The sequence below is a fragment of the Benincasa hispida genome, chromosome 10, assembly GCF_027475165.1.
Source record: "Benincasa hispida cultivar pf3 chromosome 10, pf3_genome.v1.1, whole genome shotgun sequence".
Classification (NCBI taxonomy): Eukaryota; Viridiplantae; Streptophyta; class Magnoliopsida; order Cucurbitales; family Cucurbitaceae; genus Benincasa; species Benincasa hispida.
Genome location: NC_143487.1, coordinates 53,250,216 through 53,322,304, shown reverse-complemented (window position 1 = coordinate 53,322,304; position 72,089 = coordinate 53,250,216). Strand labels below are relative to the sequence as shown.

The following is a 72,089-nucleotide window of genomic DNA, read 5'->3' as shown; positions in this document are numbered from 1 at the left end:
GAGGATGAATCTACGTGTATAAAAACAAAAAAGAATATTAAAAAAATACATAAAATCACTCTATGTGATTTTACAAAATTGAAAAGTAAAAGAAATTGAAAAAGAGGACATACACTAGAGATAGAAGTGATATTTTTGTTGGGTTCTTCAACAACTCTTGTTAAAGATTCAGTAAATTCCTTGGAAAGTTCATTCAACACAACCTTACTGTGGGGCTTGTATTCCCTTATGTGGTTTTCTTCCAGAAAAGTAGCGTTGGTCGATACAAACACTTTATTTTTCTTAGGAAAAAAAGTAACCGCCTCTCGTTCCTTTGGGGTAGCCTATAAATAGACACAATTTTGAACGAGGTTCTAATTTCTTAGGATTTGCCTCAAGTACATGTGCTGGGCAACCCCAGATTCTGAAATGACATAAACTAATTTTAGGACTAGTCCATAATTCCAAAGGTGTTATGTTAACACTTTTGGATGGAACACAATTCAAAATCTATTCTACAGTCTGTATTGCAAAACCCAAAAAAGAATCAGGTAAGGAAGCGTAACTCATCATAGACTGAACCATGTCTAATAGAGTTCGATTTCTCCTTTCTGATACACCATTCTGTTGAGGTGTAGCAGGTGTTAAGAGTTGGGATACAATTCCATGCTCTATCAAATAGTTCTGGAATGTTAGATAAAAAAATTCTCTACCTCAATGAGATCGAAATGTCTTAATTGTTCTATTTAACGCACTTTCAACTTCAACCTTTAATTCTTTAAACTTTTCAAAAGATTCAGACTTATATTGCATTAAATAAACATACCCATATCTTGAATAATCATCAATAAAGGTGATGAAATATTCAAAACTTCCCATTGCTTTGACATTCATTAGACCACAGTGGTTTGAATATACCAGCTCTATAGGTACTTTGGCCCTGTGACCTTTTCCAGTAAAAGGTATTTTAGTCATTTTGTCTTCAAGGCATGACTCACACACATGTAAATAATTTTTTTCTAACTTGCTTAGAAGTTCATTCTTCACCAACCTCTCAATCCTTTTGAGATGCATCAGAAGTCCTAATCTCAGGTGCCAAAGTTGGGCATTTCCTTTAGGAGAAATTCTAAGTCTTTTATTTTGAGTAACCGCAGTTTTAAACATTTCAGTGTTATGGATGGGTTTAGTTGCTAACAATCTTAACATATAGAGATTGTTTTCCAGTTCAGCTAAACAAATATTGACACCATTCTTTGAAATAAACACTTTATTTATAGAGAAATTTATACAATATGTTTTTTCAAGTAAACACTTTACAGAAATTAAGTTCCTCTCCAAACTAGGAACTACATATATTTTCTAACAAAATATATCTATTATGTAAAGTTAACTGGAGACCTCCCACTACCACAACTGAGACGACGTGCCCAGTTCCAACCCGCATCGTCATCTCCCCAACTTCCAGTTGCCGCCAGGAACTAATTCCTTGAAATGAAGAACGAATATGGTTAGTGGCGCTCGAATCAATTATCCAGGTCGAATTATCATTCTCCACTAAACAGTTTCTAGAACAAGCAAATCATATTTACCTTGCTTGGCCTTCTTGTCTGCCAAGTATTTGAGACAATTCCTTTTTCCAGTGTCCCTCCTAGTTGCAATGGAAACAGATTCCTTTTGCAATCTTGACTTTCTTGCCCTTTTGGATAGTAGCTGGTGAGTTAGCTTTCCCCTTTCCACCTTTCTTCTTCTTCCACTTTCTGGTACCGTAAGAAGAAGGTACAAGCTTTGTCCCAAAGGTCGAACCTTTGTGGAACTTTTGAGGATAAAGCAACATTTGCTTCACCCTTCTGTTCCTTGATTTTCATCAAGGATTGGAAGGTTTGTAGCTCGTTGAGCAAGGTGGTCAGGTTGTAATCAATCCTATTCATAACAACATTGCTACAAAATTGTAGGAAACTTTTAGGTAAAGATTATAGAATGAAGCTAACCTGACTGACTTCATCGATGATGGACCCATTAATCTTCACCGCGTTGAAGTGGACTATCATGTTAAGAACATATTCTTGAACAGATGCTCTTCTTACATACAGGCATTGAAGATGTGTTTGAGAGCGTCATACCTGAGCTGTGTGGACGATTATCCGAACATTCCCCTCAGGGTCTTCATAATCTCACGAGCCTAATTGCATTGAACCATCAAGACAACTAATCAATTTTTAGCAAAATAATCTGATGTACCATAACTGACATCTATTTTGCAATGTTGTTTCAGTGAGTTAGGATAAAAGTCACCATAGGGTGATTAGGCGCCCCTTCACTGAAATGAGATAATCTCAACTAATAGACAGAACAATTCCTTGTTATTGTCACTATTAGTCACCACTGTTTGGTCTAGAACTCATTAAACTCGCTTAATAATTCTTGTAAGTGTAACCCCTCTTTTTAGGTCTTAAAGTTCCACCCCAATGAGCCAATCGTAAGAAAAAATCGATTGGGACATTAAACTAAAGTAACCCTATCCATTGCTAGAGTTTGAATAAAATGTCATGCAAAATCCCATCCTATAAGAGGACACTCAAGGTGCCATGAGACCATGCACGAAACTTTACTTCAAACTAATGAGAGAGACTGAGGGATGTGTTGTCACACGTCCCGCTCCCACTTACTATAAACACTCTCTTCATTCACTTTGATGTTGATCTATACAAATGACATCTGTAGGGGGATACTTAAGGTTTCTCGAGGCCGAGAATAGATCTCACGATGTAAATTTTAAGGGAGAAATATGAAGAAAAAAATGAAGTATCATATACCCCATTTTTCTCCCACCGAGTGTTTTACCTAGGGTTAATTGACTTAGAAAAATCCGGCTATTGATTTTAACTAAGTGATTGTTTAATTTGCCAAAAAAAGAAAAACACTTGCTTTGGATAGTTAAACAATTTTGATAAGGCCTGTTATAGTCTTTAACAAACTTTAATTAAACTTGCATGCTTGTAACAAATCTATATAATTCACCTTTTCAGGTAAGTTCCCAGATAGTGGTGTTACATTTCCGTCATCTTAAATACCCCAACCTAGACATAACTAGCCTTAGACAAAAGATTCTAAGGTCCCTTATAGATATATTTGTTACAAAGTTAATCTTTTAATGAACCAATTTAATCCTATTAAACCGTTTAAAAGATTAAACTTAAAAATTCTAATCTCATTAGAAATGTGAACTTAGATCTATCTGAATCATGTTTTAAAACAATTTTAAAAGATGATTTTAACCTAAGGTTTGCATGCAATTTTGAATTATCAATTTTAATTTCTAATTTTATTTAGTTATAACCATTATAAACAAATGAAACAAATTAAAACATACATTGCATGCTATGACACACTTTAGTAAATTATATTATTTATCTAAGGTAGTGTCATGCTTTATGCAAATTCATTTCATTACAAACATATTTAACATTAATATAATAAGGTAATGAAACATACTATAGTATACATCCATACATTCATTGAACCATATATTATAACAATTATAATATAAATAATTCATGGATATGCTATTAATGCATGCATGCATACATATATTATAACATTTATATTATATGATGCATGAGCATGCTATATTAATTAAATCATGCATATACCTATATTATAACACTTATAATATAAATGATGCATGAAAATAAATGCATAACCTATGGTGGGATTTTATACTATATGACATACTATATGGCCTATAATAATAAAACAAATCATACGTCACATGTATAATATAAAGGCAATTAATGGACTAGGATTGGACACCTAAAAGGAAATTTAAATCTAACTATTACAAAATAATATCCAATCGGTTCAAAATGGGTGAACCAGACCTTGAACCGCTCGAACCAGACCAGGAACCACTCTAGATGAACCCAAAACCACGGAACTAGAGAACCCATAAACCGAATTGGACCAACAGACCTTGAACCACGCGTGAACCGGAGATGAACTAGTGAAAACTCTGTCTCAGAGTGTCACGATGTTGTGCCCTAGCGTCGTGATGCTATTGGAGTTTTCCTTCGTTTGCCGCATCACATCGTCGTGACACTAGGGTTCAACATCATGACGCTACTGTACAGTCGCCCATTGTATAGTTTCGAACTGCTTTGAAGCTTCATCGTTTTTTGCCTTGTTTTCTCCAGAATACGAGCAGGAACCACCACGAACGACTCAAGGACTATCAATACAGACTCGATGGCGAATTATGCCCAAAAAACATGGGCCTTTACAAAACAAAATTTGTAAGATAAACAATGAATCTAAGACATCCAATCCCAAAAACATCCATTAAATGCAAATCATTCAACACAGAATTCATCATATGGATAAAAAGAATGATTTACCCACCAACGTTATAAAAACCACTACGCCAATTAGGAAAAATTTGGATAAAAACTAATGGCTCTGACACCAATTGAAGGAACCTTTTGAAAAGTCCTTGAGCCGAACATAGGATCGTCCCAATTTCCCAATTTTCATAGAACAATAATTTTACAGAGAAGAACATAAAAAATATGCATTTAATTCAAACATCACAACATGCTTGAAAAATAGAATATAGAAAAATAAAATAGGTTAGAAAATCCTTACCTTTGAAGAACAGTTCTTCAATTGAATATATCCCTTGAAGTTCAAATGAACACCACCGTGAAGGAAAACTTGGTATTCTCTGGGTGAGAATCCAGGAAGATGTGGGGTTCTGCCTATTTTGGTGAGGGAATAACAGAGAAGCAAGTCTCTTTTCACACACAGAGATGAAGAGAAAAACCACCGACCCCACTAACGTGATGGAGAGAAAGAAGGGGAAGGGAGTTACAACTCCCTCCCATAATTAATTTTCAAAAAAAAAAAATATTTAATAAATAATTTAATATATATTCGTATGATAACTACCTTATCATATAATATATATTAAATTATATGTTATATAAAATATAACATATAACCTATAGTTTTAATATTATATCATATACAATATAACCTACAGTTTCCTTTCTCTCACCAAACACTTTCAATATAAATCACATTTATATTAAATTTAACTATATGAATCCAATTCATATAATTAATATCTGAATCATATTCAAATATTTATTTCCTCTCATAAATACTTAATATTATAATGTATCAAATACATTATAGTAACTATATCACATATAACTATATTAACTTAATTATATCATATATAATTAATCAAATCCCTCAATTAATTTATACAATTCAAAATAATCCTAAAATTAATTCTCATTAAATCTCGTTGAGCTACTGAGGGGACCTCATGGACCTGTAGCTTGACGCTCCAACGGTACGTGAATAATTAATTAAACTATTTAATTAAATTATTCACCATCCGTTAACTTTCGGGTACTCCATTAAAGACCAACAGCTGCACTCTTCGCACTATAGATATATTTCTATGTCCATTGGATATAACCAATCAACAGTACAATGACCCTTCACAAATTGCTCGTAGGTACACCTGGGCTAAAATTATCGTTTTTCCTATGTAGTTACATCTAACTCTTTAAGTATCACTAATCCTTCTAATGAACAATAAATTATAGTCCAACTATGACCAAACCCCTCTCGGACCAAGAGAGGGTGTGACGCCACATTGTTCAAGCCCTAGAATCAGCCCTTAAAGGAGCAATTTATCTACTTGCCCCAATATTCGGGAAGGAGTGAATTCCCTCTTATGTAGCTGTGTTCCCAGCTCCCTAATCAGACGAATCCCCAAAATGGTAAACTTATTGAGTCGGCGATCTGGCTACTCTCACCCATACAAATCAAAGGACTGCCCTCATAGGCATGAGTTCACAACTCACTTAGGATTTAGGTCAGGATTCAGGTCATGTTACCTATGGTCATCCTGGTGAAATGTAGGTCTCTATTATGAACGACGTTATGTAATAAGACTAAAAATTTCATGGTCCGGTCTTATAGAAACTCCTTTGTGTAGAATATTCTTGCTCATATGTCTCCACATGAATGATCCAAATTAGATCATTTGTAGCACTTTACAACAATTGTAACATCTACAAAGGGGGCACACTCGAAGTGTCACCAGGATAAGGTATCTAGCCTTATCCATCTACTACAGACCATTTAGGTTATCATTTAAACATGATCCACCAGTATATGTCTACATGCGTGTTTAAGCTACAAGATAACCTTGGATGTTAGCTTATTGGTTTGTGGTTAATGCAACTAATTTTGAAATGAAGCATCGCATATTCATTCCATAAATAAAATGTTTGTACAATATAATTACAAACTATAGAACCCTACGAGGTTTAGGACATCAACCCCAACAATTTCTTCTAGACTTAGAAGAGATATCTGAAGCAGAACAATTACAATCTTGTTAAAGAAAAAGGAAAATAAACATTGGAAAAAATGTTACTATTAATGCTATTATTGGTATAGTTTATGCCCTAATTTATTGTATCATGTACTTTACTTGTTTTATACTTTGTATTGAACATCCCACTAGCTTTAGAACAAGTGGGAGATTGTTGAGGTTGGTGCCATAGATCTTGTTAGTCTCGTAGTTTGTAAATTTTTGTACATGAATTATTTATTTGATAAAATAAGAATTTATTTTATTTGACATTATGTTTGCATTAACCCAATACAACAAACAAAGATCCAAGGTTATTTTATGTAACTTGAACATGTATGTGGTTGACATACAAGTGGATCATATTTAAGTAATAACCTAAATGGTCTATAGTATATAGAAAAGATTGGGTACCTAATCCTAGTGAAACTACGGATACGACCCACCTAGAGTTTAGGGCATCAACCCCAACGAGAGTTTTGAAAAACACAGTTTTGAAAAAATGCTTATGATGTATAATATATGATATTTTCTTCACTTTTTCTATGGAACATTGGATGTTTTATTTGCTTTACCACAAACCAATAAACTAAGATCCCAGGTTTTCATTGTAACTTAAGCATGCATGTGGAGACATATAAGTGGATCATATCTTAAGTGATAACCAAAATGATATGTAGTATATGGATATAGGAGGGAAACCTTATCCTGGTAACGCTACGGATGTGGCCCGCTTTGTAGAATAGTTACAAGTGTTATGACTTGCTACAAAAGGTTTGATCTTGATCATTCATGTGGAGACATGCAAGCAGGGGCGTCCCATACAAAGGAGTTTGTATAAGACCGGACCACGAAGTGTTATAGTCTCGTTATATAACGTTGTTTATGATAAAGACTTCACTTCACTAAGATGACCATAGGTAACATGACCTCAATCCTGAGTGAGTTGGGAACTCCTGCCTTTGAGGGCGGTCCTTTGATTTGCATGGGTATGAGTGGCCAGATCGCAGACTTAAACCTACCACTTTGAGGATTCATCTGATTTGGGAGCTGGGAACTCAGCTACACAAGATGGAATTGACTTTTTCCCTGAAGCAGAGGTAAGTAGATAGATTGCTTCCTTAACGACTGATTCCGGGGCTTGAACGATGTGGCACCACACACCTTCTCATGGCCCAAGAGGCGTCCATACATAGTAGAACTATGTTGTATTGTTCATAAGAGGGATCAGTGGTACTTAAGGAGATAGATGTAACTACAGAGGAAAAACGGTAAATTGGCTCAACTGTACTTATGAGCCTCTTGTTGGGATTGATGTCCTAATTCTCCCGGAGTCTCGTTGTTTTGTAAAGATACACTTTGTTTAATGAATAAAATAAGTGTTATTTAATTCTGGCATTTACTCATATCCAATAAACAAAGCTCCTTGGTTATCTTATGTCAACTTAAGCATGTATATGTGATATACAAGTGGATCATGCCTTCAGTGATAACCTAAATAGGTCTGTAGTATAAGGATTAAAGTGAGATACCTGATCCTGGTGACACTACGGATATGACCCGCTTTGTAGAGGTTTGCAAGTGTTGTAGACTACTACAGATGGTAGATCCTAACCATTCATGTGCAGACGTGCGAGCGGGGGTGTCCTATACAAAGAGTTTGTATAAGACCTAGACCATGAGATGACTAGACTCTGTATACAATGCCATTGATACTAGAGACTTGCATATCACCTAAACAACCATAGGTGACACGACCTTAATCCTGAATGTTTTGGGAACTCTTGCCTTTGAGGGTGGTTCTTTGATTAGTATGGGTGAAAGTGGCCAGATTGTCAACTCAACATGCCTACCTTTTTGGGGACTTGTTTGATCTGGGAGCTGGGAACTCGCACAAGATGGAATTCACTCCTTTCTCGAAGTAGGGATAAGTAGAGAGATTGCTCCCTTAAGGGCTGATTTTGGGGCTTGAACATAGTGGCCACAACTTCTCTTTGAAAGAGAAGACTCAGTCATAGTAGAACTATGATTTATGTTTATTAGAGGGATTAGTGGTACTTAAGGAGACAGATGTAACTACAGGGGCATAACGGTTATTGGCCCAGATGTACTTACGAGCAATCTGTGAAGGGTTGTCACATTACTGATTGTTCATTGATTTCGTGATTCGAGCTCAGAAGTGTATTGTATAAAGTAATTAGAAACATAAGTGTAAATATGAATGATGTGTTGATGCGTTTATGATGCATTAGTGAAGCGTTGATGTGTCAGTGATGTGCAACAGGACACATATGCGTTTATGATGCATTAGTGACGCATTATGCGTTAGTGATGTGCAATAGGACACATGACACTCCTCTATAGACGTTCAAGTTTTCCTGACTCAGATCCAAGTATAAATCCAACTCAGGTTCCTGATAAGTCCAGGGTCGAACTTAGGGATTCAGATTAAAGCTAACGCAGGTCTTGCGTTGTAACTGTTGTAGAAATATCCTAAGTGTATGTAGAAATGTGTTATTTACACTAAATTGCTGTGTGTGTGCAAGAAGATACAAAATGGTCGAGTAGAGAATAATGGGTCGTGTGAAAATAGAGTTTAATGCAAGTGATATGCATCGATCTAAGTTAGATGTACACAAATAAGAATATGATGCGAATGAGATGACTTGTTTATCTCCGTTATGCGTTAGATACTATTCGACACTTTTCAATGCGAATATTATACAATACCTATCTCTAGGATGTATGCGTCAGTCACAAGATGCAATGAAATACCAGTGCACCTATCTCTAGATGTACCAAGCATTTCTAACATGATGCTGGCTTACTTATTCTCTCGAATAATTTAAGCTAAAGTTGCTTTTACCATTTGATTTAGTTGGTTCAAGTGTTTCGAAATGGAATTTTGTATGAAGTCATAGATGCATCCGACATAAACAAGAAATAAACAGTGGCAAAGTATGATAGATCAAATATGTGAATTTATAAAGAAACTGATTGTCTTTACAAAACCAACACCTAACCAAATGAAGAGATGAAAACGATAAGTAAGATGAAATGAAAGGAGACAAGTCGCAGAGTACAATCTTTTGTCCTCTTTGGCTCAATTCTGGTTCGTGTCAACCACTTATGGAAGAATTGGAAGAAATGTCTCTTTCGAGCTCAGCTTTCTCTGCTCCTTGATCGCCGATGGTGGTGGTTCTCTTCTCTCTTGTTCTTCTCGTCACCACAGCACAGCTCTACGGTCTCAAAATTTCAAAATTATGCAGTAAGCTAAAAGATCTCAGATTCTCGACTCCAAAACTTAATCTGGTGGGATTTTTTCTATTTATAGGCATCGGTCTTCTCCAACTTGATGATGGGCAGCATTAAATTCCATACCCTGGTCGGCCGCCTGACACTCAGATGCTTTTCAAACGCCGCCCGCTGCAGATGCCCATGCTTGCTAGTGGTGATTTGACACAAACAGCCTAAATCAATGTATCTTCCTTGTGTTGAATCCCTCCCGACGCATGCCCTATGTGTTAGACTTTACCTGCGACACTTTTCTTAATCATGCATTAGCCTTTTGTTGAGATCCTGCAATATCATACGTTAGTGCCGCAGTATTTTAGTAATAAACATTCTTTTGCATGAGTTTGATAATGTTCAAGTAATTCCATGCGTTTCTTCTAAAACTGATGAGATTTTATCATTAAAGACCCTAATTGTTCCAACTTTTGAGCCACAATAACTTATATTTCTACAAGTTATCACACCCCCAAATTTGAACAATGTTTGTCCTGAAGCATTCCATAAATAATTCTTTGTTATTTCCATTGTCTTTAGTGTGCAGGGTTCACCTCTCATCATATTCACTTATAAGTTTGAGACTAGAGTTTGAAAAATGTAACGCAGGTTGATTCTTTTCAAAAGGAAGAATGTTTTATTTCAGTTGCAGCAAGCTTTTCGTCAACAACTCCTTTTGTTTCTCAAAACATTTTCATTTTTTCTAAACCAGCAATTCGTTAGATGCTTTTAAAATAGATGTCGGTTAAAAGAAAAAAGTATAAATTTTCGGTTACCCATGCGTTGTTCCAAGTGTCCCACTTTCGTTTTAGCTTGCCCCCACGGGTGTCATGGGAGCATCCAACTACGGGTGAGAGCCCTTCACAACTAAACTCATATCTAGCATTCATGCGTTTCAAGATACAGCTTTTTTAAACTAGATAGAGAAGTTTTGGGACGCATTGGTCTAGGAGACTTAACTTCGTTTTGGCTTGCCCCACGGATGTTATGCGAGCATCCAACTACGGCTAAGTGCCGATTCCAACTTTTTAACTCATGCCAATTTGGGGTTTTCTTTTAGTGTAATGACAGAGGAGTTTGTGTTTAACATCTTTCTATTTTGTTTCCTTTCTTTTTGATGTACTCGATTAATGCATCTTAACTCAAATTTCCCTCATCCCCAAATTTGGAGATCAGCTAAATCCTCATTGCTAAAAGAGAATAAAAAATTTCGAAAAGGCTTTGAGAGTTTCGAAAAGAGTTTTAATTTAAAGCTTGCATGCATTAGAAAGAAAACATGACTTTTTAGAAAAGTTCAGGCTTTGTTGATTTTCCTAATGCCTACTCTGTAATAAATTTCATATTACTAATATCATTGAGGTAAAACAACGCACAAGACTAGAAATATAGCTAAAGAACAAAAAAGGTATGCTAAGGAGAAATGTAAGGATGAAAAGAATGATAGAAATTTCATTCATTTTATTGGATAACTCAATAATGGAATAAACAAACATCACAAACAAATACAAAAGATCAAAAGAAACAAAGAACAAAGTAACCTACACCCCAAAACTTATTGTGCTGGTGTGTCATCCCTACGTTCTTCTGCAGGGTCTTCATCCATGAAGTGCAGAGGGTTCCTTAGGTGAGCAGGTAGCGGTGGCAAAGCAAACATTCCAACCAGGACTTGATTAATATACTGCATTGTATAGACGAATGGTCCTGCATTCTTCTTGATTACTGCTGCATGTAATCCCTTAGAACCCTATTTTGTTGTTGAAGAGTTTCAATGGACGTAGCCAGTGGTTTGTGTTGATCGCTAATGAAAGTTTTCAACTTGTCAAGATCAATGTGTGGTTGTTGTGGTGCTGGCTCTTCGGCTCTTTCAACTAGGTCTTCAAGATTTCCTGCATTGCTTAACCCTAACCCAGTTGATTAAAAAATAATTGGAGGCGATACAAAAGTTGGAATTGGACCTAGTAAGGGCAAAGGAAGAGGACTAGGGATTTCTTGATCTAAATTGGTAGTCTCATGCTACGTTGGATCAAGAATCCCTTCTTGCGGGGCCAAAGGTGAGTTTGAGAGAGGGATGTTTAGGTCTGGCCATGCTTCTTCATCAATAAACGCATGCTCCACTTCATAATCTTCATTTTCTGAAGCTTTATGGTTGTGTTCAATCAGCCGGACGCGTCTTCTTTTGGGGTCGCGTTTGGAGGGTCGAGGTTTGGTTGCCGTGTCCTTACGAGGTAGGGCAGGCTGGTGTAGTGAATCACGAAGCAGATGCCTGATCAACTTGATATCCATCAGACCATCGATTTTCTCATAATCATCCCCCAGAGGGATGCCCCCCCATTCACACAACGCACAGATAAACCAAGGGAAATAAAGTTGTCCTCGTGGTTTGGCTTTAATGGCTTTGATCTGGTCCCTTATTATCCTCCCTACATCTAGATGAATGCGTTGCATAATACAGTAAGTGGTCAGGATGCGTTCTCTTGATAATGTTTCATCATGCGTTTTGGGCATGATGCCTTTCTTAATCAAATAATACCATAAGTTTGCATCTGGTTTTAGATTCCTAGAAGCTAAGATCTTTACTCCACTTATTGATGTTTGCCATTTGCTTCTAGTTTTAGCCACTACTCTTAACGCATTTTCTACTTGGCTTGGAGTCAGATGTTTCAAGATGCGGTTTCCCTCTGCGTCCAGGTTACTTGCAATATTGAACACTTCATTCATTTTTTTGGCTGAGAAGCACACAAAAACACCATCAACGAACACCGTATTTCACTCCATATCAAACTCACTACTATAAAATTGGCGGACAAGGTTGGGCCAAATCCTCGTATGCCGAACGCATAGTTGACCCCAGCCCATTGCGTCCACAGTTTCAGTTATGTATGGCGACAATAGGTTGCGTTTAGGGAAGAAGCCCTTCTCGGCAAGGATGTCATTAAACTGTCGCTTCCTCCTTTTGGTCTTTTTAGGTAACGCGTCAGTTACCTTGCATTTTCCCGCCTTGTGTGCTTTGGCTTCCCATGCCAGCTCCCTTAATTCATTCTCAAACTCTTTTTGGAGGGCTGACTTCCTTCACCCTGCCTTGTAGGCTGGTATTGCTCCAATTCCTTTTCTAACACTATAGACCTTAATCAGCTCTCATACATTGCACCCTCAGGACCAGATGCGAATTGCTCTTCTTCATCCTCCAAAATTAATTTCCTTTTTGTCTTCACTCCCTTTCTTTCGGTGGCCCTTCATCCGCGTCAGATTGGCGAGGTTGCGACGCGTCCGGGCCAACTTCCCTATCTCTCTCTTCTTTTCTTCCAACTATGCTTCAAGCATCATCGCATAACACTCTGCTTCATCAATTTCAAGTGATGCGTCAGTTGGGTCAAGACGCATCACTTGTTCCTCTTCAACATGGCCCTAATTCAAACTTGCCAAAATCGCTCCAAAAACTTCTTGCTCATCTTTTCGGGCCAATTTCGCAAGTTCTGCGATATTTCACTCTGATGTAGGACTATCAAAGCTGGGCCTGGGGGGAGTGATTGGTGGGGTGCCGAATGGGGTATGCGGCAACCTAGGAGATGAAATGACAATGGGTGAAGACGGTTGAAGGTGGCTAGCTTCTTCTGCTTCAATGGGGTAAATGATGGCTAAGGGTTGGATGGATAATGGGGGAAGTGGATGCACTGCGGGCGATGGTGTGGTGTGGAGATGAGCGGGAATAGGGTCGTGTCACACCCACCAGCGTAATATTTGGAATAAACGGTGGTGGGACAGGCTATGTGTAGGGTTTCTCGGTAGCTGCGGAGGAAGAAGGGCGTTGCCGCCTTGGTTTGGTGGGAATTTTGGGTTTAGGTTTGGTGGAAGTTTTAGGTTTTTGGTGGGTTTTAGAGATTTTCGGATTTGTGGTGGTTTCAATGGGTTTCAACCGAGATGGTCGTTGGGATATGGAGGAAGGCCCGCCGTGCGTAGGTTTCGTCGTATCGTGTAGCCTCAGGTAAACAATCGTTGGGATTTCATTAAACGATCGTTTAGTTTTTTCTAGATGACCATGTAATATTTTCTAACCGTTCGTTTAGCTAATTCTAAGCGATGGGGTAAATCATTCGTAGCGTTGTTTCCCAATCGCGTAGGCACTGGAGGTAGACGATCGTAGTGGGAGCATGCAATACTCATCGCTTAGTAAAAGGCGTGTGTTAGACGATCGTGTAATTAGCAAGCTTCATCGCTTAATTACTACCTATGTGATCAGGCGTATGTGATATGGAGGCACTAGCTAAGTGATCGCTTAGATGATGGTGCTTCGCGACATCGTAGTCGTTTAGACGATCGCGAAAGGCGAGCGTTTTGCAGAGCGATATTGCAAAGGTACACGATCGTGTAGTAGTAGTTAAACGATCGTTTATATTTTTCTAGATGATTGTGTAGTAAATTCTAAACGATCGTTTAGCTCGGGAGCGCTGGGCGATATTGCAAAGCATTTATTTTATCGTGTGGATGATCACAGGGAGTTTGTACACGATGGTTGGAGACGCGTGCTTTGCCCGAGCGGTTCAAGACCCGTTTCGCCTGTTTGAACCAGAGACTCCTTGTCTTTATAATAGTTAGCTTTTATTTTGTGATTTTAACGCAATTTTACCTGGTTCATCAACATTGGTTTAATTATACATATGATGTATGATGTATATGCCAAAGTGTTTGTCATATAGTTAAAACCCACCTTAGGTTGTGCAATTATTCATGCATCATGTATTATAATTGTTATAATTGAGCATGAAGAAATTACTCGAAAGCATGCGCATGCATCATGAAATATAAGAGTAATATTTTGCATGGAGTGAGCATTATCATGCATCATCCTTTTATTATAAGTGTTATAGTCTAAGGGTGGATGGAAGCATGGTTTGCTTATTTCATTGCTGTTTTTGGATAAGTGTTATATAAAACAAATAGCAATGAATGAACAATGCATTGAGCATGACACTTAGACTGTTTATAATCGTTACGAATGCCTTGCATGTGTTAGCTTCGCATTGTGGTGGTCATTTTCATTTATAATTGTTATAAAGGAAATTAGACCTAAAATCAATAATTCAGAGTTGCATGCGGACTTAGGGTGAACTCAAATTTTTTAAAATGGTTTTAAAATTGGATTGAGATAGACCTAAGCTCCAGTGGTTCTAAAGAGTTTAGCAACCTAGATTAATCTTTTAAAGTCGATTTAATAGGATTAAATTGGTTGAATAAAAGATTAAATTTGTTGTAAACCTATCTATAAGAGACCTTTTGTCTAAGGCGGATTCTGGCTAGGCTGGGGTTCTTAAGTTGATGGAAACGTAACACCCCTACCTGGGAACCTACCTGGAAAAGTGAATTAGATAGATTTTCGACAAGCATGCGACATTTTGGTCAAAGACTCTGTTAAAGAGTTTAATGGATGATGATCAAAAGTTGTTTCACTATCCAAGGTAAAAATTACACTTGGGAAAACCTAAAAGTCACTTAGTTAAAATCCTTAGCCGTGTTTTTTCTAAGTACGCTAAACCCTAGGTTATAAAATACTCAGTGGGAAGAAGAGGCGTATCAGATATGTATATGATTCCACTTACATTTCTCCTTATATTTTCACACCGTGAGATTCATGTTTGGTCTCGTGGTGCCCTGGGAGTATCCCCCTTCGGATGGTGTTTGCATGAGTCAATATCAAAGTGGACGGAGAGAGTATTTATAGTAAGTGCGTGAAGGGTGTGTGTCAACACGTCCTATGGTCTCTATCATTGGTTCACATCGTGAGATCATTCTGTACTCCCTTGTGGTGCTCTGGGAGCGTCCCTATGTCACACGGGGTTAATGTTAGTTTTGCTAAAATCTTATTGGATGTTGTTTTTTTTTTACAACGGGTATTTGCTTAAAACCACATGTAGGTCAATGTGTTTTTCTTTTCAGCAACTCGTTAGTATTTCCGTCTAAAGCTTTTAAAATGACCGATTATATACAGTGGAAAGAATCGTGTGAAACGAATTTCCTGGCAAACGACCTCGATCCGACTACTCTCCAAAAGAGGAGACAAGACAGTAACTATGATTTATTGGTCTTGAAGACGTGTCTGGTAGAGAATGATGATTCTGCTTAGATCCTAGATTCAGGTGCTACCAATCATGTTAGTTTCTCTTACCAAGGATTCAGTTCCTAGCAAACATTGCCATAGGGAAAGATGACTCTTCGAGTCGATACTGGTGAGGTTGTTTCAACTGTTGCTGTAGGCAGGTTGAAGTTATTTGTTGACAAGAAACGTTATCTATTATTGGATAATGCTTTTGTAGTTCCTCATATTAAGAGGAACTTAATCTCAGTTTCTTGTCTCATTGAACAAGGCTACACCGTCTCCTTTTCTGAGAATAATGCGTTTATTTTCAAGAATGGAATGGAGATTGGTTATGGTTCAATGGAAAATAACTTATATGTACTAAGGTCATTAGTCATAAAAGCCTTGTTTAACACTGAAATGTTTAGTATGGCAACAACAGCTAAAAGACCAAAGGTTTCTCCAAAGGAAAACGCCCATCTTTGGCATCTTAGGTTAGGTCACATCAACCTCAATAGGATTGAAAAGTTAGTGAAAAGTGGACTTCTAAAGAGTTTAGAAGAAAACTCCTTGCCGGTATGTGAATCATGCCTTGAAGGCAAGATGACCAAACGACCTTTAACTGGAAAAGTTATAGAACCAAGGAAGCCTTGGAGCTTGTACGTATAGACCTTTATGGCTCGATGAATGCTAGAGCTCGATATGGGTATGAAAATTTCATCTCTTTCATAGATGATTATTCAAGGTTTGAGTATCTCTTCCTAATGCAACGTAAGTCTGAAGCCCTTGAAAAGTTCAAGGAGTATAAGGTTGAAGTTGAAAACTTGTTAGGTAAGACGATGAAAACACTATGATCTAATCGTGGTGGAGAGTTTATGGACCTCAAATTCCAGAACTATATGATAGAACATGGGATTGCATCCCAACTCTCGGCCCCTGGTACACCTCAGCAAAATGGTGTATCAGAAATGAAAAACAAGACCTTGTTGGACATGGTTTAGTCTATGATGAGTTATGCTCATCTTCTAGACTCGTTTTGGGGTTATGTAGTGGAGACTGTATATTATATCTGAACAACGTTCCCTCAAAAAGTGTTTTTGAAACACCTTTTGAGTTATGGAGAGGCCGTAAAGGTAGTTTACGCCACTTCAGGATTTGGGACTGGCTGACACATGTGCTAGCGATTAACCCAAAGAAGTTGGAATCGCGTTCAAAGGTTTGCCTTTTTGTAGGCTACCCCAAGAAAACGAGAGGTGGATACTTCTATGATCGAGTGAGAACAAAATGTTTGTTTCCACTAATACTATCTTCTTGGAAGAAGACCATATGAGGGATCATAAGCCACAAAGTAAGCTCGTTTTACGTGAGATCTTAAGTGAGATTGAGACTATTGAGGGTTCAACAAGAGTTGTTGAACAGGCCGATAGATCAATAAGAGTTGTTGAGGTCGGTACGTCTAGTCAACCAACTCAAAAGTTGAGACTGCCTCGATGTAATGGGAGGGTTAACCCACTGGATCGCTACATGGGTTTGCCTGAAGCCCATAATGTCATTACGAATGATGGGGTCGAGGATCCGTTGTCTTTTAAGAAAGCAATGGAGGATGTTGACAAAGATTAATGGGTTAAGGTCGTGAACCAGGAAATGGAGTCTATGTACTTCAACAACGTCTGAGAACTTGTTGATCCACCTGATGGGGTAAGACTTATTGGGTGTAAGTGGATCTATAAGTGAAAGAGAGGTGTAGATGGAAAGGTACAAATCTTTAAGGCTAGACTGTGGCAAAGGGTTATACCCAGGTTGAGGGAGTTGACTATGAGGAAACTTTCTCACATATTGTCACATTGAAGTCTATCAAGATTCTCCTGTCCATAGCCACATTTTATGATTTTGAAATATGGCAAATGGACATCAAGACTGCCTTTCTTAATGGTAATCTTGAGGAGACCATCTATATGACTGAACTAGAGGGGTTCATAGTTTCAGATCAAGAGCAAAGAGTTTGCAAGCTCAATAGGTCAATTTATGGGATGAAACAAGCATCTAGATCTTGGAACATCAGATTTGACATTGCTGTCAAATCATTTGGCTTTGACCAGAACGTTGATGAGCCTTGTGTTTACAAGAAGATCATCAACAACTTAATATCTTTCCTGGTACTGTATGTGGATGATATCCTACTCATTGGGAATGATGTAGGGTATCTGACTAACAATAAGAGTTGGCTAGCTGCCCAGTTCAAAATGAAAGATTTGGGTGAGGCACAGTATGTTCTCGGGATCCAGATCATTCGGGATCGCTAGAACAAATGGTTAGCCTTGTCTCAGGCATCGTACATTGATCAAATGTTGATTAGGTACAGGATGTCGGATTCCAAGAGGGGTTTGTTACCCTTCAGGCATGGAATCGTTCTGTCTAAGGATCAATTCCTAAGACACCTCAAGTAGTTGAGAAGATGAGATGGATTCCCTATGCTTTTGCTGTAAGAAGCTTTATGTATGCAACATTGTGTACTAGACCCGAAATTTGCTATGCAGTAGGGATTGTCAGTCGGTATCAGTCCAATCAAGGATTTGATCACTGGACGGCGGTCAAGACGATCCTCAAGATTCTTGCAAATCAACATCGGGATAGGAAGCTTGATGTATGCAATGTTGTGTATGAAGATAAGGCTCTGATCCTTACAGAGTACATGGACTCTGACTTTCAGACCGATCGAGATTCTCGCAAATCGATATCGGGGTCAGTGTTTACTCTGAAAAGAGGGGCTGTAATTTGGCGAAGCATCAAGCAAGGATACATCACGAACTCCACTATGGAAGCCGAATACATAGTCCCTTGTGAAGCAACTAAGGAGGCTGTTTGGCTGAGGAAGTACCTTTCAGATTTGGAAATTGTTCCAAATATGGATTTGCCTATCACACTGTATTGTGATAGTAGTGGGGCTGTGGAAAATTCGAAAGAGCCTGGGAGTCATCGTCGGGGTGAGCACATAGAACGAAAATATCACCTGATCAGGGAGATTGTGCATCGGGGTGATGTGATAGTCACGAAGATCACATCGAAGAACAACGTTGCTGATCCCTTTACAAAGGCCCTCACGGCTAAAGTGTTTGAGGGTCACCTGGAGAGTCTGGGTCTATGGGACATGCAGCATCTTGTCTAGGGCAAGTGGGAGATGATACTGGGATATGCCCTAGTTTATTGTATATTGTATATTTTTATATTGTATTGTACATTAGTCTCCCGAGTCATTAGGACAAGTGGGAGATTGTTGGAATTGGTGTCCTAATTCTCTCAGATCTCGTTGTTTTGTAAAGATACACATTGTTTAATGAATAAAATAAGTGTTATTTAATTCTGGCATTTACTCATATCCAAAAACAAAGCTCCTTGATTATTTTATGTCAACTTAAGCATGTATATGTGATATACAAGTGGATCATGCCTTAAATGATAATCTAAACAGGTCTGTAGTATAAGGATTAAGGTGGGATACCTGATCCTGGTGACACTATAGATACGGCTCGCTTTGTAGAGGTTTACAAGTGTTGTAGACTACTACAGATGGTAGATCCTAACCATTCATGTAGAGACGTGCGAGCAGGGTTGTCCTATACAAAGAGTTTGTATAAGACCTGGACCACGAGATGACTAGACTCTGTATATAACGCCGTTGATACTAGAGACTTGCATCTCACCTAAATGACCATAGGTGACACGACCTCAATCCTGAGTAATTTGGGAACTTCTGCCTTTGAGGGCGGTCCTTTGATTAGTATGGGTGAGAGTGGCCAGATTGCCAACTCAACATGCCTACCTTTTTCTGGACTTGTTTGATCTGGGAGCTGGGAACTCAATCCACAAGATGGAATTCACTTCTTTCCTGCAGCAGAGATAAGTAAAGAGATTGCTCCCTTAAGGGCTGATTCCGGGGCTTGAACATAGTGGCCACAGCTTCTCTTTGGAAAAGAAGACTCAGTCATAGTAGGACTATGACTTATGTTCATTAGAAGGATTAGGGGTACTTAAGGAGACAAATGTAACTATAGGGGCATAACTGTTATTGGCCTAACTATACTTACGAGCGATATGTGAAAGATTGTCACATTTTTTATTGGTTAAGATGGACACATAATATATCTGTGGTAAGGAGAATTCAACTGTTGGTCTATAGTCGAGTGCCTGACAGTTAACGGATGGTGAACACATAATATATCTGTTGTAACGGGTTGTCGCATTGCTAATTGATTAAAATGATTTTCCTAATTTTAGTAAGTTTTTGTCAAAAAAATTGTTTTGAGATTTTCTCTCACAAAAGAAACTCACGGAGTTTTCAAGTAAATATAGATTTATTAAACAACAGCTTGGGCGAGCTAAACGATCGTGCAGTGGCGAGCTAAATGATCGTACAGTATTTACTAAACGATCACATAGTTTTTGCTAGACGATCGCTAGCCCAAAGTAAATGATCGTTAGTGTTTGTAGGTGATAGACACTGAGCTAAACGATGAGCTACACGATTGCATAACTTTTGCTAGACGGTCGCTTAGCTTTAGCTAAACGATTGGGCATCGACCTATACGATAGGTCTCCACCATCTCCCACTTATCCGATCATGTACACGATTATTCTTTCCTCCTTCATCTTCCTCATTCCACATCCGAACAGAGCGCACCCTCTAGATTCTCACACCGAGAATACCAAGGTAGCCTTCTTGGTGGTGCATACTCAACTCGACACCTTCGAGGTTCTGTGGAGGCTGTTCGTGTTGTTGAGGAGTTCGTGACCGAGGCGATTGTTGAGGACAAGTGTGAAATGTTTGTACAGTGTTGCGGTCGAGTTGTTCGAGCGTTCGAGGATTTCTGTGTTCGAGCGTTCGTGAGCAAGGAGTGTGAAGACGAGTCTACAAATGTTCATAGAGTTTTCTTCTTGTTCATTTTGTAATTTTTGTATCGATTGCATGTTTTGTATATGATTGTAATTTGTAATGTTCATTCATGATTGTAATATGGAATGATCTTATTTCCGCTGTTCATGGAAATTTCGAGTCCGATTTACTTTATATCTATGTAGAGTTATTGTACTATTGATTGGTTATATCTAATAGATACAAAAATATATCTGTGGTAAGAAGAGTGCAGATGTCGGTCTTTAGTGGAATGCCTAGTAGTTAATGGATGATGGATCTCGTGGCTAAAGAGTTTAGTCAGCCATTCACGTACCGTTGGAGCTTCGAGCCATAGGTCCATAAGGTCCCCTTGGTAGCTCAACAGGTTCAAGTTGAGAATTAGTTTTTGGGTCAGTTTGAAGTGTTCAAATTGATAAGAGGGAGTTTGATTATATATGATATGATTGAACTGGTCAATTATATATGATATATTTGACATGACGTATGAGATACATTAATTAGAGAAAAATGATATAAATATGAATTATATCTAGTGGAGGAGAAAAAGATTATGGTTAATGTATTGCATATGATGTGATATTAAACCATAGGTTATAAATATAATATGGTTATATTTATTTTTTAATTTTAACAATTATAGAATAATTGTGCCGGTTTTTTCTCCGTAACCGATTGAGATAGTGGGAGGTTACATTCAGTTTTCGTAACTGAAGGATAAAATGAAAATTGTTCTCATTTTGTAAAGAATCAGACGTTCGATCACCGAATTGTGTATACTCCCTATCGCATAACAAACTGAGAGCCTACACGACAGTTCAAAGTTTCTAAACGATCGTATACACACGGGTGGTTTACTAAATGATCGCATAGGTTTTACTAAACAATCGTCTAGCTTTTTCCTACACGATCGTACGCCTGAGCATTTACTAAACTATCGTCTATACGATCTTGCCCCTTTAACTAAATGATCGTGTACCTTTACCTAACGATAAGCATCGTTATATGATAGACACCCTATATCTCCCACTTGCTTGGTCGTGGTAAACGATCGCCTTTGCCTCCTTCCCTCTACCAAATCCAACAGAGCCCACAATTCCTAGATTCTCATTCCGAGAATACCGATGGTTTCGAGTGGTAGTGTCTTCCTTGCTGCCGAGTTCGTGGGTAGACGACCATGATTTGGTGGACGATTGCTTGGATGATCTCAGCAAGAGCGAGAGGTGCAGTCCGTTCGACGAGAGTGAAATTTCTGTGAAGAAGGGTTTTTCAACTGGTATGTATCTTCTCTCTTTCTTGTTTGAAGTTCAAAGCATGCCTGTAATTTGTTGTTAAATGCATATCTTGTCTGTTTGATTGTGAATGCAGTAATTCTGTCACAATGAGTTTGGAACGATCTTGCTTCCGCTTAGAGGTACTCTTTGAAAAGAGTTCCTTTAATAATGGTTCTAAACTTTTGTGATTGCTGCATTATTATCGCAATTGATCAATATGGCTGGTACCGGCTTTTCCCATAGGGGAATCTTTGATAGCAGACTTCTAAGCTAACCTGCTTCTTCATTAGCTATTGCTAGTGCTATCATTTATGACTCCATTGTAGATTGGGCTAAAATAGTTTGTTTCTTGGACTTCCAAGAGACAACTCCGTCTGCTATATTAAAGATATAGCCACTTGTAGCCTTACAGATGAAGCGAAGCCAGCAACACCAAACTTAACCTCGAAGATGAGGCGGAGTTAGCTGCACCAGACTTAATCTTGAAGCTGAGGAGGAACCAGTTGCACCATATTTGACATGTGAGGGAGTCAGCTGCATTGGACTTGACCTTGCATATATGATAAATTCAGCCAGACCGAACTTGACCTTGTATATGTGGCAGACTCAGGCAAACCAAACTTAATCTTTTAGATGTGGCACAGCCAGGCAGACCAGACTTGGTTTTTCAGATGAGGTGGAGCCAAGCAGACCAGACTTGATCTCGAAAATGGAGCGCTAGGCAAACCTTGATCTTTCAGATGAGGCAAAGCCAAGCAAACCAGACTTAATCTCGCATATGAGGTCAATCCTCCAAACTTAGATTTAATGAAGCATTGACCAATCTTTTGAACTTGAATTTGATGAAGCATCGAAAAACCTTCGAACTTGAATTTGAAGAAGCATCGATGTAGCCTCTAACCTTAAATTTTAGAAGCATCAGAGAAGCCTTCAAACTTTTGAGAAGCATCAATGAAACCTCTGAATTTGATTTTGAAGAAGCGTTGATCAAAACATCAACAGAGCCTCTAAGTTTGATTTTGTAAAAGTAATAGAGAAGCATTCTAACTTTCAAGGAAGCATCAGTGAAACCTCTGAATTTGATTTTGAAGAAACGTTGATGAAATCATCGACGAAGCCTCTTAACTTAGTTTTGTAGACGCGACATTGAAGTTTTCAAACTTGAGTTTGAAGATTTTTTTTTACTAGACTGAACTTAAAGTTCCCTTCTTTATAATGGGTAAGGATCAAGTCATAACATAGTCCAATGTTTTTTTATAATGCTACTAAACTTAAATCTCTTTAAGTTGCCTACGTACCTTTGTAATGAATAGAGATCAAGTAATAATGTTGTTCAAAAGATTTTTTTTCCTTTTTTTTTACTGGTGTTCTACTTTAAAGCTCATGTGGGCTAGGAGTTTTTTTTCACATTTAAACTTCAGAAGTTCTTATTTCATCATGGCTTATATCATCTTCTTTATTTGTAGGATTCGTCAATATGATGAATTTTGGTTTCACCATCAAGGAACCTTCTATATTTATGTTAACAGACAACTTCCTCTTCATGCTTGAAAGGACACAATTGTGAATCTTCTCATTGTTGTTTTCTTCATGAAATGGTTTTTCCTTCAAGGTTTTCATCTTTATTTCATGTTGATTTATTTTCATTTGGAGATGATCAAAAGGAAATGTTGAAGGTCGATCTTTATTTGATGTAAAGATACTTCACCTTTTGAAGGCTGCATTTTGAGTGGAGGTAGATGCTAAACATTGATCTTCTTCTTTTGTTTTAGTCATACCATATTTTTGGATGACTGAAGATCGAGTAGCTGAAGGCTTGATACAATCGAAGACAGAAGTACTCTGCTCAGTTTCTTTTGAACAATCAACTTCTTCAGCAGTTATGTGATTGTTGTTGGAAAATTTTGAGCATTCTATAAATGGTGACTCCCTTTTTTATGTCTTGACGTTGGAATATAACGCAATACTAGAGGGCTTGGAGCTTTCTGGTCTTTTAAAATTTTAGTTCTTGCAAAGCTAGTGGGTGCCTCACTATTTTGAGAGTTAGAAGTGCTTGCCCCTTCACATGACTTTTTTTTTTTTTTTTTTTGTCTTCCTGCGACTTCAGCTTTGGATTATCCTCACTTTTTATTAGAGGGGTTTTTGTAGGCATAGCTTCTTTGAATTATCACTCTTCAAGTAAAACTTCACGTCTACAGAGTGAGACTCAACTTTAGAGAATGGGTTAGTGTCACACCCCGTTCCAGATTTCCCTTCTAACCTAGAACGAAGCGTGAAGATGTTAAACATCACTTCTCTCTATGACATCTAACGTCCCAACTCTTAACATTTCCAGTACTCAAGATCAAATCCAGACTTCCAAACACATTTCCAAAAAATAATCTATGTTCATTGACAAAGTTTAGGAATTTGATTCAGTTTAAATCACAATACTGTTTAAAGAGATTTACAGACCAAAAGTAAGGATTATTTTGAACAAAACCTCCCATGACATATAACTCACAAGTTCTAGCTGTTCTGGAATACTCTCAAATACATGCACAAACATTACAACAGATGTTTAACAACACTAGTGGTGTTTGACAGCTCAGCAGGCACCAGGAACTTGTCGTTACCTGGGGTGGGGAAAAACATAAAACATGGAAAGCATGAGCTAAAGCCCAGTGAGTGGAAGTTTAATATAAACCTAAGCGCTTTCTAAATCATCAATAAAGTTTATCAAATCATTCAGTAAACCTTTAAACAAAGTATAAAATATTTAACAGCATCTCAAACACGTGCTAGTAAAAAAGTGGCATGGTCAACTCTCGTAAGCACATTATAAAACATTTAGTCGTTATCAAAAAACCACACCAACTCTGTACCCAAATACTCGTTTACAATGTATACTCTGTACCCAAATACTCGTTTACGAAATCACAAGTTCATACGTGCACGTAGAGTTGCCTCAAGGCTAAGCATAGGTACACACCATAGGCCCAGGTTACTCTGGACTCCCTGGTATACTCTGGCCACATTTGACCCCGGTGGTAGCCCCCTGGTAGCCTGGGTAGCGCTACAGGCGCACATTCCTTTGGACTTTCATGTATACTCTGGCCACATCTAACCCCGGTAGCCCCCTGATTTCCTAGGCGATGCTACTGAAACACATTCAAGTAGCACGGGAAAATAACCATCTCTCAGGTATAAGAATTAGTAGTTTGAAACCACTTTCACAAACATTCAACATTTTTAAATTCAACATCAAGAGGTTTTCATATAAAACCATACAAGTCACAATTGTGTAAACTCTGATTCCAAACTACATTGTCATAAATCAAGTTCATATAAACCAATGAGAGTTCAGAAATCTTGATTTAAACATTTTTTAAATATTAGTCAAGTGAAACAGATCATGGCATCACATTTCATAAATCATAGAATACTATCATATATAATTACTTTCTATATCAAAACATTAAAAAGTAAACCACTCACTGTTAATCGGTTTCTCCACTCCCGTTTATCCTGAAATTATATTGATAATCCTCTAGTTATCCTTCACATGACCATAATCCAATTATTTGAAAATTAATCTTCAAGTATAACCTATAGTTTTTAATATTTCATCTCATGAAACTTATAAACCATAGCTATTTTTCTATTTTATGGTACTTAATGTAAATCATATTTACATTAATTCCTCCACTTTATGTATCTCACACATCACACTAATTATATCATATATAATTGAATTTCCTCTTGTTGAATACTTCAAACTAACCCTAAGAACTGATTCTCAACTTAAATCCATTGAGCTACCAAGGGGACCTTATGGACATGTAGCTTGAAGCTCCAACGGTACGTGAATAACTGATTAAACTCTTTAGTCACGGATCCACCATCCGTTAATTCTGGGCATTCCACTAAAAACCGACAGCTGCACTCTTCTCACTATAGATATATTTCTATGTCCATATCAACCAATCAACAGTGCGATAACCCTTCACAGATCGCTCGTAAGTACAACTGGGCCAATTTACCGTTTTGTCCCTGTAATTACATCTAACTCCTTAAGTACCACTGATTCCTCTAATGAATAATAAGTCATAGCATACTATGACTGGGTCCTCTCTTCCAAACAAAGGATGTGGCCACTATGTTCAAGACCCAGAATTAGCCCTAAAGGGAGTAATCTATCTACTTACCCCTACTTCAGGGAATGAGTGAATTCCCTCTTGTGTAACTAAATTCCCAGCTCCTTAATCACACAAATCCCTAAAAAGGTAGGCTTATTGAATTGACAATCTGGCCACACTCACCCATACTAATCAACGGCCCTCGTAGGTAGGAGTTCCCAAAATACTCAGGATTAAGGTCATGTCACCAATGGTCATTATAGTGACATGTAAGTTTCAATTATCAACGGTGTTATATAAAGAGACTAATCATCTCGTGGTTCGATCTTATACAAAATCTTTGTATAGGACACCCCCGCTCGCATGTCTCCACATGAATGGTTAGGATCAGACCACCTATAGTAGTTCACAACACTTGTAAACCTCGACAAAGCGGGTCGTATCCGTAGTGTCACCAGAATAAGGTATCCCTCCTATATCCTTATATACAGACCTTTTAGGTTATTACTTAAGGCATGATCCACTTGTATATGCTTAAGTTTACATACAATAACCACGGATCTTTGTTTATTAGATATGAGTAAATTCAAAATAAAATAACTCTTATTTTATTCATAAAAATGTATACAAAGTTTACAAACTACGAGACTCCAAGAGAATTAGGACACCAATCTTAACAATCTCCCACTTGTTCTAATGCCTCAGAAGACTAATATACAATACATGAAAAAACAAGTACAATATACAATAAACTAAGGCATACTCTAGACCCTAGTATCATCTCCCACTTTCTCTAGACAAGATGTCGCATGTCCCGTAGACCTAGACTCTCCAGATGACCCTCAAACACTTTAGCCGTGAAAGCCTTTGTAAACAGATCAGCAACGTTGTGCTTTGACACAATCTTCGTGACTATCACATCACCGCGATGCACAATCTCCCTCATTAAATGATATTTCCATTCTATATGCATGCCTCTACAATGACTCCGAGGTTCCTTGGAATTTGCCATAGCCCCACTGTTATCACAATAAAGAGTGATCGGTAAAGACATATTTGGAATAACTTTCATATTTGTAAGGAATTTCTTTAACCAAACAACCTCTTTAGCAGCTTCACAAGTGGCTATGTATTCGGCTTCCATAATGGAGTCCACGATGCATCCTTGCTTGATGCTTCGCCAAACGACAACCCCTCCATTTAAAGTGAACACTGACCCTGATGTTGATTTCTGAGAATCTCTATCAGTTTGAAAGTCAGAGTTTGTGTATCCTGTAAGGATCAAATCCTTATCTCTATACACGAGCATGTAGTCCCTTATTCTCTGAAGATACTTGAGGATCGTTTTGATCGCCATCTAGTGATCTAATCCTGGATTGGACTAATAATGACTGATAATCCCTACTGCATAGCAAATGTCAGGTCTAGTACATAACATTGCATAAATTAAGTTTCCAACATCTGAAGCATAGAGAATCCATCTCATCTCCTCAACCTCTTGAGGTGTCTTAGGACACTGATCCTTAGACAAAACAATTCCATGCCTGAAGGGTAATAAACCCCTTTTGGAATCCTACATCCTATACCTGATCAACATTTGATCAAGTACGATGTTTGAGACAAAGGCAACCTTTTGTTCTTATGATCCTGAATTATCTGGATCCTTAGAACAGACTGCACCTCTCCCAAATTTTTCATTTGGAATTGGGCGGCTAGCCACTTTTTAATGTCAGTCAAAAAGCCTACATCATTCCCAATGAGTAGGATATCATCCACATACAGTACCAGGAAAGCTATTGAGTTGATGATTTTCTTATAAACACAAGGCTCATCAACGTTCCGATCAAAGCAAAACAATTCGATAGCACTGTCAAATCTAAGTTCCATGATCTAGACGCTTGTTTGGACCTATTAAGCTTGTAAACTTTTTGCTCTTGATCTGAAACAATGAACCCCTCTGATTGAGCCATATAGATGGTCTCCTCAAGATTACCATTAAGAAAGGCAGTCTTGACGTCTATTTTCCATATCTCATAATCATAAAATGTGCTATAGACAGGAGTATCCTGATAGACTTTAACATGGAAACAAGTGAGAAAGTTTCCTCATAGTCCACTCCCTTGACTTGGGTCTAACCCTTTTCCATGAGTCTAGCCTATGAGTCTAGAAGATGAGAATAACTCATCATAGATCGAACCATGTCCAACAAGGTTTTGTTTCTCCTTTCTGATACACTATTCTGCTGAGGTGTACCTGGGATCAAGAGTTGGGATGTAATTCCATATTCTATCATATAGTTTTGGAGTTTAAGGTCCATATACTCCCCACCACGATTAGGTCGTAGTTTTTTTTCTTCTTACCTAACAAGTTCTCAACTTCAGCCTTATACTCCTTGAACTTGTCAAGGACTTCAGACTTATGTTGCATTAGGTAGAGATACTCGTACCTTGAATAATCATCTATGGAAGAGATGAAATATTCATACCCATCTCGAGCTTTAACACTTATCACACTACAGAGGTCTGAATGTATAAGCTCCAAGGTTTCTTGGCTCTATAACCTTTTCCAGTAAAAGGTCATTTGGTCATCTTGCCTTCAAGGCATGATTCACACACCGACAAGGAGTTTTCTTCTAAATTCTTTAGAAGTCCACATTTCATCAACTGCTCAATCCTCTTGAGGTTGATGTGACCTAATCTTAGATGCCAAAAATGGGTGTTTTCCTTAGGAGAAACCTTTGGTCTTCTTGTTGTTGTTGCTGTATTGAACATTTCAGTATTAAGCAAGGCTTTTATGACTAACGACCTTAGTACATATAAGTTATTTTCCATTGAACCAAAACCAATCTCCATACCATTCTTGAAAATAAACATTTTACTCTCAGAAAAGGAGACAGTACAGCCTTGTTCAATGAGATAAGATACCGAGATTAAGTTCCTCTTGATATGTGGAACTACAAAAACATTATCAAATAACAGATAACGTTCTTTGTCTAAAAATAACTTCACCTGCCTACAGCACCTGAATCAAGTATCTAGGCAGAATCATCATTCTCTACCAAACATGTCTCCAAGACAAGTAAATCACATTTACTATCTTTAAACTTCCTCCTCTTTTGGAGAGTAGTGGGATCAATATTAAAATATAAATAAGCTTCAAGTTCCATTTCAGAGAACACTTCTCGTCTATGAACTTCTTCAGAGTTGGCAACACTTGCTTTTTCTAACCGGAGGTTATCTTGGGAATTGACACTATTGGTTTCTTTGTCATCCATCCCTTTATGCTCGAAAAGTAAGAACTGGCATTCAAACAATTCTTGCAACGAGTCCATGATCTCATGTGAAATGACCATGTTCTCAATCTTTTTGGCCAAAGCATCAGGTATGCTAGCCAATATGTGAAGTCGGGCCAATGAATTAGCCTTCATCCACACCTCATATGCATTACGAACATTTTACGATGCATCAAGGGTCAGAACTTGAGGACACTCCTAAACCATGATAAACTTGAGGTCGTTTACCACGAAATATGTTTTAATGGACTCTTTTCAATGTATCTAATCGGTCAAATTAAAGACAACTAACGAAAAATCATACATGTTGCTGAAAAAGAAACACATTGACCTACATTAGGTTTTAGCAAATACTCGTTAAAAAAACAACATTTAATACGGTTTAGCAAAACTGAAATAAACCCCATGACATCTAGTTTCGCAATGATGCTCCAAAGGTTTAGGACAAAAGCTACCGAAGAGTGGTCAATTTATCCCTCCTCTGAATTGAGGCATTCTCAAAAAGCCATTAATACTAGAACAACTCTTGTTCCTATAACGACTAGCCATCATTGATTTGGCAAGAAATCATTAATTTGCTTAACAATTTCCGATAAGTGTGAACCGTCATTTTAGGCCCTAGAGTTCTGCCCCAAGCATCCAATTCGTAGGGAAAACATTCGATTGTGGCAAAAACTAAAGTGACCTTATCCATTTTTGGAGTTCACCTTGATATTGATAAACCGCACAAAACCCATCTGAAAGAGGGACGCTCCCATGGCACCACGAGGGAGTGCAAGAAGATCTCACGGTGCGAACCAATGAAGGAGACTACAGGACGTGTTGACACACACTCTTCACCCACTTACTGTAAATACTCTCTCCGTCCACCTTGATATTGACTCATGCAAACACCATCCGAAGGGGGATGCTTCTAGGGCACCACGAGGCCAAGCATGAATCTCACGACGTGAACATTTAGGGAGAAATGTGAGTGGAATCATTGACATATCATATATATCTCTTCCTCCCACTGAGTATTTTATAACCTAGGGTTTAGTTTACTTAGAAAAAACACGGCTAAGAATTTTAATTAAGTGACTTTTTAGGTTTGCCCAATAGTAACTCTTACCTTGGAAAGTTGAACAACTTTTGATCATCATTCATTAAACTCTTTAACGAAGTCTTTGATCAACTGTCGGATACTTGTAGCAAATCTATCTAATTCACCTTTCCAGGTAAGTTCCTAGGTAAGGGTGTTTCATTTTCGTCAGCTTAAGTACCCCAACCTAGACAGAACCCACCATAGACAAAAGATCCCATATAGATAGATTTAATACAAATTTAATCTTTTATGCCAATCAATTTAATCCTATTAAACCGATTAAAAAAGATTAAACTGAGGTTGCTAATCTCATTAGAACCTTGAGCTTAGGTCTATCTCAATCCAATCTTAAAACCCTTTTAAAACATGAGTTCACCTAAGTCTGCATGCAACTCTTTCTTATTGATTTTAGCTCTAATTTTCACTATAACGGTTATAACTGGAAACAACCAAAACCAAGCACAATGTGAAGCTACACATACAAGACATTAATAACTTTTACAAACAAGCCTAAGTGTCATGCTACATGCATTGTTCAATCATTGCTACTTATATATACCACTTATATAACAAAGCAACGAACCAAGCATACATGCTTCCATACACCCTTATATTATCACTCTTATAATATAAAGATGATGCATGAATATGCTTACTGCATGTAAAAATATAACTCTTATATTTCATGATGCATGTGCATGCTCTCTTCTAATTTCATCATGCCATATTATAACACTTATAATATATGATGCATGAATAATTGCATAACCTAAGGTGGGTTTTAAAACTATATGTCATACATTATGGCATATAAACAACATACATCCCATGTACATTAAACAAAAGTTGATAAACCAGGATAATTATCCTCAAATCCTCAAAAACAAAGCTAATATTACAAAGCACAATGAGTCTCTGGTTCAAACAGGTGAACCGAGTCTTGAACCATCTGGGCGAAGAAATGTGTCTCCTTGATCGTGTACCAAATCCTTGTGATCACCTACACGATAGAGTAAACACTTTACTCAATTGTTTACCAACGCTTCTTGAGCCTAAACAATCATTTAGCAACGATCGTGTACCTTTGACTATGCGATGAAGCATGAAGGCACATGATCGTGCAATGCACAACGTGCAACGCAAGCCTTAAACGATGGACTAAATGACAACGATGCGGTGAAGCAAAATCGTCTAAACGATCGTTGAGCAAGCGTAAGGTATCGTATACCACGTGATTGTGTAGTCAGTGACTATGCGATGAGGCATGCTAACTATACGATCGTTTAGTGCGCGCGCCTTTTATTAGACGATGAGCATCATATGCTCTATGCGATCGTTTACCTCCAGCATCCACGCAATCGAGCAACTAACGCTACGCAATAGAGTAAACACTTTACCTCATTATTTAGCATTAGCTAAACGATCGTTTAGTAAATGCTACACGATCGAGAAGAACTTTTCTACACGATCGTTTAGCAAAAAATCAATTATCGTTTACCTTAGGCTACACTATACGACCAACCTTTGGTCTTCTTCCTCGATGAGAACCACATCTCCATGTTTCGAAAATTCATCACGAACAACTCAACAACTTCAAACACTTTGAATTACAGACTCGATTGCTTGTTAATTATGTCCAAATATGCAGGGGCCCTTACAAATTAACACTTTGTAATCGAAAAGAAACTTTAAATAGAGGCAATTAACCCGCAAATATTCATCAACACATCCTCAAATACATTTAACACTTAAATGCAATGCAGAAACCTTAAAACCCACCACGACTGTAAAAGAAGTTCAAAACAAAAGTGAAATTTGGAGTATTAGAACAACCTAACTCTGATACCAATTGAAAGAAATCTAGCATGAGGATTTCCATGAGCAGCGGAAGAATCGTTCCAAATTCCATTCGAATAAACACAATCAATTACAGTCTACAACGGAAACTAATAGGTCATGCATAACAAGAAATTACAACATACTTTAAGATGATATCAAGGGATAAAGTATGCATACTTTTGAAGAAACATTCTTCAAGTGTCTCTTGATCAATCTACAAGCGTCCAGAGCAACACAGCACTCGAACGCAATGACCGGAACAACACGAACATAACGAACACAGTGAACAGCCTCCATGGAACCAATCGAGTCACATTTGATTCACAAAGTGAGTGAGGACATCACCACAATGGTTACTTTGGTATACTCGGTGTGAGAATCTAGAAGTTGTGGGCTCTGTATGATCTTGGCTTAAGGAAGAGACTGGAGGACAACGATCGTGTAGACGATCGAGCAAGTTGGAGATAGGAAGCTATCTATCATATAAACGATGTGCTCGATCATTTAGTAAATGATAGCCTATCGCATAGACGAAGCCACACGATCGTTTAGCTATAATCAGTTGATGAACTATCGTATAGTCAAAGCTCCACGATCGTTTAGTCTCTGCCAGCTATCGCATAGTGAAACTCTTTCACCTGATAGCTTATCCGTGAGTTCTTTCCAAATGAGACAACTCTCTAATTTTAGGATAACAATTTTTCTTTTTATTTCACGGTTACCATAAAACCACCAATAACCTTCCACTCAATCGGTTATTAGAGAAAAAGAAATTAATTATCATATAATTAATATGTTAAAATAAATATGATAACCAACTTACCATATTATATTTATAACCTATAGTTTTAATATTTCATCTCATGAAACATAAAAACCATAGTTCTTTTTCTATTTTATGGTACGTAATGTAAATCATATTTACATTAATTCCTCCACTTGATGTATCTCATACATCACACCAATTATATCATATATAATTGAATTTCCTCTTGTTAATTTGAACACTTCAAACTAACCCCAAGAACTAATTCTCAACTTGAATCCATTGAGCTACCAAGGGGACTTTATGGACCTGTAGCTTGAAGCTCCAACAGTACGTGAATAACTGACTAAACTCTTTAATCACGAGATCCACCATCCGTTAACTGCCGGGCACTCCACTAAAGACTGACAGCTGCACTCTTTTCACTACATATATATTTCTGTGTCCATATCAACCAATCAACAGTACGATAACCCTTCACAGATTGCTCGTAAGTACAACTGGGCCAATTTACCGTTTTCCCCCTGTAGTTACATCTAACTCCTTAAGTACCACTGATTCCTTTAGTGAACAATAAGTCATAGTCGTCCTATGACTGGGTCCTTTCTTCCAAAGAAAGGATGTGGCCACTATGTTCAAGACCCAAAATCAGCCATTAAGGGAGCAATCTATCTACTTACCCCTACTTCGGGGAAGGAGTGAATTCCATCCTGTGTAACTGAGTTCCAAGCTCCCCAATCAGACAAATTCCCGAAAAGGTAGGCTTGTTGAGTTGGCAATCTGGCCATTCTCACCCATACTAATCAAAGAACTGCCCTCAGAGGCAGGAGTTCCCAAAACACTCAGGATTAAGGTCATTTCACCCATGGTCGTTATAGTGAGATGTAAGTTTCAATTATCAACAACATTATATAAAGAGACTAATCATCTCGTGGTCCGGTCTTATACAAACTCTTTATATAGGACACCCCCGCTCACATATCTCCACATTAATGGTCAGGATCAGATCATCTGTAGTAGTTCACAACACTTATAAACCTCTACAAAACGGATCGTATCGGTAGTGTCACTAGGATAAGGTATCCCTCCTATATCCTTATACTACAGACCTTTTAGGTTATTACTTAAGGCATGATCCACTTGTATATCTCATATACATGCTAAAGTTTACATATAATAACCACGGATCTATGTTTATTAGATATGAGTAAATGTAGAATAAAATAACTCTTATTTTATTCATACAATGTGTACAAAGTTTACGAACTACGAGACTCTAGGAGAATTAGGACACTAATCCCAACACCAAGTATATCATGTCGATTGCACGTTGGTTATCTTGGTTGAGTCCTTGAATTACTAGCTTGCTATTTGACAATTCTTCCACTAAGATCCTTAATTTTTTTTATTGTTGACTTGGGTATTATATTGACAGCTAATCCATTATCAATGAGAATCCAACTAACTCTTTGTTCTTGAACAAATTCGGAGATGAATAAAGGCTTATTATGAACCTTTTATCCCAACAATAAATCTTCATCTGAAAAGAATATGGTCGTTCAGCAAGAGGCACATGTGCGCGTCATAGAGGTCAGAGCACTAGATTCCTTTGAGTCTAACGACGCATCGATGAGAGCTGTCTTAGTTGTCTAAGAAAGTGCCAAAAAATCATCTATGTTGAACATTGGTATGTCTTTTGATTATTCCACCGTCTCCGATGAACTTAAAAAAGTATCCTTGCTTTCTATTATGTTGATATCATGACATGCAACGACTTCTAGTACTTCATTCAAACAATTGTCATAGAAGTTTCTTGAAAGAAAGTCCATTAAAGTTATTAGACGTCGAGATCAAAGAATATCCTTGTCTTCCTCCTGCCTGAGCTTAAGCTTTCAAGCCTTCTTTTTTTCCTTCTTTTTCTGGGTCTTCTCCCCTCTTCTGTACTTCTAATAGAAGCACAACTTCTTTTGGGTAAACTTGACTTTCTTCTTTTTCGACGAGGCATAAGGATCCACTATTCACTGTCATCTTCAATAGAATCATCTTCATTTCAGAGTCTGTCGTTAGATTTCTTGTTGGAATTGAACAACTATAGGCTTGAAGGTCTCAAATTGGATCAAGCTTTCACTTTGATCATAAGACGTAGATAGTGTTAGAACACTTGAAGTTACCACGACTGTGGCGTGATTAGCCTGAGCCACTTCATCTAGATTTAGCTCTATCTTCTTTTCATGAGCTAACTTGAGAATCAGCTCCTTCAGCACAAAACACTTTTCAACTGGGTGGCTAATGACTTGGTGATACTTGCAATTGCTGGGGTCGTTGACTTTCCTTAACTGCTTTGGTAGCTTGCACTCTAGCAGCTGAATGTGTTATTTTTCTAACAAATGCTCCAACATGTCTGCAACATCATGGTCGGGAAAAGGATAAACTCTTTCCTGACTTTCTTTTAGAGTTAGTCGACATCTTTCGTATCCATCGTCATTAATCTCAATTTTGTTCTCTTTTTCTTTGGAAGAAAATTTCAACGGGTCGTATCAACGACCATTTCTTTTTTGGCAACACTATTCATGATCTTTTCAGTCTTATTGATTTCATTCTTGTCTTTCCTCACTTTAGGAACCAAGAAATCCTTAGTTCCCCTGTTGGTGATGCTTAACTTCATGTCATGGGCGCGCGTTACTAGTTCTTCAAATGTACGAGGTTTTATGCCCTACAAGATATAGAAAAGCCCCCAATACATGCCTTGGGTGCACATTTCCACTGCAGATAATTCAGTGAGTCTATCTTTACACTCCAGACTTAGAGTTCTCCATCAATTGATATTGCCAATGACTGGTTCTCCTTTTCCTTTCTTGGCGTTTGTCAGCTCCATTATACTAACTGTGCATTTGGTGTTGTCAAAGCGGTTCGAAAAGTCTTCTTTCAGTTGTTTCCAACTGTTAACCACCTCGGGCTCTAGATCAGTGTACCAATCAAAAGCGTTTCCTTTCAAGGTTCGAAAAAACTGCTTGACTAGCAAGTCTCCTCTAGTTCCTACATTTTCACAGGTTTCAATGAAGTAAGTAACATGTTTTAGATTACCCTTTCCATCGAACTGCTAGAACTTTAGAGGTTAGTACCTAGCTAGTATTCTCAGGTTGCTGGTTCTATTGGTGTACAGCTTAGAGTACATAAAAGAAGTTTGAGACGATTCTCCATATTGAGCCCTTATAGAGTTTGTGATCATATCCTGTAATTGTTGAACGGATAGGGGGGTGATAGAGATGGATTGTCTCAACTGATTTTCCTGCAACACAGTTTTTCCTTTATCATTGACTTTGACAATAGAAGTTCGACTCGACATAGTAGTTTCTCAAACCTGCATTTGATCTCTTAAGGCGGTAGTTTCATGATCTCGCTTCTCAACAACTTTCATAAGGAGATCTATTTTCCTCTCTATCTCTACCATGGCTACCTCAATCGTTGCATTAGCCATCATGACAAACATCTAAAATGCACACAAAATGTACGTTATTTGCCTTAGATTTAGGATTGTTTTTAGTGTGTTTTTATTATATTTAATATGTTTGCTAGTGATTTTCAGGATTTATGATCGAAAGTGAATTACACTCAAAATAATCCAGAAAAAGACTAAATTAGGTTTAAAGGAGTCAAAACTAAACAATGAACCAAAGGGAGTGAAGAAAAGAGAGGAAAATGCAATGTACCAAAGAACAAGGGAGCGTTGCAATGCTGATTGTACCGTTGCAACGCTACGACGTGAAGTGATGTTTGATGCCAGAAGACAATAGCTGCAATTTGAGATGTAGCATTGCAATGTTATGTTTTACTACTGCAATGCTACGACAGATCTGGACCAGCGTTGCAATGTTGTTGTCCAAGCGTCACAACATTGCTTTCCTTATTTGAAAAATCTAATAATTTTGGAAAATATTTTGTGCCAAATTTCTCATCCTCTATATAATTGGATGCCATTCTGAACTAATGGAGGAGAATTCCGACCAAATTGAGGGATGGAGATTGAAATTTGAGGTCTAAAAGAGAGTATATGCTTACAAGTTAGAGAATTTGAGGAATATTTTGAAGGTCGTTCGGGTTCCTGAGGTGACGATTGAGGCAAGCTTGGAGGATTCCTTGCTTCCCTTTTCTTTCTCTGAATTTTATGCTTGAATTGATGTATGAAAATATGTTTTGCAAGCTATGAGTTGCTAGACTTATTGTTTTAGGGTTGATGAAGTTGTTATGAATTTAGAATGAATTTAGTTCTTTTCATGGATGTTTATTGAATACTTTACTTTTTAATGATATCATGTTTCATTCTTATTGATTGGTCATTGATAATTATTACATTGAATGTTTAATTGAGAGACTGAATGTTATATCAGATCTATACGATTAAATCATTATTAATCTATCATGATTATAGTTAGGTTAATAGTGAAAGTAGTTAATGACAAATCCAAATGCTTTGTTTCTTAATTTGATTTCATGAGATTAGTTATCAATTAAGTTTCATGAGAATACGTTAATTTTTAGAGAAATTAATCTTGAATTAAATTTCTAAACTTAGGTATGTTTATACATGATTCCATGAATTGGCTAGAATAGATCTAATGATGTAATTAACAGATTCAATATCCTAGAATACTTTTATTCTCAGATTTTTACACATTCTTCTTGTTGTCTTTTATTTTACAAACCACAAATTCAATTAGATTTCGATTTCTTGGCTAAAATTGACACAACTCTTGAGATAGCTAAATAATAACTTGTTAATTTGATCCTATAGGATGATACTCGACCTTACAGGTCGTTTTAATATTATAACTTGACCACGTATGCTTGCATACAACACAAAATATTCACATCAACATAACATCAAGGTGTGGTTCTTTCCTTGATCGATCAGAAGTAGAGTTATCAAATAAGTGATTTTCTTTGATAACAAACTCACCTTTAGGAGATTTCATCAGCTGTTCAAATATTTTCTTTGCGAGAGCAGAACCTTGATCTTGTTCTTGCATGATCACTTTTGAACGACTATGGGACATGTTTTGTATAGGCATTGCTTGCAATAGTTACTTTGGATGCAACTTTGGTGTCATTACTTGATTTGAATGTTGAGGGAGAGATAAGAGGTAGAGAGTTCTCACTAGGCATGCATATTTGTTCACACGAGGTTTCTAGAGAAACTTGTTTCGTGGAGTTGCACTTGTGTTGATATAGATTTAATGCCGACGTGGTTCAATCTCTAGTACTTCATCCTCTAATTTTTTTTCTTTGTTGAATGTGTACACTTGACTTGAGGAAGAAAAGCACGTGATATTCTTGAAATTGAAGTCTGGGAAGAATGTTTGTATCTTCAGGACTTGGGCTTCAAGGAGTGGTTCAGTTTTCAGAAGTTAGGGAATTTTCTGATTGTGAAGAATTCTCTCTAGGTTTGTTGGAGTCTAAAATTTTTGACCCCCACAAATGAATAGAATTCCTCTATTTATAGAGTTCAAGGTGAGCTTTTGGGCTTTGGCTTGGCTGGTCCATGGACCTAGTCTTTGAGCCCAACTAATTAGATTTGGGCTTTATTTGACATTTGGGTCAGATTAAGCCTATTTTTAACTCTATTGGAATTTAGCTCAAATAATAATATCAAATTGGATCACATTATTTTATGAAAACACATGACATCATTTGAATTTGCCAATTTATGTCTTCAATTTCAATTAGGACACATGTCAACTTTTAATTAGTCCTAAATTAGATTATACATTAATTTAATAAATGACATAGTAATTTGTGATTGGTCCAAAATTTCTCATTCAACAGCTAAAGACAATAGTCAACACAATATCATGTTCTGCAAACTTAGTTGAAGGTTTTTGAAGAATAAATATTATTTTTCCTAGAAGAACAAAATTTACAATTGACAATTGATTATTCTCTAGCAATCAAAAAGAAATCTACTAAGTTTTAAAGATATATGTTGCAACGGTTATCATATTGAGAATGATAGTAAGAATAATATGGGGTACTTTTATATAATATCTACCACTTCACATGAAAAACATATACTGGAAAAATTGTCTCCTTTATTTTTTGGATGATCTTATACTCATATAAGAGTAATTGAAACATATGCAACAATGAACCTGAAGTTCATGAATCTATATATATTTACGAATTGGCAAAACCAATTGGGTCATATTTGGTCTATAATGATGAGAAGAATTATTGAGAATTCATATGGACATCCATTAAAGAGCCCAAATATTTTTCAATCTAATGAATTATCATGTGATACTTGCTTTCAAGGAAAATTAATAATTAGATCATCACCAACTAAAGTGGGGACTGAATCACATCCATTTTTTTAAAAATGTATGGTGATATACGTGGGCCTACTAATCCACCAAGTGAAACATTTAAATATTTTATAGTATTAATAAACGCATCCAATAAATGGTCATACATGTGCTTATTATCAAGTAAAAACCTTGTATTTGCAAGATTACTTGCTCAAATAATTAAGTTAAGAACACAATTTACTACTTATACAATTAAGATCATTCGTCTTAATAATGTTGATGAATTTATATCCCAAGTGTTGGACTTTTTTATTGATTCTGCAAGCCCAAAAGGAGAAGAAATTTTATCCAATTTAATTTGAAATAGAGTACCTAGAAAACTTGGTGGAGAAGAGGCCATGATTTCAACTTGAAAATAGAACACGTGGTTGCTGATGGTTTTAATTTCAATTAAATCTCTTTTGTATTCCGACCATAATGCAATTTCCTTCCTCTCTAAGCTGCGATTTTACTTTCACTTCTCTCTAAACATTTTGTCTTTTTTATGGCGATTCACAAAGGAAACTTGAAGATTTTACACATGCACAGAAGGAAGAAGAATGAGAAGAAGAAGAGGAACACACATAGTTACGTGGTTCGGATAATGGTGCCTACATCTATAGGAAGGAGATCTCTTTTCACTTCTTGAAGACTACACAAAGATAAGTGTTCTCACTCTTCTACAGAAATAACACACGCTGAATTTTACATACTGATTTCAGTATTTATATGAAGGATCTATTACAAGAGTTTGTTATTTTTGAAAAATAGAGTCGTTGGAGCTGTTGGAATAAAAACTCTTCAAATCTCCACCTTGATTCCAACACATATAGTCTTCTTCCTCCCAGATCTAACTTTATTTGATCATTTTTAGATAAATCGAAGCCGATCAGCTCAAGACATTTGAGGAGCTAGAACTTAGGAACTGGTTAAAGGAATTGAATTCCCAAAGCGGAAGCATATGATCGTCTTGTGTCTTAGAATTTCATTTCTACAGAACTAAATAAAATAGAGGACAGAAACAAGATAAACATATAAGTCTCTAAGCATGCTTTTTACATATAATTTATAGTGGAAAAAGGGAAATTGAATACTAACCCTTGAAGAAGCAATTCTTCACGTATTCTCTCTCCAATAGCGAGAACACAATCTTCTCCCGTTGACAGCAACACAACGAACTTGGCTTCAGAGCAACACCTCAAACACAACAAGGAGGACACCACCACAATTGAAACTATGTTATTCTCAAGATTAGAATCACAGAGAGATGTGGGCTTCTGGTTTAATTTCGGTGAGGGGAAAGGAGAATGTGTTCTTGAGAGAAAAATTGCAGAGGAAGAAAATGATGATGGGAGAGTCTTTTTGTAGAAAAAACAAGATCACGTAAAAACTGAAAAACTTCTCCTCTATCTTAGGCAACCTTATGAGAGATGCGAAGGAGTTGCAGAATAACTCCCTCTACTAACCATAATAGCTCCCTAGGAGTTATAATTTTGAATTCAAAATTCAAATTCAAATATTAATTATATTAACTAATTTAATATAATTAAAAATCTAATATATATATTATATCACATATAATATCTAATTTATAGTTGTATATTATATCACATATAATATAACATATAATTTATATTATCTCATATAATCTATAGTCTTAGTTAATATTAATCATATTCATATTAATTTTAACATATGGTTTTAACATAAATCTTATTCATATAAATGATATTCGAATCTCATTCAAGTATTTATCTCTCATATATTATAAAATTCTAATTACAAAGTGACTCAGTGACTCGTATTCGCAGTATCACCAAGATAAAGTACTCAACCTTATTTATATATTATAGACTTCTTAGGTTATTACTTGACCATGATCCACTTGTATGTCTATCACATATTGTTCAAACTACATTAAATAACCTTAGATCTTAATTTATTGAATTGAGTTAATGCAATCTAAATGTGAATAAAATATTTCTTATTATATGAAATAAATAATTTGTATTTATAAACAAGTTACGAGATCCACGAGATTTAGGAAACTAGAAATTTCCCTCTTTCTCCCATCTTTTTCCATCCTCCCATTTATCACTTGTTGCCACTATCTGCTTACCACAACCTTTCGCTCCTCTTGTTTTCTCCATTTGAAATGAACAAATATCTAGAAATGAAGGGACCTTCATTTTACATCTAAAACGAAGGGAGATCCTTTTGTTTCCCTTAATTTCAAATCTGAAACGAATGGCTTTCACAGATGGAGGCGGTCAAACAGCAGTGGACGACGACAAATGGAAGAGGGAGAAAAGTGTAGACATTAAAAGTATTTTTTTATATTTTTTAATTTTTAAATAAAAAATAATGGGAGCCAAATAAGGGTTTTTCTCAAATCTTAGACGTTAAAATGTCAAATCAGAAAGCTTGGATCAAAATGCTATTAAACCTAAAATTGAATTTGATGTGTAATAAAATCTTAAACAATTTTCAATTTTATATCTAAGAAATTCCATGAATTAAAAATATATATATGTAAAATAGGTCAAAAACCTGTAAGATAAAAAATGCAATGACCTGTTAGAAAAAAAATTAATAAATACGAGTACCAAAATGAACAAAAACAAAAAATACTTAGACCAATATAATATTTTTACCATTAAAATAAAACTACATTAGTCTAATATATTAAATATAATTGGATGAAATTGGTCCCACAATGACAATATAGTAAATTAATATGGTAAATACTTTACACTATTGAAATATCTAAATAATATGCATACGGAGCTTAATAATAATAATAATAATAACAATAATAATAATAGTAGGGTCTTTTTAAACATGAAAGAATATTTAAAAATATTTACACTTTATAGCAAAAAGTTTTAAAAGTGTTTTTAGAATTTTTTATTATAAAGTATAAATATTTTTGGAATTTTTCTATTTATAAGAATTTTATTAATAAAAGCATGCAATGCTAAAAAAAATAATTTTTTTAAATAATTTTTTTTAAAAAAATATAATGACAAAAATAGGGTTGGAGGGAAAGTATTCCCAAAAATGGTTTTTACACCTTAATCGTGTACCGTTGTAAGTCATCCATTCTGCTCCTATCTAAAGTGATGCTAGGTTGCTTCACCTTCACCCTTCACAAAGACAGGTGCAGGTGCGCTTCGCTCGGCCATATGATGAACATGTTTTGAGCTAACTGCATGTCGTAGACAATTAGCTCTAAATCGTGTACCCGGTACATGACTTCCTCTCTATTAAATCGCCGCCCACCCCTTCTTCTTCCTCACCGAGAGCTTCTCCCTTTCTTCTTCCTCATCGAGATCTTCCGAACGATTTTGCTCGATTTTGCTTTCTGCCTTTCGAAAATTCCGAAATCTTGCTTCTTTTGCTCGATTTTCTTCACCGAGTCCACCATTTGTTCGTCCGTCCAAAATCCTCTGAACACTTCTGTGGTAAAATTCTTTCTCTAGTTGTTTTTCAATATATAATCATCCGAACTTAGATCTTATATTTTTTTATTTGTTTGGGCTGATTTAAATTTAGAAATATATGAATTTGTTCGGCTGATCTTATATGTATTTGTTGGGCTGATCTTATATGTATATGTTTATAAATCTTAAATCTTAGTTCTTATCATTTTTTATTTGTTTGAGCTGATTTAAACTTACAAATATATGTATGTTAAACTTAGAAATATATGAATTTGTAGGGCTGATTTTATATGTATTTGTTGGGCTGATCTTATATGTATATGTTTATAAATCTTAGATCTTATATTTTTTTTATTTATTTGGATTGATTTAAACTTAGAAATATATGTATTTGTTGGGCTGATTATATGTTTATAAATCTTAAATTTTAGGTCATATATTTTTTATTTGTTTGGGCTGATTTAAATATCTAGTTTATAAATCTTAGATTTGGGCTGATTTAAATGTATAATATTTAGATCTTATATGTTAAACTTAGAAATTGGATTTTGTTGGGTTGACATATTAACATATTTTTTTTGTCAACTATAACAGTTGAAAAAAATCATAATAAATATGTCGATGCGTCTTAAAGATTTAGTTATTCTTGAACCTGGAAATGATGAAGATAGTAACATTGACGTTGAAGTTGATGAATTACTTAGAAACGATAATAGTGGGGAACGTGATCTTGAGTTAGTACCGAATTGTTCACCCAAATAGATTGGGAAATGACAAATTCAACGTGTGAACTAAGGTCTACTTTGGAAGAAAGGAATATAGGTGTAGATAACTGTAGTTTAATACAAAAAGGAATATTTTTTAAGAATATTTTTTTAATATCAAAGAAGATTTACAGCTTACTGTAAAAAATAATGTGTGACAGAACACTACTAAATTTTCGTAGTGGAATCAAATCAGGATCTATCTTTGGTATGTTAAATGTAAATCATGGAGTGACGGTTGTGCTTGGAGGTTACGGACATATTGGCGTAAAACTCATGGGATGTTCGAAATCAACCAAACTTCAAGAAGAACACTCATATTTGTTTTCAAAATTGACATAGGATTCACAGCTTGATTCAAATTTCATGAGTATTGAAATTCAAAATTTGGTTAGAGTTGATCCTGGAGTATCTGTGGCCCTACTCCAAGAAGCCATTAAAAAACAATATGGCTATAATATCAATTATGGACGGATGTGGCAAGCCAAGAGAAAAGCGTTGATTGTTGTGTTTGGTAATTGGGAGAAATCATATTCGGAGCTTCTGTATTGGTTGAGTGCTCTTGTTCATTATAATCTAGGAACACGAACAGATTAGTTTTTCCTTCCTTCTGATGTGCCAAGTACGACTATTTTTAGACGAGTTTTTTGGTCTTTTGGTCCTGCAAGAGAAGGGTTCAATCATTGTAGGCCATAAATCCAGATTGATGGAACTCATCTCTACGGAAAGTATAAGGGGAAATTATTGACAGCCTTATCTATTGAAGCAAACGGACATATATTTTCCCTTGCATTTGCTATCGTCGAAGGTGAGAATTCGTCTAGTTGGTCATGGTTTTTGTGGGCATTACGTGAATATGTTACCCAAAGAGAGGGTATTTTCTTGATTACTGATAGACATAAGAGCATTCTTGCTGCAATTAATAATGAAGAAATTGGTTGGAGTGAACCCAGAGCGTACCATCGATATTGTTTTCGCCATGTTGCCAATAATTTCAATACAAAATACAAATCAAAGCAATTAAAATTTGGTGTTTAAGGCCGAAAATCAACACCAAAGGCATAGGTTCATTCGGTGCATGAAAGAATTGAAACAATTGCACCCTGAATGTCTTAAATTTTTTTCAGACATTGACTTGGAAAAATGGACACAGTCACACGACGGTGGGTACCGCTATGGGTGGATGACAAGCAATGCAGCTGAATGCATAAACGTTGTTTTCAAAGGTGCTAGAATGTTACCAGTTACTTCTTTGGTTAGGCTAATACACAATAATGTATTTTGAACGCCAGAGACAAGAAATCAGTGAAGCACTCGATCGTGGGGACATATATAGAGAATATGCCCTAAAAAAACTGAAGAGGTGAGAAAAACGAATATTGACACATATAGTGACATCCATTACCAGGGAAAGTCAAACTTTCGAAGTACAAACTGGCATAAGTATGATTTCTCCCTATAAAGGACAACACACCCAAGTTTTGAGATTAAAAGAAGGAACATGTTCTTGCAATAAGTGGCAATCATTCAAGATTCCATGCTCTCATATTATTGCAGTTTGTAATTACATGCGTATGACATACCTACCAGTTATTGATGAATACTACACATTGTCCAATTTCAAGCGTTGTTATGAATGCCGCTTACATCTAATTCAACACCCAGATTATTGGGCAGAATTATCATTTATAGAAGTTCGTCCAAATGCGGACTTACTAAAAGAACAAGGTCAGCCAAAAAGTACGCGCATTCATAATGAAATGGATTGGAAAGAAGCAAGCCAAAAAGTGTGATGTACAATTTGCAAGAGAGAAGGACATAATAGACGCACTTGTCCACAACGTACACTGGGTGCTTCGTCGTCTTCGGGTCATTAGGTGTATTTTTTTTACTTGTATATTTTATGTATTTGTATTCTTTATGTATTTATATTTTTCATGTAATTATATATTTTATGTATTTATATTCTTTATGTGTTTATATTTTTCATTTAATTGTGTTTATATTTTTCATTTAATTGTATATTTTATGTATTTGTATTCTTTATGTATTTATATTTTTAATGTAATTGTATATTTTATGTACTTATATTCTTTATATACTTATAATGAATTTATGTAATAAATTTATTTTATGTAATTGTATCTTTTTATGTACTTTTTATGTATCTTTTATGTCATAGATTTTATTATGTAATGTAATTTGAACTTTTTAGGTAATGGAGCCCGGTCCTTCTAATCCTGTACAATTATACCAACAAAATATGTATTGTTCACAGACAGTATGGGATAGTTCTTACATTGTAGTGTTGAGTTTTCGGAGAAGGGAGACAACTGCACAACATACTATCCCATTTGATCACCGCATTATTCCATATGTTCAGCAGGTAGGTTTTCTTGGGGTTGCACAAATTGGTTTCATCCAGCTTGATTGACACCTTATTACTACTCTAGTTGAGCGTTGGAGACCAGAAACTCACACATTTCACCTGCCTTGTGGAGAATCTACGATTACGCTATAGGATGTTGCCATACAATTTGGGTTACGAGTGGACAGGCAACCAAATTGACAGGTTCACTACAGTATGACTGGAAGAACGTTTGTGAAGAGCTCTTAGGTGTTCTACTAGAGGATCTGAAGGGATCAAGATTGAGTATCACTTGATTGGCATCACAGTTTCCAGAATTACCTCCCGATGCCGACGACATCAACGTCCGTAGGTACACACGAGCATACATCCTGTGGAGGATTTTTATTTTCTAACAAGTCAAATACTCTAGTGTATCTCATGTTTCTCCCAATACTGTCTGATTTCGAGCACGCCAGTACGTACTCATGGGGTGGTGCATGTCTTGTATGGTTGTATAGAGAACTTTGTCGGGCTTTCAATGCACAAGCGTTGAAAATAGCAGGGCCACTGATACTATTACAAGTATGGGCTTATGATCGATTTCCAATTATAGCACCACAAGTCCAACTACAGGCCCCAGATCATCGTCCACTTAGTGTTAGGTATTATTTCATTTATATATTTATTTTGTTACCATTTTATGTAAGAATATAAATTAATTGTATTTTTTATAATTTTAGATGGAGTGGTATATTAGCTGCCTCTGAATAGTCAGCAAATATGTTGCTCGTGTATAGAAAAATATTCGACATGTTGATGCACAATCAGGTAGTAAATGTGTATATAAATGAATATTTAAAATATTTTATATGTGTACTTATTATTATTTTTTTTTGTCAGATTATTTGGACGCCATACACATAGATTTGGTCATCCTTACCTGATTATTGTCGTGATGGTGAAGACATCTGGTTGACCTTAGCCCTCTTGTATGCTTCCATATAGTAGAGTGGCATCATCCAGATAATGTGTTGAGACAGTTCGGTCTGCGACAAACGATACCTTCGTTGTCCTATACACTCCCAACACTACACCAGATCGATTTGAGTGGTAAGCACAACCAAGATTGGCATCGAATCCATGCGGAATATTTATCCTACTGGCATGGACGACATGATCGTTGTGCACAGGGAGAATTAAAAAATGGGTCAGCTGTATCAGACAACTACTTTCTCTGGAACAATTCGATCACAAGACGATTTATCACACCTGACGGCGCTTACTATTACTGCATGGTAAGAGATTTAAAATCAGACATTTTCCATATATAATATGAATATTGTTTAATATTTATGTTTTTATTGTACAGAATAATTTTATCGGTGACGTTCAACAATATTCAGTGCAGAACAACTTACCAAAATTAGGCTCAATGTGTCAGCAAATATTGGTCAATGTAGAAGGTATTATTCAACAAACAAGACGACTCAATGTTCCTGACACCGATTGAAGACATATTCGTCGTAGACGATAGTGACAACAAGGTGAATCTAATTTAGAGGGACACGAAGACAACCCCATGAGGGATAAGGGCCAGGGGGGTCATTTTTAAATTTCATGTAAACTTTCATTTTCAAATTGTAAATTAAAGAACTAATTGTAAATATTCTTTAATATCATGATATATATTTTTTTTTAATATGAGTGCAAAATTTTTCATTGTAGATTAAATATATAATTAAGTTTAATAATAAAGGAATTTGTGGACCAATTCCTAAAGTTTTAATATTGTTGTACATCTACAATTAAAAAAAATAGTCAACAAACTTTTTTTAAAAAAAAAAAAAAGAGAAAAAAAGATAAGCAAATCGTGGACAGGGTCCACGAGTTTGCATCTAACCGGTCAACCAGTCAACCGATGTAATGCTGACGGGATTAAACGGTACTCGTGTACTGGGTACACGAGAATGCCACATGAAAATCGTGTACCCGGTACACAATTCCACTACCCCAATTTTGTCAATAGTTTCCCAAAGAATATGTTTCCCTCCAACCCTAGTTTTGTCATTATATTTAAAAAAAAAAACATTATTTAAAAAAAATCAAAAAAAATAAATAAACAAAATAGAAGAAAAAATATTTCGTTGTTGGGATTTGAACCCAGGTCTCTCGAGTGAGAGCCGAGTATCCTGACCAACTAGACTAAAGATCACAAAATTGACACCTTAAGCTTATACCTTAACTTAAACATTAATTTGTAGAATGGACTAAAATACCTTATACCTTTAGCTTATTTGTTGCAAATTTAATTATCGACCAACTATTTCTGTACAACAATGATAAAGATGCAAAATAGAACCGTCTGACATTAAAAAAAAGAAGGAAAAAAAAAGGAGAGAGACAACATGCCAATTCCTATTTAACAAGCTTATTAATTATTTTCTTAAAATATAACTCTATGTTGTGAACTTGAGGAGCACAAGGGAACATGGATACTAATAAAATATAATATTAAAATTAATATAATATAATATAATAATAAAATAAATAAATATTAAAATAAATTAAACATAATATATAAATAAGCAAAATAAAATAAATTAGCAAAATATAAAATAAGAAATTTCTAAATTCTCCACTTTCTCCAATTTTCATAGAATTTACCCAATGAGTGTGTGTCTTCCTAAACCTACCAAATGTAACTAATTATAGGCAATTTGGCAAGTAAGAGGTGGATTACATGGATACTAATAATGTGTAATATTGAGATACATGGACAACATTTTATAAAATGAGAGTATGACACATGGTCATTGGACGCTAAGCACGAGCATCTAATGGGCATCTATTATCATAATATTTATAATACTCCCTCTTAGATTCCCATTATATATATGAAATATGTCTCGTTAAAACCTTACTAGGAAAAAACCCAATGGGAAAAGAAAATCCTAGTGAAAGGAAAAGAGTACATATTTCATATAATTTATACTCCTAAAATGTATGCTTACTCCCCCTCATGGAAATACCACTAGAGATCTATGAGTCGTCGTATTCCAATGTTGTGCACCAGTTTTTCAAAAGTTGTGATTGGTAATGATTTTGTAAACAAGTCTGTCAAGTTATCCTACGATCAAATTTGTTGTATAGTGATGTCACCATTTTCTTCAAGATTATGAGTATAGAAAAGCTTTGGTGAAATATGCTTTGTTTTATCTCCTTTAATATATCCACTATTGATTTGAGATATGCATATTGTGTTATCTTCGTATAATATTGTTGGAAGATTTTTACTAGAAGACAAACCACATGTTCTACGAATGTGCTGAGTCATTGATCTTAACCATATATATTCTTGACTAGCCTTGTGAATTGTAAGGATTTCAACATGATTTGAAGAAATAGTTGTTATGGTCTACTTCACTGATCGCCATGATACAAAATTTCCTCCACATATGAGTAGATATTTGAGATCTTGCTTTGTGTGGATCAGATAAATATCCATAATCTACATAATCAATCATATCAAAATTCGATTTATTTGAATAAAAAAAAACTCATATCAATCCTTCCTTGGAGATAACAGAGTATATGCTTAATTTCGTTATAATGTCTTTTTGTTGAAGAACTATATCTTGTTAATCAGTTTACTGAAAATATAATATGTGGTCTTGTATTATTAGCAAGATACATAAGTGCACCAATTGCACTAAGATATGGTACTTTAGAATCAAGAAGTTCTTCATTATCATCTCGAGGTCGGAATATATCTTTCTTCACATCTAGTGAACGAACTTCCATTAGAATGTTCAATGGATGTGCTTTGTCCATATAAAATCTTTTCATAACTTTTATTATATAAGTTGACTGATGAACAAATATCTCATATGCTATATGCTCAATTTGCAAGCCAAAACAAAATTTTGTTTTTACAAGATCTTTCATCTCAAATTCTTTTTCAAGATATTCTATTTCTTTTGAAAGCTCTTTAGGAGTTCCAATTATATTTAAATCATCAACATATACAGTTATAATAACAAACTCTGACCGTGATTTCTTTATAAAAACTCATGGACATATTGAATTGTTTTGATATCCTTCTTTCAACAATTATCCACTCAGGCGATTGTACCACATTGGTTCTGATTGTTTCAATCTATAAAGTGACCTCTATAACTTTATTTAATACAATTCCCAGGAATTTGGTTTATATGTTTTAGGTACCTTAAATCCTTCTGGGATTCTCATATAAATATCATTATCAAGAGATTCATATAAATATATTGTGACTACATCCATAAAATGCATGTTTAGATTTTCATATATAGTTTGACCAATTAAATATCTTAATATAATTGCATCCACCACTGGAGAATATGTCTCCTTATAATCAATACCAGTTCTTTGTGAAAAAAACTTATGCAACTAGTCTTGCTTTATATCTTGTAACCTCATTATTTTCATTTCTTTTCCTCACAAATACCTATTTGTATCTCACAGGTATGACATCTTCTGGTGTTTAGACTACTAGTCCTAAAACCTAACGTTTTGAAAGTGAATTTAATTCTGCCTCGATTGCTTCTTTTTACTAAAGCTAATCTTTTCTATGTCGACAATCTTCAATAGATTTTGGTTCACAATACTCATTCTCAATATCAAGAGCAACATTATACGCAAAAATGTTATAGATAATTCATGAGTTCGGTTCAATCTTTTTTCTATCATGACATAGTTTATTGAAATCTCATTATTATATTTAGGTATTTCACCTTTCTCATTATTCATATCATGAATTTCTTCATGGGTAGTTACATCCTCACCAAGTTTTCTTGACTATTAATTATTTTTCTTTTTCGAGGATTCTTATCTTTAGAACCCACTAGTCTACCACGCTTTTGGCGTGTTCCAAACTCATTAGTGACAACTTACTATTTTGGGAATCGATTTATGGAATATTAGCAGTTGGTGTATGTGACTTACTTACTTTCTTTGCATCTTAAATGCATATGGTAACTAATTTGCTATATTTTGCAAATGAATTATCTTCTGAAGTTCAAGTTCACATTGATCTGTACGGGGATCTAAGTGAGACAATAACAATGCATTCCATGTAGTTTCTATTTCCAACTTCTTAATTCCTCCCCCCAATGTTGGAAAATTTGTCTCATTAAAATGACAATCAACAAATCGTGTTGTCACACCCCATCCCAGACTACTCTTTTATCCTAAGAAAATATATGATTGCAGTAGTTATCAACCCTTTTGTGGTACTTACAGCCGTTAATTTGTTTAAATATCTTGTTGACAACATATGAATACAAGCATACAACAACCAACAACTATGGTCAACAAGTTTCATACATAACACATGTACAGAATTTAAAACACAAGATCTCATGGGTCCCAACTTTCCACCTAGTCCCTATATGCAACAAAATACGTATACAAATATTCATAGACAACCACCTAACTGTTCAGTTTCTAGAGTCCTTGTCTTTGCGTGGCAGAGCAACAATAGAGTTATTTTCGAGGGAGTTAACCGCTACCTGGGGAAAGAAAATATTTGACACGGGGTGAGCTACTAGCCCAATGAGTGACGTTATAAAACATAGTTCTCATCTTTGAAACTGTACTAGAAAACTATATACTAAAATATAAAATCATTCTAAGCAACTATACATATAAACCTTTAATAAACATATCACATCTGAACTCATAGTTGAACTAATCCTTAGTTGAGAGTGAACCCATTTGGCTCAAACCCTCAACGTCAAGCCTTAGTCAGGAGAGAATCCTTTTATTCGATTCCTCAACGTCAAACTACCTACATGCACATGGTCATAATCAAGTACCGTCATACCTTAGGTACTTTCATTAGGATATCTTCTCTAAGTTCTTCAGTATCCTTCTTATAGCATTTCAAGCATAAACCTTTTTACTAAAGCATGTACGTTTAAATCATAAAGCATTTAATTTCAATACTAAGGCTTTAAATATAAAATCATTGCATGCTTTATTCATTTGAAAATAAGCTAGTTAAAACATGTTGTAAACTAGCTTTAAAGGGGCAACATGCATTATTCATAAGCACTTTGCATAGGAAAAACATGCTTCACTTCACTATGCGTTAATCATACATTTCATAAAAGCTAGGTTTCTTGGAAACTAGTTAAAAGTACTTAGCATGAGAGTAAACTTTAATAAAACATGGTTTCTAAAATATTGTAAATCAACATTGTCACTCACAGTTTTTGGGAAACTCTTTTATGGTTGATAGGCTTCCCCTATTAGTGTCAATCCTGAAAATATAACATCATGTGTTAACTTCTAGTAATGGTCTCCTTGTGAGACTAAGTCTCCTAATTAAGCTTGCATTTAGCCTTTCCCTAAATGGTTTCAAACCAAGGCATACCTTACTTTGCGTTCAACACTTAGCAAATTCTTTGGAGCTTTAGGTCCTTGCTATGCGGCCAACATGCTTGATCAACGCATCCCACAATGCATCATTGCAAGCTCCAAATGTTTATTTAAGTCGCACATAATGGCCCACACTACCACTTATGCATCCAATTTCTCAACGCATGCCCTCTCCTTCAATGCATAGAGTTTAACACTGACGCTCAGCCTTGCCTGTGCCCTTGTGCCAATTTGAGTTGCTTGCTTACTCAACCCAAGCAACTGCCTGCTTATTCAAAAAAAATTCGGATTCCACTTTCTTCCTAAATAACTCAATTTCTAGAGCTTATATCAAGAAACTTCCTTCTAAAAACTTGTTCCAAAATGTCTTAGGAAGCTTACCTTAAAATTTCAGCTGAAAAATCTTCGTGGTTTAGTCGGAAACCTCAAATCTTTAATAAAGGCTCTGGATTTACCCGAGAGCTAGTCCTATCTTAATTTCATCAATTTTTTAGCCTGTTCTTGGTGGATTCTTCTTCTGGCAGTCCTAATCCATCAACTAGATTCCTTTAGTTTTTAGATAGCCATGGAATATTTTTAATTGCTCGAATGGTTTGCCCAAACCGAGCTTTGAAATTGAGCCTTTCTATTTATAGTGGAGTCTGCTAGTCATGTAGTGCTTCGCAAGCTGCCACCTCCACCTTTAAGTATGCTTATCCCTCATGATTAGGATAGTTGGCATCTATTAACGGTAATTAATACTAATCAGCTTCCCTTGCTATCAACGCAAGCCTTGCCTTCAGCTAGCTTTAACACACGACAGCCCCTATGCATGCCAACTTCAACACATGTCCTAAGGACAACACTCGTGCCTTGGCCTCTTGGCTTTAATCACCATCGCATCTTCCAGCCTTTAACTTGCAAGGCCTAACCAACGCAGCACGCCCAGCCTGATCATCGCATAGCACCAGACCATCGCCCAAGCCAATGCTCACTTCAATACCCATCGCTTATCTTGTCGTGTGCCCCTCGCCGCAAGCTAACCTCCAAGCCCTTTTCCGTGTGTGCCCCTCTCAATGCATAGTCCACAATCATCGCTTCCCTTGCACGCAAGCACTGGGTTGCCTAGCCTTGTGCCAATGCTAAGGCCACCTCTTTTCGTGCGTCCTCTTGTCATGCCCAACACACCTTGCCCACATGCTCACTAACCTCCCAAGTCCCTTGGTTGTCGCATGCCTTATCAATGCATAGGGTTACAAGCGCTCAACATGTCCTTGGCGTGTACAACTCTAACGCCTAGTTCCCCTTCTCTCGGCCACACCTGGCTCCTCAAGAGTTCGTCTAACCTCTAAAAGTAAGATCAATGCATAAGAGTACTCCTCCAACGCCCAACACAAGGCTAAAGCATAGGCTACATCCTAACAACACTTAGCCAAATTTTTCCCTTGCTAGGTTCACACCACTTTACCCGAGAGCAAACTTTGCATACTCACCCATTTTCCCCTTTTAGTCCTTATTCTTCACCCATTTCCCTACAATTAAACATTAATTCTTATATACTCATCATACTAATCTCAATAATAAACATACACATTGATAACTTGTAGAAATACAAGTTATTGTGGCTCATAAGTTGGAACAGTTGGGGTCTTTGATGATAAAATCTCATCATTTTTAGAGAAAACACATGGAATTAATTGAACATTATCAAACTCATGCAAAAGAAAGTTTATTACTAAAACACTATGGCACTAACACGTGATATTGCAGGATCTCAACAAGAGGCTAACGCATGATTAAGAAAAGTGTCGCAGGCAAAGTCTAACGCATGGGGCATGCGTCGGAGGGATTCAACGCAAGGAAGATTCATTGATTCAGGTTGTTTGTGTCAAATCACCACTTGCAAGCATGGGCACCTGCAGCGAGCAGCGTCTAAAAAGCATCTGAGTGTCAGGCAGCTAACCAGGGTATGAAATTTAATGCTGCCCATCATCAAGTTGGAGAAGACCGACACCTATAAATAGAAGAAATCCCACCGAGTTTGAAGTTTTGAGTTCTCAACTCTTAGTTTTTAGTCTCAGTTTTAGCTTAGTCTTAGTTTTAGATCTTTAGAGCTGTACTATGGTGCCGAGAAGAACAAGCAGGAAGAGAACCATCACCATCGCCAATCAAGGAGCGGAGGAAGCCGAGCTCGAGAGAGACACTTCTTCCAATTCTTCCACAAGTGGTTGTACACAACTAGAATTGAGCCAAAGAGGACAAGAGATTGTACTCTGCGGCTTGACTTCTTCCATTTCATCTTACTTATCGCATTCATCTTTTCATTTGATTAAGTATTGGTTTTATAAAGACAATCAGTTTCTTTATAAATTCACTTATTTGATCTATCATACCTTGCCATTGTTATTTCTTGTTTATGTTGGATGCATCTATACTTCATGCAAAATTCCTTTGCGAACGCTTAAGCCAACTAAATCAACTGGTAAAAGCATCTTTAGCTTAACTATTCTAAAGAATAAGTAAGCCATCATCAAGTTAGAACGCCTAGTATATCTAGAGATAGACGCACTGGTGTTTTATTGCATTCTGTATTAGAGATAGGTATTATATGATATTCGCATTGAGAAGTGTTGAATAAATTCTAACACATAAATGGAGATAAACAAGTCATCTCATTTGCATCATATTCTTGTTCGTGTACATCCAACTTAGATCGACGCATATCACTTGCATCAAACTCCATTTTCACACGACCCATCATTCTTTACTCGACCCTTTTGTATCTTCTTGCACACACACACAGCACCATAGTGTAAATAACTCATTTCTCCATACACTTAGGATATCCCTACAACAGTTACAACGCAAGGTCTGCGTTAGCTGTAATCTAAATCCCTGAGTTCGACCTTGGACTTACCAGGAACCTAAGTTGGATTTATACTTGGATCTGATTTAGGAAAACTTGAACGTCAATAAATGAGTGTCATGGGTCCTGTTGCACATCACTAATGCATCAACGTGTTACAACGCATCAACGCATCATTTATATTTATACTTACTTTTCCAATTATTATATACAATACACTTCTAAGCTCGAATCACGAAATCAACGAACACACAGGTAGGGAAATTAGGGTTCAGGGTTTACACGTGCAGTAAATACATCACCTGCCAGGGGTTCAAGATATTTGATAATTGACAGAAAATCATATCCAATATATATTTCTAACCTCATTTGAGGACCCATCTTAGTACATTGTGGTGGAGCAATTGGAACACATATTGTGCATCCAAGATTTCTCAGATGTGAAATATTTGACTCATGACCATAAGTTAATTTTAATGACGATAAGATAATAGCCTAATGCGTACAAGTAACACTGTATACAAAAGAACATGTTCCTATACATATGTAGGAAGCTTAGTTCTCATAAGCAATGGTGTAGCAATTAACTGTAAACGTTTTATGAAGGATTTTGCTAAACTATTTTGTGTATGAACATGAACTACAGGATGTTCAACACTTATCCCAATTGACATACAATAATTATCAAAAGCTAGTGATGTAAATTCATCAACATTATCAAGATGAATGGTTTTAATTGTATAATCAGGAAATTGTGATTTTAACTTAATTATTTGAGCAAGTAATCTAGCAAATGCAAGATTTCGACTTGATAATGAGAACATGTGTGACCATCTACTTGATACGTCTATTAATACCAAAAAATATCTAAATGGTCCACTTAGTTGGTTAATAGGTCCGCATATATCACCATGAATTCATTCTAAAAATGTAATTGATTCAGTCCTCACTTTGATGGGTGATGGTATAATGATTAATTTTCTTTGAGAGCAAACATCACATGATAATTCATTAGATTGAAAAATCTTCTGGCTCTTTAATGGATGTCCATTTGAATTCTCAATAATACTTCTCATCATTATAAACTCTAAATGACCTAATCTGTCATGCCAAATTGTAAATCTGTCTGGATTCATGAACTTCAGGTTCATTATTGCATATGTTTCAATTACTCGTATATGAGTATAATATAATCCAGAACATAAAGCCAGTAACTTTTCTAGTATACGTTTTTCATTGAGACAGTAGATATGATATAAAGACACTCCATACTATTTTTGCTATCGGTCTCAATATGATAACCGTTGCAATGTATATCTTTAAAAATATGTAGATTTCTCTTTGATTGACTAGAGAACAATGCATTATCAATTGTAAATTTTGTTTCTCTAGGCAAAATAGTATTTTCTTTTCCAAAGCCTTCAATCAGGTTTGCAGAACTTGATATCGTATTGACTTTTGCCACCAACATTGTCAGATTGGAAAAATATTTTTTACTTGTAAGTATTATAAGTGTAGTTGCACTTGTCTAGTAGACATAGATAATTTTTACTCATATTTTAGTCATCCAAAATATGAAAATGATCCAGGTTTCTTCATTAAAAGAAAATAATTACTATAAGAAAAACAACATTTGGAATATACAAAGGTTAACATCTACTAAGAGAAGGAAAAAAAACATTAAGATTAATAAAAAAAAACATTAAATATAAATATTTTTAAAGTTAAAGAAAACAAACACTTGATGTTCCATCAATCTTGTTGATTTTCTCTTCAGGAGATTCAAAGAAGTCTGCCATATCTAAATCTGTCATATGGGATGGGTGAAATATGTCATTATCATGGTATGCAGAATTTGCTTCCATATTTTTCTCTTTTTCCATCGGGAAGGCTTGATAGAGATCAACTAAGTAAGTGGGCTTGATAGAGATCAACTAAGTGTTTTTACATACGATATGTACGTGACTATTGCCAAGTCATTCCATATTGGAAGCATTTATTTTCAACATCCTTTGAACTCTTATCTTGTGGAGCTTTTCTTTTGTATCATCATTTTGTGTGGTTCTTTTGAAATTTGAATGATTAGAACGACCACCACGAAAATAATAATTATTTCTTCCTCTTCCACAGTCACGACCTCGACAATGGTTATTAACATTCACAACATTCGCTTCAGGGAATGGTGTTGTTCTAGTTGGTTGAGATTCATGATTTTTCATCAATAACTCGTTATTTTGTTCACTGATAATGGGCAGAAATGCACGTTATTACAGTACTAAGTTATTAAACAACGAAGGTTTACGTTGATAAAATATGTTAGATTGCGTCCAACAAGACTTAAGTTCGTAGCATTGCGATCGTATGAATCCATCGCATAAAAGCAGTTAAATTTTGTATTTTTATGCAGAATATGCGTTGACGCAAAGCGAAAAGTGCGATCATAAGAAAGCAGCAGTTGAGCGTAGCGTTACCGCAAGGGTTTGCGGTGATTTGTGCTCGAAAACATCGGCTCAAGAAGGATTGTCGCATATAGCCGGTGCAACTTGGTGGGCGCATCTGGGTGAAAAGCATAATTAATCACGATGGGACAAAAAGCTGATGATGGTCGAGTCCGAATTAAGTTGACAAGTCGCTAACGATAACAAGTACACTCAGCTTTTCGGTGACAAATATTTGGCACATCAGTCAAAGAATTAAAGCCATCTCATCTGTGCAATCATAAGAGCGAAGCCGCCTTTCACCCTGAAGCTCTATAAATACCGAAGGCAACCTTCAGCAAAGGAGTTCGGACACTTAGAGAATTTTCCCTTAGATAAAGTAGCCTTGTTCATAGTTTTCCTTTTTATTTAGAAGACAGAGCGAGAGAAGGGAAGAGACGTCGAAAGATCGCTTAGGGAAACTCGAGAGAGAACCCAGAGGCGGGGAAAGTAAAGAGCGGGGCAACTCTCGCGAGAGCGAGACTATCTTTTGAACATAGTAGAAAAGACAGTGTAAAAGCCTTGGGAAGCAAGAGATTACTATCAGGCTTTTTATTCTCATCTTGCATTGTTATTTTGTATTTCAACTCTATATCTATACAATGGAATTTCGTTATCTACATCTGTTCACTCTCTTGAAAGCATGCCTGAGTAGCTAAATTTATCGAATCGGTTGAGAAGAACTAAGCTAACATGACCTAGGATCTTCATCGCATGCGATTATCTTATTTTTCTGTTGTGCCCAACACCCCTTTAGAGCTACTCGAGAGAGAGAGTCTAAAGAAAGAACCTAAGACTTGAGAGAATGAGATTAGAATCTAGACTTGAGAAAGCAAGATTAGATCTGCATAAGTAAGAGATAGGGACTTAGAGATAAGCTCTGTTTGCCAACCTGTATTGCATGCACCCTAGAGATATGTTATGTTATTATGGGGTCGCCTTATTTGTGTGTGTGTCATTTTGTCATCACATAAATAAGAATAGAGGCTTATGTGTAGGTTCTATAGACTCATCGTATATATCGCATGCGTTCTAGTATTAGAAGCCGTAAAATTCGCGTCGAGAGATGGTTTGCTATTGTATGTGTGTTGCATGATCGCATAACATGAACGCATCATAGGAAGTGTTAGTCGAACCCATTCTTAACCCGTTCACCGCATACTAATCGCATTTTCCATATTATCAACTCTTTTCGTAACTCCACCGCATTCATTTATTTTATTACTGCAAACAACAACCCAAAACAATTATTTGATGTCTTGGTTACCGCAAAGTCTTCTTGAAAATTACCACTGCATATCGTTTTCCCTAGTCCCTGAGTACGACCCTGGACTTACCAGGAAACTCAGTGGAATTTATACTTGGATTCTGCTGAGAAAACTTGTTGCTCAACGTATTTCCATTACCGCATCATTCGACCACGAGAAGACATGAAATCAATTCAGAATACTGTTTAAAACCTTTCTCTCGATATTGCTATTGCAGAAGCATATCCGAAATGTAGAAGAATTTATTCTCTAACATATTGATTTAAAATTTTGGAGCCTCAAGTGCCTCCATTTACGACAAGCTTTAGGAAGAAAAATTATTTTATGATGATCACATTTCTATGGCATCCAGGTATATTTTGGCATCAAACACTAATGAAAAATAATTATTACTATTGATATCAAATGCTACAAATTCTAATTTTATAATATTTTCATAGTAACACTATTACGAAATATTATATTTATATTAGAAATTTAATAAAATATGTTAGAATGCGTCCAAAAAGCATTAAGTTCATAACATTGTGGTCGCGTGCGTCCATCGCATAGAAATAGTTAATTTTTGTATGTTTTCTGCAGAATATGCGTTGACTCAAGGCAGAAAGCGCGATCACAAGAAATCAATGGTCAAGCGCAGTATTACTGCAAGGCTTTGCGGTGATTTATGCTTGCAAACATCTGCTCAAGAAATATTTTCAAATAGAGTCGGCACAACTTGGTGGGCGCATCTGGGTGAAAAGCATAATTAATCATGGTGGGACATAAAGCTGATGACGGTCGAATCCGAATTAAGTTAACAAGCCGCTAACGATAACAAGTACACTCAGCTTTTTGGTGATAAATATTCGATGCATCAGTGAGAGAATTAAAGCCATCCCATCTGTGCAATCATAAGAGAGAAGCCACCTTTTACCCTGAAGCTTTATAAATACCGAAGGCAACCTTCAAAAAAGGGGTTCAGCAGTTTGGTTCTTTTTGTTCATAGTTTATCCTTGTCCATAGTTTTCCTTTTTATTTTAAGGCGGAGAAAAAGAAAGGAAGAGACGCCGGAAGATTGCTATGGGCAACACGAGAGAGAACCGGAGGTGTAGAAAGTAGAGAGCGCGCCGACTCTCGTGAGAGCAAGACTATCTTTTGAACAAGAGTAGAAAAGACAGTGTAAAAGCTTAGGAAGCAAGAGATTGCTACGAGGCTCTTTATTCACTTTTTGCATTGTTATTCTGTATTTCAACTTTATATTTATACAATGGAAGTTCTTATTCTACATCTGTTCACTCTCTTAGCTTGCATGAGTAGCTAAACTTATCGAATGGGTTGAGAAGAACTAAGCTAACATGACCTAGGATCTTCATCGCATGCGATTATCTTGTTTTATGTTATGCCCAATACCCCTTTAGAGCTACTTGAGAGAGAGTCTAAAGAAAGAACCTAAGACATGAGAGAGTTAGGTTAGAATCTAGACTCGAGAGAGCATGATTAGAATTGCATAAGCAAGCGATAGGGACTTAGAGATAAGCTCTGTTTGTCGACCTGCATCGCATGCACCCTAGAGATAGGTATGATATTATGTGGTCGCCTTATTTGTGTGTGTGTCATTTTGTCATCGCATAAATAAGAATAAAGGCTTATGTGTACGTCCTATAGACTTATCACATATATTGCATGCATTCTAGCATTAGAGCCGTAGCATTCGCATCGAGAGATGGTTTACTATTGTCTGTGCGTTGCATGGTCGCATAACATGAACACATCCTAGGAAGTGTTAGCCGAACCCTTCTCAACCCGTTCACCGCATACTCATCGCATCTTCTATTTTATTAACTCTTTTCGAAACTCTGCTGCATTTGTTTATTTTTATTACCGCAAACAACAAACCAAACAACTATTTGAGTTATCGGTTACCGCAAAGTCTTCCTAAAAATTACCACCGCATACCATTTTCCCAAATACCTGAGTTCGACCCTGGACTTACCAGGAAACTCAGTGGGGTTTATACTTGGATTCCACAAAGAAAAATTTTTGCTCAACGCATTTCCATCACCGCATTTCATCCATAATTTCATCTCATAAAATAACGCATCAAGTTTTTGGCGCCGTTGCCGGGGACTTCGGCAAATCAGTGTGCTAACGGTAATTTTTCTGATTTCTTTGCAGCTCTCAATCTCTGGCGAATTACGACCCAGAGATTGAAAGAACATTTCGATGCAGACTGAGAGACAACCGCCAACAACAAGATAGAACCCCAAGAATGGCAGAACAACAAGGAACCAAGGGCCGCAAATGCGAAAAATATAATGGCCAACCCCATCCTTCTAGTGAATGACCACAATAGACCCATTCGGGACTTTGCGTCGCCCAACCTCTATGATTTCTCTCCAGGAATCATGTGGCCAGAATTAGATGGATCAAGATTTGAAATGAAGCCGATAATGTTGTAGATGATCCAGGTTGCTGGGAAGTTTGGAGGGAGGCGTGGCGAAGACCCGCACTCCCACCTCCGGAGCTTCATAGAAATCTGCAACACTTTTGTGTTCCCGAATATCTCCACCAAAGAAGTTTCACTAACTCTGTTTCCATTTTCTTTGTGAGATTAGGCAAGAAAATGGGCATATTCTCTCGAACTGGGGGAGATAACCTCGTGGGAGTAAGTCCTCGAAAAGTTTATGAAGAAGTATTTCCCACCAACCGAGAATGCCAGGAGAAGGAAATTAATAACAAATTTTGAACAAAAAGATGACGAATCGCTCAGCGATGCTTGGGCGAGGTTTAAGTGATTGGTAAGAGACTGTCCACATAATGGCTTACCAGACTGCCTGCAGATGGAGATTTTTTACCAAGGACTAAATCCCTCTTCGCAGACCGCTGCCAATGCTGCAGCTGCTGGTGGTCTGCTAGACAAAACATATAAGAAGGCTAAGAACATCCTCAATCGCATCTCTAAAATTCACAAGGACTGGAGACAGAGCGATCGGAGATTGAGCATAAAAAATAATGACGCAAACAACGAGGCAATCGAATCCCTTAAAAATCAAATGATTGCATTGATCAGTTTGATACAAGGCATCAGAATTAACAGGACGGGAGCGAAGAAAGGGCAGGTCAATGCAATTGCTCAAACGATTGCATGTTGTGTCATATGTGGAGATGCTCATTTGATGGAAGAATGCCCAGAAAACTCGCAATCAGTGTGCTAATCCCTACTCCGATACATACAACCACAGGTGGAGAAACCACCCAAATTTTGCGTGGAAAAATCAACAAGAAAACTTCCAACCAGTGGCATAAAAAGGAGGGCCACCTGGATTTTTCCCGCAAAACAATGGTCCAACACATTGTCAAGCTAGCAACTCGCAAACACCACAACCTTCGTCCTTAGAGAGCTTGTTGAAGAAGTACATTGAGAAAAACAAATCAGTGCTTCAAAATCAAGCAACATCCATTCGAAATCTCGAAATTCAGCTGGGACAAATTGCAGGCAAGCTGAAAAATAGAATGTAAGGAGCATTGCCAAGCTCAAATGAGCTTCCTCGCAACACTGGGGGTACCGGGAAGGAACAATTCTTAGCAGTCTTCATGCTAAGTGACAAAACGACTGCGGAAGTGGGGGAGGAGCCCATTGCGACCAACATGAATGTGGTGACAACCGAGGACCCGTTGACTTATAATTTGAAAAAGCCCGAGAAAATGAACCCCGAAGTTGCATCCACCATCAAGCCTTCAGAACATGAGACAGAAGAAGTCCAACTACCACCAGCTCCGCCAAGATTGAAAGAGAAACAAAATGATGAAGACAAGATCACAACAGTGGCAATAACGCAAAATGCTATGATCCCACAAAAAATGTGTGACCCAGGAATCTTCACGATACCATGCTCCATTGGAGGGGTCTACAGTGGCCAAGCATTATATGATCTTGGGGCGAGTATAAACATCATGCCACTATCAATCTTCAAACGATTGAATATTGGCACACTCACACCCACGACAAAGACTCTCCTACTCGCGGATAGATCCCAAATACATCCTGAAAGAGAGTTGAAAAATGTCGCAATCTTAATTGATAAATTCATCTTACCGGCAGACTTCCTCATTTTGGATTATAAAGCGGATGAAGATGCACCCATCATATTACGACGACCATTCCTCTCAACCAGTCGAGCTCAAATTGATGTGCTCAAGGGGGAGATTGTAATGAACATTCATGGGGAAAAGCTCCGGATTAAGGCAGTCAAGATCCTAGAGGACAAAAAAAAGAGGGAAAAGCCACCACGGATGTGAAAAGACCAACTTGGAATAATGTATCAAATACATTATAGTAATTATATCATATATATAATAAATCAAATTAATTATATCTCATATAATTAATTCCCTCAATTAATTTGAATTATTCAAATTAATCCAAAATCGTTTTCCATAAATACCCGTTGAGCTACAGAGGGGACCTCATGGATCTATAGCTTGAAGATCCAATGGTACTTGAATAATTAATTAAACATTTTAATTAATTTACTCAACATTCATTAACTATTGGGCACTGCACTAAAGACCAACAACTGCATTCTTCGCACTATAGATACATTTCTGTGTCCATTGGATATAACCCATCAACAGCGCGATAACTCTTCACAAATTGCTCGTAAGTACAACTAGGTCAAAATTACCATTTTGTCTTTATAGTTATATCTAACTCCTTAAGTACCATTGATCTCTCTAATGAACAATAAGCTATAGTCCAACTATGACTAAACACCTCTCGGGCCAGGAGAAGGTATGGCGCCATGATAGGTCTTGTAAAAGACTACTTTTATATGTTAAAATCCTCAATTATATCATATTTGTTTGCTTAAAATTTCTATTTTATAGGTAAAGGACAATCCCAACACTCTTGAAGCTATTTTGAGGAGTTTAGAGCATAATCGAGTCAAATTTACCAAAAGAGATCAAAGAAAGTGGAGAAAAGAAGGAAAAAATATGAAGATTTGCTTTTTTTTTTTTTTTTTTTTTTTGCTAGCTGACATCTTTTGTGCGTCATTCAAAGCAGATTTTTATTGTCTGTCATTAAAAGCTGGAAGGTAGTAGCTGAAAAACGGGCCAACATTGCGACGCTCTGAAGAATGAGGGAAAATAAAAAAAAAAATGTGTGTCTGCCTCGCATAGTGAAGTGTCGACGGCAGCATTGCAACGCCAACCCAATGCTTCTGTGTTTTTCATCGATTTAGCGTCGCAACGCTACCCCGCTTTTCTCCAAAACCCGAATTTAAACACTTCAAATTCATTTTTCACACTATTCTAAGGTTTAGTCTGATACGAGCTAGTAGGGGGACCTCATGGACCTACAGATCATGAGCTCCAACGATCCATGATTAACTGGCTAAACTGTTTAACCTAATTAACCACTATTTGTTAACTACCACGTCACTCCACTAAAGCCCAGTAGTTTCACTTCTTCACTGTAGATATTATGTCTACTCGATATAACCATAATTAGTAAGTCAACCTTTCACAGGCTGTTCGTAATAACGGCTAGGTCAAAAGTTGTTTTACCCCCGAGATTACATCTTGCTCATTAAGTCCCATTGATCCTCTAATGAATAATTGGTTTGTGATAAAATCACTAAACCGAGTCCCTCTTGGGCCAATGAGAGGGTGGGACCCCTTGTTCAAGATCTAAAGTCAGTACTTAAGGGAAGAATCTCTCTACTATCCATAAAAGCGGGTAGGAGTGAATTCTATCTTGCACTCTACGTCCCATGCTATCTACCCGATCACTTCGTTTGTAGCACTTTACAACAAATTATAAGAACTATAGAGTGGGCCGCATCTGATAGTGTTACCATAATAAGTTACCTAACTTTATTCATATACTATAAACCATTTTGGCTATTTACTAAACTTGATCCACTCTTATGTCTCCACATAAAGTTCATGTATTCATATAATAGCCATGAATCTTTAATTTATTGGATTTAGACTTTACAAGTGAAATTCACATATTGAATAACAGTTTTATTGAATAAATGTCAATAACATCTTTATTGATAATAGAATACGTTTAACATTACAAACAGCGAGTTTTATGACATACAACCCAACATTGTCTAACCTCTTGTTGAAAGGATTTAGTGTCTTGTTGAAGTTGTTTGGTTTCTTGTTGAAGTTGTATGTTGTCATTTTGCAAATTGTGGAGTGCCTTTTGAAATTTTAACAAATGGTCAGCAAGGGATTTCACTACATCCTCTAGAGACATACCTAAGGAGCTTGAGGAAGATGGTGGGTTCTGGTTGTCAAATTGCCCTTGAGATCCCCACTTGAAATTGGGATGATCTCTCCATCCTTGGTTATATGTTTGCCCACAGAGTCGTATTTTCTTTGAAATTCTCCAATGGCATTGACTTTGGCTTGTGGGCAAGCCTTGGAAGTGTGCCCAACTAATCCACACGCCCTGCATGGTTTGACTTGAGGAAGACCTCCTTGGGCTACCTGAGTAAAAAAAGAAACTAGATTAGATACTTGTGATCTAAGCTCAATTACTTCACTAGATTGAGAAGCATTAGGATCAAGTGTCCTTGTCCCAAAATTCTGAGAGTTCTCCGCCATGGTTAAAATGATTTGGCTTGCTTTGCTCGGTGTTTTGTCGACTAGAGCCCCTCCGGCAGCCACATCTATATTGCTCCTTTCTAATGGAAGCAATCCTAAATAAAAGTATTGAATTAGATATTGCTCAGAAATTTGATGATGTGGGAAAGATGGATATAACTGTTTGTATCTTTTCCAATATTCATATAAAGACTCTTCTACACTTTGTTTTATTCCATATATTTCCTTTCTTATACCGTGAGTCTCAGACACAAAAAAAAAAAAAAAATCTATAAACTTCTTTTTTAAACCACCCCAAGTGGTGATGGAACCCGCCGGTAGGTAATATAGCCAATTCTTAGCCACATCTTTCAAGGAGAAAGGGAAGACTCTAAGGTTGAGCTGCTCTTGTGTCACTCCATGTGGACGCATTCCATCACAAACAAAGTGGAACTCCTTCATGTGCTTGTGAGGGTCTTCGCCGGTTTGCCCCATGAATGTAGGAAGTAGATGTACTAGCCCGGCTTGAGCTCAAAGGGAAAAATTTTCTCTGGATATACGATGCATAGCAGCTGTTCATTATAATCTGGTTCTACTAACTCAAGCAAAATTTTCTCTTATTTCACCCATGTTGTTTGGTTGAGGTTGTTCTCCTTCTTATTGACTTGATTCTTCAAGTTCTTCTTCTTCTCTTCTAGTCCTTTCCCTTCATAATCTCCTTTCCTCACGGTCAATATCTAAAATAAAATCACAAAGTAAACTCCGAGAGAAGCGGGTCATACACAAAAGGATAGTTTAATCAAACTAACTATTTTTTGTTTTTCTTTCTTTTTCTTAATAAAAAAAGAATTCAAATATTCTTAAAGGCCAATTGCACGGCTCCCCGACAATGGTGCCAATTTGTTCAGGCTAAAATAGGTATCATGAGTTTTATCTTACCCAAAGCAAATGAAATTGAGAATACTCTAACTACAACTAAAACTAGCACATAGCAATAGTGGAATAAGAGGTCAATCCCAAGAGAACCTCTATTAATTGACCAAAATAGGCTAATTGAATTCCAAAATGCAAAAGATGAAAGGGGGAGTTTTTTGTTTTAAAGAACTAGAAACTAACTAAATGAAAAGCATGATTTGATATAGGAAATTTAGTAATGAGAGAAATAAGAGAGATTATGAGATAAGATTCAATGGGAAATAAAATCTTGGGGATTTTATGTAAACTAGGCAATTCTATCATTGATTTAACAAAGAATCATGCAATTAGATTGTTCAATAGTTCATTAAGAATAAATCTCTAATGCCCTAATTAGCTAATTTAACAATTAACCGTAATCTAGGTCTTCCTAAAGACATTTCACAATTAATCCCTAAATTGCATTAAACTCATAGGTTTTCTTAACTATGCCAGATTTGAAATCAGAAGACTGAAAATTCAATATTGATTGTATGAATGTTTTGAATTAATAGGTTATTTAAAGAAAAGACGAAAAGAAGTCCACATTTTCTATCAAGATTATTGATTCTTGCAATCCTAATTACAAATTTTTGATAGAACTATGTAATTTTTGCATACAAAAATTGATTAATCTTGAGTTGTCAATTCATTCTTGACCAATTTTATTCGAAATCTCAGCAAGAACATTCAAAAGAAAGTAACAACATGAAATAAATTCAAAGAAAGGTCTCAAGAAAGTGTCAATCTACATACTTCACTAAGAAAAATAATTACCTATTCATGGATGGTGAAAATCTTCAAGAAATCCATTGATAGTTGCATTATTGGTACAAAAATTGAATACAAATTGACAGAATCTCTCCAAAATTTACAAGAATAGCTTTGTAATTTTGAATTCTCTCTCTAAAAGTTGAAGTTCCCTTCTTTGAAATTTGGAAAATCTGGGTTTTTGTATTGAAGAAGGTCGCAGCATCGCGACCGTAGGTTGACGCTGGTTCGACGCTCACTTGCGAGAGACGCGCGCATGTTTTTATATTTTCTATCAATTTTCGGAGCGTCACAATACTGGGTAGAGCGTCTCAACCCTACCCCGTTTTGTAGCTACTGCCTTCCAACTTTTACAAACAGACAAACAATGACAGACAACAAAAATCTACTTTTAGTGACGCACAAAAGATGTCAGTTGGTAAAAAATCTACACATCTTCATATTTTCTTCCTTCTTATCTCTTCCATTGATCTTTTATGGTTAATTTGATTCCATTATGCTTTAAACTCCATGAAATAACTTCACGAGTGTCGGGATTGTCTTTTACCTATAAAATAGACTTTTTAAGCAAACAAATATGATAGAATTTAGGGCTTTGACATAGAAAAGATATTCTTTTACAAGACCTATCCATAATGTAAAAGTCAAACTAATATACAAGTACACAAAACAATAAACTAGGGCATAATACGCACCCAATACAAAATTTCCCACTTACCTTAGACTATATGTGACCTGTCTGGTAGACCCATACTCTGCAGGTGACCCTCAAACACCTTAGTTGTAAGGGCCTTTGTAAACCAATCAGCAACGTTGTGCTCCAAAGCTGTCCACGTGACGATCACATGCCCTTGATCCACAATCTCTCGGATGATATGATACTTCCGTTCTATGTGCTTCCCATGTTTATGACTCCGAGGCTCTCAAGAATTAGCCACAGCACCATTATTATTGCAATAAAGGATGATGGGCTTTAACATGTCTAGAAACACTTCCTGATCAATCAGAAATTTCCTAAGCCATATAGTTTCCTTAGCAAATTCAGAAGTTGCTTCGTACTCAGCCTTTATGGTGGAGTCAACAATGTACCCCTACTTGGTGCTCTCTTCTAGATTACTGCTTCTCCATTAAGAGTGAACACTGATCTTGTTGTGAATTCCTAGAATCCTCATTAGTCTGGAAATCAGAGTACGTGTATCATGTAAGGATCAGATTGATAGAACCATACATGAGCATGTAATCCCTCGTTCTTTGCAGATACTTGTGGTCCAATGATCAAATTCTGGATTAGACTGATATCTACTAACTATCCCCACTACATAGAAAATGTCAGGTTTAGTACATAACATCACATATATCAGGCTGCCAACAGTCGATATATAGGGGATTCGTCTCATTTCCTCAACCTCTTAAGGTATCCCGGGCCCAGGATTCGGAATTCGAATTCAACCCAAATGGCCCCGACATTCCCCTATGTCTCCTGCGACTTGGCTATGTCATCCTCCATTCTTCCTCCCTTCCTACCTTTCTAGGAGGTCACCTAATATAGGATTGCTCCAAGCTAAGCACGCTTAACTTTGGAGTTCTTATGATTGAGCCACCGAAAAGGAAGGTGCACCTTGTTGATATAGGTAGTAACTTTCAATTCTTTTAAGCCTTTCTTTACCATACTTTCATGTCATCAGGATCCCTCTCGTTCAGATGTGATATCGGTTCATTCATGTACCTCTCCTGAACTCGGGTCATTACACAATGGATCCTCAACATCTCAGTCAGCTATCATAGCTAGGATTTCTATTAAATCCATGTAACGGACAGGTAGGTTCATAACCCTTCCACTACGTCGAAACTTCCTCAACACTTGAAGTGGATTTGACTTACTAGATGATCCAATTTCAACAACTCTTGTTGAGGTGTTGGGTTCTTCAACAACTCTTGTTGAAGTTTCAGTAGTTTCATTGGAAATTTCATTCAACATAATCTTACTATGAGGTTTGTGCTCTCTTATGTGGTCTTCTTCTAGAAAAGTAGCATTCGTCAACACAAACACTTTATTTTCCTTAAGGTCGAAGAAGTAGTCACCTTTCATTCCTTTTGGGATAACCTACAAATAGGCACCACTTTGAACGAGGTTCCAGTTTCTTAGGATTTGTCTCAAGCACATGTGTTGGGCAACCCTAGATTTTGAAATGATGTAAACTAGCTATGACCATTCCATAACTCCAAAGATGTTCACGTCACACTCTTGGATGAAACACAGTTAAAAATACACACTGCAGTCTGTAGTGCAAAACCCCAAAACAAATCAGGTAAGGAAGTGTCACTCATCATAGATCAAACCATGTCCAACAGGGTTTGATTTCTTCTTTCTGATACACCATTTTGCTAAAGTGTACTAGGTGTTGAGTGTTGGGATACAATTCCATACTCTAACAAATAGTTCTAGAATGTAAGATCCAAAAACTCTCCACCTCGATCAGATCAAAATGTCTTAATTATTCTATTCAATGCATTTTCAAATTCAGCCTTAAACTCTTTGAACTTTTCAAATGATTCAAACTTATGTTGCATCAAATAAACATATCCATACCTTGAATAATCATTAGAAAAGGTGATGAAATATTCAAACCCTCCTCTTGCTTTTACATTCATCGGATCAGAAGTCTAAATGTACAAGCTCTGAGGGTTCTTTCGCCCTATGACCTTTTCTATTAAAAGATCTTTTAGTCATTTTACCTTCAAGGCATAACTCACACATAGATAAATAGTTTTTCTTCTAACTCGCTTAGAAGTCCATTCTTTACCGATCTCTCAATCCTATTAAGATTGATGTGCCCTAATCTTAGGTGCCAAAGTTGGGCATTTTCTTTAGGAGAAGTTTTAAGTCTTTTATTTTAAGTTACTGCAATTTTAAAAATTTCAATGTTAAGGAGGACTTTAGTCGCTAACGGTCTTAGCATATAAAGATTATTTTCTAACTTGGCAGAACTAATGTTAATACCATTCTTTGAAATAAACACTTTACTTATAGAGAATTGAATACAATAATTTTGTTCTAACAAATACTTTACAGAAATTAAGTTCCTTTTCAGACCAAAAACAACATATACATTTTCAAGTAAAAAATATTTATTTTGTAAAGTCAGCTGGAGTCCTCCCATTGCCACAGCTGAGACGATGTGCCCAGTTCCAACACGCATCGTCATCTCTCCAACTTCTAGTTGCCGCCAGGAACTAATTTCCTGTAATGAAGAACAAACATGGTTAGTGGCACCTGTATCAATTATCCAAGCAGAATCATTATTCTCCACTAAATAGGTCTCCAATACAAGTAAATCATATTTAACTTGCTTGGACTTTTTCTTTTCTGCCAAGTATTTGGGACAGTTTCTTTTACAATGTCCTTTGTGGTTGCAATGGAAATAGATTCCCTTTGCAACCTTGGTCTTCTTGCCTTTCTAGACAGCAGCTGGTGAGTTAGCTTTCCCCTTTCCACCTTTCTTCTTCTTCCCCTTTTTGGTGTCGGAGGAAGAAGACATGGACTTAGTTTCAGAGGATGATCCTCTATAGAACTTCTTTGAGGATGAGGAAATATTTGCCTCTCCCTTTTGTTCCTTGTTTTTCATCAAGGACTAGAAAGTCTAAAGCTCATTGAGTAAAGTGGTTAGATAATAGTCAATCCTGTTTATAATAGCATTGATATGGAACTGTAGGAAACTTTTAGGTAAAGAATCTAAAATAAAGCTAACCTAACCAACTTCATCAATGACATAAACTAGTTTTACGACCATTCCATAACTCCAAAGGTGTTCTGATAACACACTTGGAGGGAACACAGTTCAGGATATAAGCTGCAGTCTCAACTGCATAACCCCAAAATGAGTCAGGTAAGGAAGTGTAACTCATCATAGACTGAACCATGTCCAACAGGGTTCGATTTCTCCTCTCTGATACACCATTCTGCTGAGGTATACCAGGTGCTGAGAGTTAGGAAACTATTCCATGTTCTATCATATAGTTTTGGAACGATGAATCCGAAAACTCTCCACCCTCGATCAGATCGAAGTGTTTTAATTGTTCTATTTAATGCGTTTTCAACTTCAGCCTTAAACTCTTTGAACTTTTCAAATGACTCAGACTTATGTTGCATTAAATAAACGTACCTATACCTTGAATAATCATCAGTGAAAATGATGAAATATTCATAACCTCCTCTGAAGCACTTAGTTTAATGTCGTTAGCTAAACCAGGTCTCCAATTCAGACAACTTTCAAGGTGGCTTCATCATTCCATGCACAGCAACACCTAGAATATATAATTTTCTCCCGCACTGACATTCACATAAAAAATTAGTCGAAAAACAGTTATCAAAAAATCATAATCTTCTCTCCCTTCGTCAACCAGTTCAATATCTCCCTTATGAATATAATCCAGAAAATTTACTATACCTTCCTTTAGAGATTGTTCAGGACGACTTACCTTTTCCTTGCCCTTTCCTTTACCAAGAGATTGTTCAAAATGTTTACCATCTACTTCATTTATCTCTTGGCACAAACTTATAGGCTCATTAGGTTTAGAAGAACGAAAGATGTTGAATTTTACCTCTTCATCGTTCATCCGAAGTGTAAGCTTGTCATCATAAACATCAATCAAAGCTCTTCCTGTGGCTAGGAATTGCCGTCCAAGGATAATAGGAATTTCAACATCTTTTTCCATGTCTAGGACCATGAAATTTATTGGAAAGATGAAATCGCCGACTTTAACCAGAACATCCTCTACTATACCACGAGGATAAATGAGGGAACGATCTGCAAACTGTAATGAGATCGTTGTCGGTTGTACCTCTCCTACGTCTAGTTTCCTCTACAAA

At 36.5% G+C, this 72,089-nt stretch overlaps 1 long non-coding RNA gene and 1 other non-coding gene across 4 annotated transcripts; one reads left to right on the top strand and one right to left on the bottom strand.

Moving 5' to 3' along the window:
• Window positions 1-43,213: 43,213 nt before the first annotated feature.
• LOC120089482 (uncharacterized) lies at window positions 43,214-47,604 on the top strand. Of its 3 annotated transcripts, XR_016523785.1 has the most exons (5): window positions 43,214-45,941; window positions 46,009-46,567; window positions 46,646-46,733; window positions 46,806-47,200; window positions 47,275-47,604. It is a non-coding gene; the product is annotated as an uncharacterized LOC120089482 (long non-coding RNA). The 3 variants fall into 3 exon arrangements; XR_016523784.1 differs by having other exon boundaries at window positions 43,240-46,567; XR_005485188.2 differs by lacking the exon at window positions 46,646-46,733 and having other exon boundaries at window positions 43,255-46,567.
• A 14,007-nt stretch (window positions 47,605-61,611) lies between these two features.
• On the bottom strand, window positions 61,612-61,718 carry LOC120089619 (small nucleolar RNA R71). Its single transcript, XR_005485292.1, has one exon. It is a non-coding gene; the product is annotated as a small nucleolar RNA R71 (small nucleolar RNA).
• Between the last annotated feature and the right edge of the window lie 10,371 nt (window positions 61,719-72,089).